The following is a 71644-nucleotide window of genomic DNA, read 5'->3' on the forward strand; positions in this document are numbered from 1 at the left end:
TGGAGAGAGTCCAGGGGAGGCTGCAAAGATGATGAGGGTCCTGGAGCATCTCTGTGAGGAGCCCTGGGACAGCTGAGCCTGCAGAAGAGCAGCCCCAGAGGGGATCTGGTCAATGCTCAGCAAGAGCTAAAGGAGCTGTGTGGGGGGTAAGCAGATGAGGCCAGACTCTTGTCAGTGCTGCCCAGGGACAGTGGGCACAAACTGGAACCCAGGAAGTTCCATCTGAACTAGAGGAGAAACTTCTTTTTTGTGAGGGTGCTGGAGACCTGGCGCAGGCTGCCCAAAGGGGTTGTGGAAGCTCCTTCTCTGCAGAGATTCCAACCCTTCCTGGCCATTGTGATCCTGGGCTACCTGCTGTGGGTGCCCTGCTTTAGCAGTGGGGTTGGACCCCACCATGCTGGGATGCTGTGAATTCCCTCCAGAACTGCTGCAGCCCTACACCATGTCCTGCATGGCCTCTCCATGCCCAGCTGCTTGGAGGGACCAGGGGGTTACTCTGTGAGCAGTGCTCACAGAGGGGCTCTGTCTCTTTCAGCTTCATCAACTGCTTGATCCCAACCGAGCTGGGAGCTTCCACAGCACCTTCCACAGCACCTCCCAGCACCACAGAACTGGACCGTAGCAGCAGCTGCAAAACAAGCACCATGGGCTGCAGTAAGCAAGTGGCTGCTCTGGGTGAGACCACTCTGCTGCAGGCTGCAGCATCTCATCAAGCCAGGGGCAGCTGAAATGGGAGCCAGGAGCAAATCAAGTCTGGCTATCCCCATGGCACCTGTCGAGTGTGGCTCCAAGCCCAGCCACAGATGAGGCATGGGCTCCATCTTCACTTCCTACACAACCTTGCATGAGCAAGCTGAGAGTCCTGACAGAGACCTGGAGGGGGCATTTTGCACCCTTGTGCCAGTCCAGCTTTGCTGCCTCCTGCCCAAAGAACATGCCTGGACAGGTTAGGTTCTCCAGGACCAAACCAGGAACAGAGCTGCCAGTGAGACTACCCAAGACAGGCAAAGAAGGACTGAGGAAGTGCTTGGCCCAGCTCTCCAATTTTTGGATGGTGCTTTGGTTTCATTCTGCGCACTCATGGGTGCTGGAGAGCTGAGGATCTCCACCAGGGCATTATTCTCAAGACACCTTTCTGAAGAAGGCAGCTGAGATGTTCTTCTGCCTCACAGCAGCTGAGAGCTCATCTTTAACCTCAAGAGGTGCCACCTTGCAAAGGGAGCCTTGGCTCTGGCCTTCTGAGCCCTGTTTATAAGAGAGGCTTCTGGGATTGCTCCTCCAGCTCAAGAGGCCCTGCTGCTTCAGGAAGCTGAAGAAGTGCTTTGTGCTGGGGCCTTGACACCAGCAGAGTCTGCAAGCATGCTGATGGGACAGCCTTGGACCTCATCAGAGGCTACATCTCCCTGATAGGTGAAGCACCAGGCAGGGCTGAGTCTTCCATGTCAATGCCCTTCCTGACCCCTGACAGCTCCATGGCTGCCTCTGCAATACCAGACCTTGGGCAAGGCTGGGATGTACAAATGGGTGGGGCTGAGAAGGTGACCCATGGGGATCAGTGCCTGGCTTGGCTTAACACAGAAGGAAGCTCAAAGCCTTCCCACCAGCAAGCCTCATTTTACGCTGGATAACAACCCAGTCCAAACAATCCCCAAATCAGGAGCCCTGTGTCCAGCTCTGGCCCTGCTGCCCATCCTGCTCTCAGGACAGGTGGCCACAGGGCCATAAGAATGGAGGCTGGCACCAGCATGGCGCTGGTGGCAAACTGGGAGGCAGGACAAGCAGCAGGTGTCCCAGAAAATCTACCTCTGCCTTCAGGGAGTCCCTGGCATCTGCTGGCTCCTGGGCAGGATCCCCCACTGCTCGCAGGGCTTGGGCTGGCTCCTCCACACCCCCATCCCTGAAGCTGCTCCCTGCAGATGCCGAACGCTCCCAGCAGGCTCCCTCCTCCTGTGCTGCTTGGGCTGGGAGGCTGCACCTGGAACAGAACACCCCTGTGAGCAGGGACTGCAGGGGGGAGGCAGGGGAGACTGCCCCAGCAGCTCCTCACTGGGCACTGCTGCTCTGAACTCAGCAATGGCTCTGACCCAGCAGCTCCAGAACAGGATGGAGCAGGTCAAGGCTCGGGGCCCCCCAAGGATGAGGTTGGCACAGCAGAGGTGTAGGCACCTGGCTGCAGGCAGACAAAGAAGAGGCCAGGGCTGGGTGCCCTGTGGGGAGGTAGAAAGGGCACCAGGAAATAAAAATAGACACACACTGTGCAAAAAGGGAGACTGAAGAACCAGAGCCCAGGAGAGACCTCCTGCTGGCCTTTCAGTACTTAGAGTGGCCTACACGAAAGCTGGGGACAGACTTCTGAGCAAGGCTTGTTGTGACAGGACAAGGAGGGCTGGGGTTGAACTCAAAGAGGGAGATTCAGAGCAGACACAAGGAAGACATTTTTGATGCTGAGGATAGTGACACACTGACCCAGGTTGCCTGAGGAGGTGGGAGATGCCCCATCCCTGGAACCACTCCAGGTCAGCTGAAGGTGGAATGGAAGGAAGCTCACAGGCAGGTTGCAATCAGGAACTGATTGAGCCCTCAACCTGTCACTGCACCACCCTAGGATCTGGGGCTTTGTCTCTCAAGAGACAAGGTGAGACAAGAGCTGAGAGCCCTGGGGCTGTTGAGCCTGGAGAAAGGCAGCCCCAGAGGGGATCTGATCAATGCTCAGCACGAGCTAAAGTGTGGGGGGCAAGAGGATGCCTGTGGTTTGGCAGCAGCAGAGCAGTGCTTTACTTAGGGTGACAGAGAAGTGGCCTCTTCTTTCCTGAAGGTGGAGTCTCTTGGAGCAGGGGCTGGGTGCCAGGCAGGCTTCACCTCTGAGGTGCCAATCCAGCACCCTCACAGCAAAGAAGTTTCTCCTCCTGGTCAGATGGAACCTCCAGGCTGCAGGAGGCCCTTGTCCTGTCACTGGGCACCACTGACAAGAGCCCGGCCCCATCCTCTTGCCCCCAACCATTTGTCTCTTGCTGAGAATTGATCAGATCCCCTCAGGCTGCTCTTCTCCAGACTCAGCAGCCCCAGGGCTCTCAGCTTTTCCTCCTCACAGAGATGTTCCAGGCCCCTCAGCATCTTTGTAGCCTCCCTGGGACTCTCCAGTAGGTCCCTGTCTCTCCAGAGCTGGGGAGCCAGCACTGGACACACCGTTCTGGGGGCAGTGCAGGTTCTTAGTATTGAAATGACAACAGCTGGGGCTGGCAGGGAAGGCAGAGAGGTCACAACTTGTATCTGCTTGTCCCAGATGGCTTTGTAGCTCCAGAGACAAAGCACGACTCGAGGTTATGTGCTACAGGAAAAGCGTTGGCAATGTCTTATAGTCTCAGCTGGGTTGCAGAACAGTGTCTCCTGCCCAGCATCAAAGTGCTGGAGGACCCCTGGTCCCTGAGCACTCAGCCTGACCACAGCTGGAGGGGCTGTTCCCACGAGGGCAAGGTGAAAGCAGTTGGTTAGAGCCCAGGGAAACAGCCTTGATCGTTGCAAAGCACAGGCAGGACAGCAGGAAGGAGAAGAGCTTCAAGGAGAGGGCAGAGGTGGCCATACCTCAGCTGGCTGCCCTGGCTGTCTGGCAGCAGCAGCCAGCAGTAGTGGACAGGCAGTGGGCTGCAGTTGGTCATCTCCAGGCTCTGCACAGCTTCGGTGTCATTCAGGATGCAGCCAAAGTCCACAGCCATGGTCTGGAAGTGCAGGTTGGGGAAGTAGACTTCTCCCCGCACCATGACCTGCTCCTTGTGAGGGTGCTCAAGGAACTGGATCCTCAGAGCCTGCTCCACTTGCCAGGTACTCAAAGCCTCTTCATAAGCAGGGTTAACGCTGATGGAGAGGTGAAGTTCCTCCCCTGCCTCCAGCTTCATGGGCTGCAAGGAGATGAAGAGCATCCAGCACCCATGAGATGACATCCCAAGGGCTCATGGCATGAAACACCTCAGTGCTCTAAGTGTGACTCCACCAGGGCTTTCACGTGCCAGCCCCACACCACTGCTGCCCCAGCCCCCCTTAGGCTTCTGCAGATGCACCAAATCCTCACCCAAAGCAGCACTCTGGCAGGCCAAGGCCATCTGCCCTGACTCCAGAGGCACTCCCTGCTCCTCCCACCACAGGGGACAGCACTGCAGCCTCACCCTGGCAGGGCTGAGCGTTGGCACAGAATCACACAGTGTTAGGGGTTGGAAGGGACCTTGAAAGATCATCCAGTCCAAGCCCTCTGCCAGGAGTGCACAGGAGTGGTGGCCATGCCTACATCAACACATGGCTGGCAGAGCCTGTGCCCAACACCTGCCACTGGCATGGGGCAGGGGTCAGGCAGTGGCTGGAGGAGCATCCCCAGCCTTCTCAAAGGCAGGGCTGCCCTTGAAGGGAGCAAGCTGCTCCTGAGGAGCAGGCAGACAGCTGAGGATGGCTGCTGAAAAGCTGGGATGGTTTCTAGGAGACAGCTTCACTAGGCAGCTTGCCCAAAAGTTGTTTGATCCCTTCTCCTCGTGCCTTAGAGCCAGGACTCTGAGAGGAGGTTGGAGCAAGCAAAGAATAAGCCATAGGACAAGAGGAAAGGGCCTCAAGTTGCCCTACGGGAGGTTTACGTTGGACATGAGGAACAATTTCTTCCTCAAAAGGGTTGTTAAGGCCTAGCCCAGGCTGCCCAGGGCAGTTGTGAGTCCCTGTCCCTGAAGGGATTGCAAAGTCATGGAGATCTGGTGCTGAGGGCCATGGTTTAGTGGTGACCTGGCAGTGATGAGTTCACAGTTGACCTTGATGATCTGAAAGGTCTCTTCCAACCCAAACCATCCCATGGTCTGTTCCCAATTCAGATGATATCTTGTTTCCTCCAGCAGCTCATTTCAAACCTGATTCAGCTCAGGCTCACTGCTGACTCTACAGAGCAAACTTCTCTCCTGAAGGCCCTCCCAGCAGCAGCACACCACCAACACTCCTCCCTCTTCACGCTCCAGCAGCAGGAAGGCCCAGGGCTGCTCACCTGAACATCTGCAGGAAGGGGATACTGCTGCTCCACATTGCAGATAGAGAAGGGCTGCTCTAAGGCCAGGACCATGCTGAGTGGCAGGGGGCAGATGTTCTTCAAAGAAAGAGGCTGGTACTGAGGAGTTAGGACATCACCTGCTTGCTGCAACAACAGGAGGGAAGCATCAACCAACCTCAAGTGCCCATGGACCTCCTTTGCCTTCCGGAGCCTTTCAAACCCTTCAGTCCCCAGAGCTGACAACAGCTCCTCTGGACTGTTTGGATTCATTTCTACCCTTCTGGAAGGGCTTTCTCCCAGCACAGCAGATGCTGCTCATGGCTACAAACCACAGCATTGCCCAGGGGACAGGGCAACAGCCTCATGGACTGTTCAGGGAAGAGGACTCCGAGAGGATGCTGCAAAAAGATCAAGTCCAGAACGTGAGCCCAGAGCATCCGACTCCAGTGGTGTGTCCTTCTTGGGGACAGCAGCACAAGATGATTTCCAGCCACCTACACTCGTTCCTCTAGGAGCCTCCTAAAAGCAGGGATGCTGGGCAGAGGAGAAAAGCAAGCAGGATGCAGTGGAGAGCCTGCAGTAGCCTAAGGCTGGCTTTGAATATGCACAGCCAGCCAGCCAGAAACCTGCAGGCTTCTGCTGCCGCTGCTACAGCGACAAGATGCTGAGGGGCCTGGAGCATCTCTGTGAGGAGGAGAGGCTGAGAGCCCTGGGGCTGTGGAGCCCCAGGGGAGCAAAGAATGACCTCAGTGCTAATGGCAAAAGCTTGGTCCTGCTGCAGTCAACAGCCAAAGCCCTGGGGGCTTGAGCAGCTCTTTCCCCTCCTCCTTTGAAGCCAAGCACAGCCACCCCACAGCTTCCAGTCATCAGCCAGGGCTTCAGTGCCAGGATGCAGCCCAGACACTCACCTTCTCCACTCGGAAAGTGATTGCTGTGGAGGACAGCTGCAGAGCAGGAGCAATGAACTGGCAGCTGAGGTCCACTCGCATGATCTGGGTCCTCCTGGCCTCGCTGCCCACCATGGCGTGGCACAGCAGCCGCTCCGTCACCATCTGTGTGGAGAAGCCACATGGCACGTGGGGGCTGCCAGCAGGGTGGCCAGAAGACAGCCTGCATCTGCCAGCCACCAGCCATGGCCCCTGCCACTGCCCTCAAGTTACAGTCACTGCCCCCATCAGTGCTGTTTTCCCCTTGCCCTCCACAGCTTGTGCTGCACCCTGTTTCTCCTGCACTCCAATGACCAGCATGCTGCAGCCAACAGCCACAAAAAGTTCTGGTGAGGTTTGTGCTGCCTGGGACAATCCCTGTCCCAAAGGATTCTTCCTTTGATGTGCCCCAGTGCTGAGCACAGGGCTACAGAAAGCTGGAGGAGCTGATGGAACGGAGATGGAGCTAGACAGGAAAACAGCAGACAAAAGGGCCAAGGGCAGCAAACTCTGCCTTGGAAGCTCAGTGGAAATGATGCCTGAGGAGGAACAACCCCTGCACCAGTACAGCTGAGGGCTTGGCCTGCTGGGAGGCAGCTCTGCAGACAAGGACCTGGGAGTGCTGGTGGAGAACAAGTTGCCCATGAGCCAGCAACCTGCCCTTGTGTCCCAGAAGGTCAATGGGATTCATGAAGGAGAGTGAAAAGAGACCTTCCCAGGACAGAGCTGCCTTGCATTTCCCAGGAAAGTCCTCTGCTCAGGCTGGATGGGCTCACAGCCAAGACTTGTTCTTGACAGCTCCTGCTTTCACTTCCCCAGATGACTCCCTTCATTTCTCACTCTCTTCTCTGCTATGACACCACAACCCAACTCCTCCTCAGAGCTCTTGGCCTTGACTGCAGGGCCAGGCAGGCACAGCTGGGCTCCCAGATCCCCTGTCAGCTTTCCAGGAAGACATCCTCACCACTGCATTCAACATCTTTGTGCCTTTTGCTCCTCTTCAGCAGTATCTTTGGGCTCACAACCGCACAGGGACAGCCCCATTACAGTCACCTAGGTGAGCAATGAAGTCTTCTTCAAGCTGCTCTTGGAGCAACCCTTTAGGACACCCTTCAAGACATGAGCATCAGCAGGAGCTTCATCTAGAGATGTTCCACAGAGAATCGTGGAATGGGTTGGGTTGGAAGGGACCATTCAAGGTCATCCAGTCCAACCCCTCTCCACTTAAACCTCTGTGGTCCTGGAGCTGAGGAATGCACAGCAGGGTGCAGCTCCCCTGGAGAGAAGGCTCCAGGGAGGAGAAGGCCCAGTCACCCAGCCAAGGGTGCTGGCAAGACCTGGCTGCCCTTGGGACAGCAGGGCTGGCTGAGAGCCTGGGCCAAGTGTCAAATATTTCCAGGACAGCAAGTCAAGCTGTCAGTTCCAGTGGTCCCTGGCAACAGCTTCCCATGGGGATGAACATCCCTGATCACCACGGCTGGCACGCTGGGCTCCTTCCTCTCCTCCAGCACTTGCTGCCAGACAAGGCCTCTGCCCATCTTTGTCTGCAGAGGAGAAATGCTGCGGCTCCAGCCACTGCCTCCCCTCACAGGGGCTTGGTTTGACTCGCTGCTTCCCCCAGACACAGGAAACCTCCCTCCTGAGTTCCTTTCTACCTCTGCTCCCAGGCTAAGCGTCACTTCTTTTCTCTGCCCTTCCCTTCTGCCTTAGCACGTGGCACCTTGGCACCTGCCAAAGCAGCAGCTGCCTTCAGCCCCTGCTTGGAAGCAGCAAGCTGGCTGGATGATGGAACACAAAGAAGCCTCAGCAACTGATGCTAGCCAGCAAGGAAAGCAGCTGACACTGACACAGGGAACCTGTGGCCTTCAAACTCTTTCTTGCTCACATTCTCAGGCAAACGCCAGGGGGCTGCAGGACAAGTCCCAGGGGAGATGACCTGATGGGGAAGGCTCAGCCCTTGTGAGGGACCTCGCCTGGGGAGTGCTGGAGAAGCCTTCCAGCATCACCTCCATCATCTGGCCCGGGGCCAGCTCCATCCTGTTCGGCCGAAGCTGAAACACAGGGCAGGCAGCTGTGGGGCTCTGGGAGGAAGCTTTGCCCTTGGTGCTGCTGAGGGCAGGGAGCCGACGGCGCTGGCCAGGCTGGGAGCAACCTCCCATGCTCCAGTAGAGCCGCTGGGTGCGGCGGCCTTGGTTGGTGACCTTGAAGCTGTAACAGCAGGGAGCCAGGCTGCAAGAAGAGCAGAGATGGAAAACATCAGGGGAGCTGCTATCGCCCAGCACTCACCCAGCTGCTGATGGTGGTATCTGACCACACACTTGCCAAGGGAACCACCTCTGAAATGCTGACCTAGCTCAAACCTTCAGCAGGAGCCAGCCCTTGCCTACCCCTGAGCTTCTCCCCACCCAGCAGCTGCTCTGTTTGTGCCTAGCCAGGAAAATCTTCCTGAAGAACATCCTCTCAACTGCTATGGGCAGAGCAGCACCAGCCCTTGGTGCCTCACACTCAGCAGCGTTTGACCAAGGGGCTGCCTGAAGATCACACTGGATCAGACTCTGACCTGGCTGCAAGCGGATGGAGGAGCAGCTTCAGGCCACTGCAGCTATCCCTTGGCAGCTGCTGCCTCTTCCTCTGCAGATGCCAGCAGGGAGCTGCAGGGTATGGACTCCTCCTGGCCATGCCCAGGGCAGGAGGGGTGGAACTAGACGATCCCTTCCAAAGCAAACCACTCGAGGATTCTATCTGTTGATCTGGGCACCTTTCACCTCCCTGGTGGGGGGCCCTGGCATCCATGGCATCCCTTTCATGGCTCCATCCTTCACGAAGCATCCAACCCTCATCACCCTCTGCTGACCAGTGCAGCTGGGTTTGTGTTTTAGGAAGAGCACTGAGCCTAAGAACATGGATCACCAGGAGTGGGGCTGAGAGGAGCAGGGCAGCCAGCCCAGCTCTGGCTGCTGAGGCCACAGAGCCACAGCCAGAGATGAACAACCAAAGCTAGACAGAAACCCAAAGGAATATCCCATGGAAACGGATGTTCCTTCATGCAAAGAAACACCAACTGCAGACACAGTCACCCTTTCCTCCAGGAAAGCCCTCCAGGGATGGGGACTTTGCCACTGCCCTGGGCAGCCTGGGCCAGGCCTTGACAACCCTCAAGGGGAAGAATTTTTTTTCCTCATGTCCAACCTAAACCTCCCCTGGAGCAACTTGAGGCCATCTCCTCTCCTCCTCTCACTTGTTCCTTGGGAGGAGACCAACTCCCACCTGGCTCCAGCCTCCTTTCAGGGTCTTGTAGAAAGCAATGAGGTCTCCCCTCAGCCTCTTCTTCTCCAGACTAAACACCCCCAGCTCCCTCAGCAGCCCTGCTCTCCAGACCCTTCACCAGTTTGGTTGCCCTTCTCTGGACACACTCCAGCACCTCAATGCCCTTCTTGGAGTGAGGGGCCCAAACCTGACCCCAGGGTTCAAGTTGTATCCTCACCGGTCCTCAGCACAGGGCCACAATCCCTGCCCTGCTCCTGCTGGGCTTCAGCATGAAGAATCCTTGTGGCTGCCCTGGAAGAGCCAGGAGCCTGAGCACTGCAGAAACCTCTCCTGGCTGAGCCCCTGGCAGCAGCAGGAGCTGAGGCACAGCCTACCTGAAGCCAGTGCCCAGCTTGAGCGCCGGAGCCAAGGGTCTGTCGGTGACGATGGTGGTGCCGACGCCGACGGCCTGCACGGGGATGACGTAGCCACGGCTGTGCTCCACCAGCAGCTGCACCTCGGCCTGGAACTGCTCAGTGTCAGCCAGGTTTGCTATGACAGACACTGACACCTCGCTCTCGGGGGGAATCACTCCTTGGCTGGGTTCGATCCTCCAGCACGAGCCTCTGCCAGACTGGAAGACAAGGCAAACACCAGCTGAGGCTGGAAACCACAGCCCTTGGGCTCTTGTGGGCTGAAGGAGCAAGGATGTGAGGGGAACAAACCAGAAAGGCTTTGTCTGCCTACAGCTGAGCTGGGGGGGCTGCAAACAGCACCTCTGCAGGAGCTTACACACCCTCTGTGCCACTCCTCTCACAGACTCCCCTCATTACCCACCACATCACCCAACCCAAGGGTCACTCCTCCTCAAGAGAAGGTTGTTTCCTCCTCCAGTCTCCTTGGAGTGAGTGCTCCCTGCCCAGCAGGAAACACACTGGCATGCAGATCTGCAGCTCTCAAGTGTCCAGCATGGTGTCAGTGGGACATGCTCCACACTTCAGGGCTGTGCTTGGGCCAAGAGGCCCTGCTCACCCCAAACTCTGCAGCATTCTAGGAGAGGTTTTTCCCTTTTCAACAGAAAGCAGCAATGTGCTGGCAGGCTGGACATGAGCCAAGCACAGGCAGGATCCAGGGGAAGTCAGCTGGAGTTTCCAGCCTGGCAGCACTGAGCTCTCACAGGACATCTGCTATAAACCTCCCTCTATTAGTTTCAAACCATCCCTCTTGTCCTGGCACTACAGCTCCTAGTCAAAAGTCTGTCCCCAGCTTTCTTAGAGGCTCCTTCAAGTACTGAAAGCTGCAAGAAGTTGACTTTTCTCCAGCAGATCCCAGTGAGAAGATCAGAGAATCACAGAACGGTTTGGCTTGGAAGGGATCTTCAAGATCATCTAGTTCCAACCCCCTGACATGGGCAGGGACATCTTCGATTAGAGCAGGTCACTAAAACCCCTGTCCTCAGCTCAAAGCTGAGGGACCTGGGATTGTTCCACCTGGAGAAAAGGAGGCTGAGGGGAGACCTTCTGGGTCTCTACAACTCCCTGAAAAGAGGCTGGAGCCAGCTGGGGTTCAGTCTCTCCTCCCAGGTAACAAGCAATAGGACAAGAGGAAATGGCCTCAAGTTGCTCCAGGGGAGGTTTAGGTTGGACATGAGGAACAATTTCTTCCCCTTAAGGGCTGTCAAGGCCTGGCCCAGGCTGCCCAAGGCAGGGGCAGGGGCCCCATCCCTGGAGGGATTTCAAAGCCTTGGAGCTGTGGTGCTGAGGGCCATGGTTTGGTGGTGACCTGGCAGTGCTGGGTTAAGGGTTGGACTGGATGATCTGAAAGGTCTTTTCCAACCAAAGGCATTCTGTGATCTCAGAGCTCCAAAACCATGACTCTCACACTCAGAGACCTTCCATGAAGGAAAGGGAGAACTTGGAGACATGATCCAGGTTCGCTGTTGCTCAACCACGTACACAAGCTCTGCTCCCCTGAGGGCTGCCCCAGCTGAACCTGCCCCCAGTGCCAGGCTCCTCTGGCCACCTTCTGATGGAACATCTTGCTTGCTCTCTCAGGCAGCCAGGTGGAAAGGCTCCAGATGAAAACTGAGCCCCAGGTGGCCACAAAGCAGCCATATTCATTGGAACCCTTTCCAGATACTCACCACCTCTGCGTGGAAGGCTGCAGGGATCGGGGTCTGATTGCAGAGGTGCAGACTCCGTGAGGCCTCCTGGAAAACTTGGATGCTGCCAAAATTGATCTAGCTGGGCTGCACGGAGACAACTGGGCCTTCTCCAATGCTCACCAAATAGATTTCCTGCTCCAGCAAGAAGGGAGGAGAGAGAAAATAAAAAACCACACTAGGGAAACCTGACAAAGGTTAGACAGCTCTGAGGCTGCTCCTGGACAGGGGGTGAGCTCTGCCTGCTGGAAGTTTGCAGTGTTGTAAGGCTGAACCAGAAGGCCTGCAGTAAGTGGGGGCTCTGGAGGGACCCCAGCCAAAAGCCACAAGCTCCTGTTTGTCAGGGGGAAAGCAACCCGTCTGCCCAGCCTGCAGTCCCACCAGCAGCTCTCCTCCCTCTGCCCTGTGCCTGCTCCCAGCCCTGATGCTGCTCAGGCTTGCCCCAAACCACCCTCCCTGACTTCTGCTGCTGCACAGCCATGCTTGGGCGGCAACTCTTGAACAATCCCAAAGCTACCCCTTGAAAAGCAGCCCAGGCTGGCAGCCGAGCTGGCTCTGCAGAGGAGAGATCATGGAAGTCGGTGCTCTGCTTTGTGCTCTAGGGTAATCCTGGCACGACCTGAAGAACAGAATTGATGACAGCATTCCAGCAGCATTTTCCTCTCTTGACCAAAAGTAGTGTTCTTGCAGAAGCAACAAAGAGCACTGGATGTGGAATGTGGATCCCTTTGCTGCAGCACCTTCTCACCTCATTCCAAACCCAGCCTTTGCTTCAGCAGCACTCTGGGCTGTCCCTGTGTGCTCTTCCCCAAGAGCACCAAGGAAGCAGCTGCTGCTCTTCCTCTCCTAACAGCAGAGGACGAGAGCCAGGGACACTGTTGGCTCGTTACCCCATCCGCCATGTCCCCAGTGCAATGCTGTGTCACACTGATCACCATCCAAGAGGACACCACCCTGCCTCTCCTCTCACCATCACCCAGTGCCTGGCATCCCTATGGTACAAGCTCCCTTTGCCCTGCAAGAAGCCCTGTATGCTTCAGGCTCCACCAAGCCGTGTGGCACAGAGCAGACACCTCCAGCACTCACCAGTGGTCGCCTTGCACGCCCAAACACGGCCACCCAGGCAGGAGTGTACTGCTCCCCTGTCACCTGTGCCTCCAGGCTCAGGGGCACCTCCACGGAGCTGTGAGGCTGAATGATCCCACAGGGCACGGGGCTGGAGTACAGCACAGCAGCATCCTCCTGGTGCTCCTGGAAGGGGCAGAAGCACAGCATGGGATGGGCTGGAAAGGACCTTTCAAGCTCATCCAGTCCAAGCCCCCTGCACTGAGCAGGAACATCTGCAATTAGAGCAGGCAGCTCAGAGCCCCAGACAGCCTGGCCTGGAATGCTTCCAGGGATGGGGCAGCTCTCACCTCTCTGGGCAACCTGGGCAGGGTCTTACCACCCTCAGTGTAAAAAAAAAAAAAAAAAAAAAAAAAAAAAAAAGTCTTCCTCTTATCCAGTCTAAAGCTCCCCCTTTTAGTTCAAACCATCACCTCTTATCCTGTCACAACAGGCCCTGCTCAAAATCTGTTCAGTGCTTTAAGCACTGAAAGGCCACCAGAAGCTCTCCCTGGAGCCTTCTCCTCTCCAGCTGAACAAGCCCAGCTCTCACAGCCTGGCCTCACAGCAGAGGGCTTCCAGTCCTCCAGCATTGCTGTGGCCTCCTCCACCCCCATTCCAACAGGTCCCTGCCTGTGCTGAGGACTCCAGAGCTGCCCCAGCACTGTCTCAGCAAAGCACAGCAGAAGGGCTGAACCTCCTGCCTGGACACAGCTGCCTCTGGGCTGGCAGTGCACAATGCCAGCTCGTGACCAGCTTTGCACCCCCCAGTACCCTCAAGTCCTTCTCCATAGGGCTGCTCTCCAGCCTGGATTGATCCTGGCCATCCAACACTACTGGAGAGGGACCTCGTAGAAAAATTTCAACTCCTTAACATGTCCACAGCAGCAACTCAAAGAGTTTGAAATCCCTGGCAGGAAGGCACAGAATGAGAAGCAAGCCTTGGATGGCCTCAGCATCCTCAGGGGGTCCCAAAGCTTCTGCATTCACAAACAGCCATGCTTGGGCTGGCAGAGCAGCTTTTCACCACCCTCTGAGTTCTCCTGCATGACAGCACCCCAAAACCCAGAACAGAAACTGCTTCCCAAAGAGCTGAAATTGCTGCCTCAGGTGGATCCTCAGGAAGGTTCCCATTGACCGGCTTCCTAAGGTTACATTTGGGTGGGTTCCTGTTCTCAGCAAACCTTTAGGATGGCCTGGAAACCATCAAGGTCTCATCCAAAGCCCTCTTCTCCCAACCAAAGCCCTGGCTGACACCTGAGGGCAGGAGGTGGCTGCGATGCCAACCTGAGGCAGAAGCCCGTAGCAGCCTGGCAGGTCGCTGTTGTTCACCAGGGTCAGCATCTTCCGGGCAGGGAACTGCAGGTAGCAGCGGCCAAAGGTCACCACGGGGTTGAGCACTCGCAGATGAGGAACCACACACCTGGGCAGAGAGATGGCCAAAGGGACTGGAGTCGTTGGCAGAGGAGAGGTTTCTTGACTCCTCACACGGTGTGGAAGGGAGCAGAACACCTCTGCTTGGGGCAGAGTGGCTGCAAAGCGCCACCAGCATCCTGGCCTGGATCAGCAATCGTGTGGCCAGCAGGACCAGGGCAGGAATTGTCCCCCTGGACTCAGCACTGCTGAGGCCACACCTTCAAATCCTGGCATCAGTTTTGGGCTTCTCGCTCCAAGAAGGCCATTGAAGTACTGGAGTGGGTCCAGAGAAGGGCAATAAAGCTGGGGAAGGGTCTGGAGAACAGGGCTGGTGAGGAGCAGAGCTGCTGGGAGCAACTGGGGTTGTTTAGCCTGGAGAAAAGGAGGCAGAGCAGAGCCCTTCACGCTCTCCACAAGTTCCTGAAAAGAGGCTGAAGCCAGGTGGGGATTGGGCTCTTCTCCCAGGGAACAAGTGATAGCACAAGAGAAATGGCCCCAAGCTGTGCCAGGGGAGGGTCAGTGCTAATCATTAATAGAATTGCTGTGCCCTTTAGGAAAAGGCTCATGGCCAGGCCTGTCCATTCTAGGCAGATGCTCCTCAAGACAAGTGCTTTCAAACCCTGCTCTTCCCATCTCTGGCTGGGCAGAACCAGCTCAAGAAGCAAGGCTCCTCCTGTGGTGCTGGAGCCAGCAAACCACGTGCAAGGGGCTGGATGCACAAGGAGAGGGTTGCTGTGCTGGTTTGGGGCCAGACAGATCGTCTCTTGCCCCGAAAGGGACAAAAGAATGAGACTCACACAAACGGATTGGAGAGTGATGGAAAGTTTAAATGGAAAAGCAATTGGTGAAGCTACAGAGAACTACAAACTACAAAGCATAGTGGCAAAGAGTATCCCAAAACGTACAGAACCCCTCACAGAATTCCCAAAGCTTCCCAATCCTTCCCTTCTTCCCACCTGAGGGTAAGCCCAAACCCCCCAGGGCTCTTTCTTCCCCCTCCCGCTGCTAGGCAAGTCTGAGGCTGGCCAGGTCTGAGACTGCCCCCCCTCCATTCTCCTCCTGGCATTAGGCCTAGACAGGCCTAAGAGGCCTTGAGGATACTCCCCCGGCATTACCCGATAAGAGAGGACATCTCCCAGGGGAGCAGAGAGGGAAGAAAGAGAGAAGAGAATGACTTTGCAGATGGCCTTATAGGGTGCAGGACTTATGGGTAGAAATACGTCGTTTCCTGTGTCCACCCCTGTGGGTGGGCACCCAGGACACCAGAGGTGTATCTCATGCGGCAGTGGCAGGGGGCACCCAGCCTAAACTGCCACATTTGCACAAGGAAGGGCTGCAAGGAAAGTGCTGGTACCTGGCTATGAGGGGCAGTGACAACAGCTCCTGGCCCACACCATCCACATCCACCACCAGTGCCAGCTCGTAGGTGCCCACAGTGTTGGAACAGAGGGTGACCTGAGGGGAGAGCAAAGCACCTAACACTTCAGCACTCCCACAGCTGCTGTCCTTCCATTCCCATGCCAGGGGAAGCAAGGGAGGTCTTTGTCCTAGTTCTGCTGCTCCACATGCAGAGCACAGGCTCTGGGAGCACCAAAAGGCTGCTGGCAAGAGCTACTTTGAGAAATGCCTTTGGCAGTTCCCAGGCCATGTGCGAGACGAATGCAAGCACCAGCACAGCCATCTTCTACTCAGCACTGCATGACAGTTAAGGGACCAGGCTTTGATCTCCACTGCAACAGCAGAAATGCAGGGGAAAGCTGCTGACTTCAGCAGAACCACTTCAGCTTTGCAGTGGGAAGCTGATGCAGAAGCTTGGCCCAGCAGAATCTGCTCAGCCTACAGCCACCAGAGTTTTTGCAGTCCAGCGGAGATCACTGCAGTGAATCCAACTCATTCTGCCCACAGGACAGGAGAAACAAGAGCAGGGAGAGAAGCCAACTGCTTCCTACAGCAACATCTCTCCTTGGAACGGCCACCTGCTGTCCTCAGCCTTCCTCTGCCCATCTGCAGTCACAGGAATAGCCCTAAGCAGCTCTGAAAACACGAGCAGTGCCTTCTGTCCTTGAGCCTGTGGGGCAAGAGCTGCAGCTTCTGACTGCGGAATCCAAAAGCTGCTCCTTCAGGAAAGTCCCAGAGCAGCACAGCTAGCAACAGCCCAGCACTGCTGCAGGGATCCTCCCTGCCTCACCCTCAAAGCCAGCACCACTGAAGCCCTCTCCCAGAGCAGGGAAGCTTCAGCTCCGGCTGCTGAAACCCCTCTGGCCCCACTGCTCCCTACCTGGATGTCCACGAAGCTCAGGGCACGGATGGGGATGGTGCCTCTGCAAGGGCTGATGGTGAACTCGCAGGGCCTGAGGCGCCTCTTGGCTCTCTTCTTCCAGGAGGGGCGAGAGTTGTCCAGCACCTGGACAGCACTGGGCACGCTGGGCTCTGCCACACCGTCCCCGGGCACGCGGAGGGTGAAGGCCATGGGCACCAAGGAGGAGTTGGTGAGGCGACAGGACAGGCTGTGAGGAAAGCCTAGGAGAAAGGACACAGCTCTGCACCTCTGCACCACGGCTCCTGTGACTCCTGCTGGGAATATCCTGGGATGATCAAGCTGCACTTGGGCTTTGGCTCTCTTCAGTCTGAGCTACACCTGCTGGGGAAGCCAAGCCAGGGGCAGCTCTGCACAGAAGGACCTGGCACTGCTGGGGGACTACAAGTTCCCCATGAGGCAGCAATGTGCCCTCATGGCCAAGAAGGCCAAGGGTGCATTCAGAAGAGTGTGGCCAGCAGGGCACAGGAAGCAACAGGAGCCTTCAGTTGCAAAGGCCTTATCCATCTCATCAGCTGAGGAGGCCACTTCTCCTCTTGGATACCATGGTTCTGCCTGCTGGGATTCCTCTTGGTTTGTCTGTTCACAAGGAAACCAAGAGACAGAGCAGGGATGGAGGGAGGGGAGGATGCAGCTCAGCAAAGGCCAGCAGCTCTCTTAGCAAGTCCATCAGCAGGATGAAAACAGAGAGGCATCCTGACCAGGCTGATCATAGCTCTTCAATCCACCCAGAACTGGTTTCCCACACAAACTAGAGATCATCTCAGCAAAAAGCCTTCTGTGACACTGAGCTGAAGAACAAGAATCTGCGTTTCAGTGCTCAGTCAGCAAGCAGAGCTGGGCTTCTGCTGGGCAAGGAGAAGGAGCCCAGGTCTCTGAGGACACCAGTGCCTGAGGGAGAGCTATTCCTTGGCCACATTACCCAGGAGGTGACAACAAGTGGCCCTCACAGCACTAATGAAGATCTACATTGCAGGTCAGGTGGGGAAATGGTGTCCAAGCCTGGCAACATTTACCCACAGCAGCTATGGGCTAGTCCATAGCTTCAACTCCCTTCTCCTGCAGTCCCATCCCCTGGGCCCTCCTGGGATTACCACAGACATCCTGCTGCCAAGGACTGGGAGCCTGGGGCTAACCAGACCATGAGGGACACCACAAGACACTGGTTTGCTAGTCCTTTGGGCCTCTTTGATCTCATGATAGCAAACCATTGCCCAAGCAACCTGAAGCCCTGCTTTAACATCCTGAAGGCTGCTCTGGAGGGCCACGAGTGCTGGAGGCTCTGAGGCTCCATTCTGGTGCTGCACAGAGCCCTCAAGCTGTGCTCCAAGCCCAGGCCGCACTCACCGAAGGAGACATCCCCGAACCAGAGGCAAGGGACATCGAAGTGAAAAGTGGGTCCAGTGACACAGCCCCTGTGAGGAACAGCAGAGGAGGGGTGGGGTGGGGTTGGCTTGGCTGCAGAGCACTACAGAGCCTGCAGCTTGCATTGCTGCAGGCACAGAGCAAAGCTGCTCTCAAAGCACACTGGGCTTCAATCAACCTCTCACCTGACAGTCAAGGTCACAGGCTCAGGGGATCCTTCCACACTGAACCGGAATTCTTCTGTGAAGTGTCCCGGGACAGAAGCAGATCTGGATGACTTGGAACTCATCCGGCAAAATGAGGCCCTGACAGGGGGAAAAGGTGAAGCAGGAGCCCAGAGTTGGAGTTGGAGAGACCAAGCTGAAGCAAGCATCGATGGCTCCTTTGTTGTGCAGGATCACCTGCAAGACATGAAATGGAAACAGGTGAGGAAGCTTCCTTCCTTACAGGAGGCTGATTTGTGCCCTGATCAAAAACCTCTGTGCCAGGTTACACCCCTCCTTGATGGGGACTGAAAAGAACCCAGCCCCAAGGTGGACAAAAGAAACTCCATCCAGGTGGGCAGAGAGAGACTTGGTTTTCCCCCTGCCAGGAGGAAAGGTCCCCTGGATCAGAGGTGGTCTATTCCACTCCCCCTTCCTGTCCAGCAAGCCTCTAAAAAGGGCAGACATCTTTTACTGTCCTCTCTTTCCCCTGCACATCACTGCTTGACAGAAGGGCCCTCACTGCTCCTGCTTCCTGCACCCCCCACGTGCTCCTCCATGCTGCAGCCAAACTTTCTAAAGAACTGAATGCATTTGCATCAAGGGAATCCAATGCCAGCTGGGCCTGGTTTTGTATATTTTTCTATTTACCCTTCACCCTATGCCTTTGTAACCTTCCCTGTTACTGCTACACATAGCTATTGTTTTTAAATTACCTTTTTTTACTTCCAAACTGATTCCAGATCATTTTTTTTTTCTGTGATCTTACCTCTCCTTTCTCCTGCCTAATTTGCTTTACATTACCAGGAAAGAGAGAGGGGGAGGAAATCTAAATCTCTTTCCATTTGGGCTTGTGGACTCCAGGTAAAGCTCAAACCAGCACAACCTCACAGCTGGAAAAGGCAGAAGATGCTGCCTCTGCTTGGCAGGAGCCAAAGGGAAGTTCAGCCTTTGGGGGTTTTATGCAAAGTAGCCAGAACCTCCTCGAATGAATCTGTGGTAGTTTGAGCTTTGAGTTTAGGAGCTCAAATGATAATAGATATAAATTCCTCCCCCTGCCCCTCTCCCTTTTTCCTTGGCAGGGTGGAGAGAGAGAAGAAAGGGAAAAAAAAAGGGTAGGGGAAAAGGAAAAAAAAAATGTGAAAGAAATATTCTGAAGTCGGTTTGGAAGTAGGAGGAGTAAATTTTTTTTTTCTTTTTTCACAAAAAGGGAAAGGAAAAAAAGTAATTTTTTACATATTGTGTTGGTGTGAGCTGAAATTCCCCCCCCACCAACAATAACCAGGCTAGCCCAGTCTGGAAGCAAATGAAAAGCTGTATTTACAAGCAGAGTCTAAAATCTACAATGAAATGCAATGAATATGTACAAATATACAAAATTCACAACATTCACAAATATATACAATCAACAGAAAAAGCACAATCGATCTCCCTTTGCTTCCCCCCAAGGGGACCCTCCCAAAGGGGCCTCTCTCTCTCCCAGGAGCTTCCCCCCCAGACCCCCCTGGACAGAGAAGCAGAGTTAGTTAAGCAGAGAGTTGTTAACTTAGCTGCCAAGGTCAGTGTGTTATCTTCAGCCAGAAGAGAAGAAGAAACAGCAGCCAGACAGCCCAGCAGCTGCCCCCACTGCAGAACGCAGAATGTGCCGAATGCCTACTTTGTTTTGGGTAATAGTTCTTAAACATTTCTATCTATCCAATGGAAGTGTTTAGAACAATCGTTATTTTGCTTTCTTACACCCAATAGTGACTTATTTACATTCTTTCACTTTCTCTGTTTTGAACTTTGCAAGGAAAAATTAAAAAGACAGTTTCAAACCACCACAGTCCACCCCTTCTAAACAATTCCATTGGCTGCTACTATCATTTATCTAATCTATAATAATATCTACAACAATAGGTGAATAAAGACCATAGTCCATTCCGGCTATCTCAGATGTAGATGATTCAAAAGAGTCACATCACAGGAAAAACAGCAAACAGCTTGTTTCCTCGCAGATGGAGCGAAGAAAGGAACAGGGACTCTCAGGTGACTCAGGGCTCTCAGGGTTCGTGCACCGTAGATCTCATGAACTCTCCTCTTGGGCGCGATGCTGTATCTGCGCAACACTCTGAATTTAACCTCTCTCAGCCAAAGTTAGATTTCTTTGTGGAATACACTGAATTTCACCATTTTCTTGCATCACCCAATAGGTGTGACCAGGACCTTCAGCAGAAACCACCCCTCGGACAGGTTTGGCCTCTCCTGAAGGAGAAAATACCCAAACAGTTTTGCCTAACAGATTCTTTTCTCTGATAACAGGAACTCTATCACCTTCCTCCTTTCGCAACAAATCTGATTGGGCAGGTCCAGCTCGATTCACTGAACCTCTGCTATTCACCAACCACGTTGCTTGTGCTAAATGTTTCTCCCAGTTTCTCAAAGATCCACCCCCCATGGCTTTGAGAGTGGTTTTCAGCAAACCGTTGTAGCGTTCGATCTTCCCTGCAGCTGGTGCATAGTAGGGAATGTGGAATATCCACTCGATGCCGTGCTCTTTGGCCCAGTTTTTTACAAGATTGTTCTTGAAATGAGTTCCATTGTCTGACTCAATCCTCTCTGGAGTTCCGTGTCTCCACAGGATTTGTCTTTCCAGACCAAGAATGGTGTTACGTGCAGTTGCATGAGGAACTGGATAAGTTTCCAGCCATCCAGTGCTTGCCTCTACCATAGTCAGCACATACTGCTTACCAGATGGAGAACGAGGTAGAGTGATGTAGTCAATCTGCCAGGCCTCACCATACTTGTACTTGGACCATCGGTCACCGTACCACAAGGGCTTGATCCGCTTTGCCTGCTTAATAGCAGCACAAATGTCACAGTCATGGATGACTTGTGTGATAGCATCCATGGAAATGTCAATGGATCTGTCACGAGCCCATCGGTAGGTTGCATCTCTGCCTTGATGTCCTGACGAGTCATGGGCCCACCGAGCTAAGAACAGCTCACCTCGGTGTTTCCAGTCAAGATCAGGATCAGAGTTTGTGTCCACCTGGGAAACTCTTGCAGCTAGATCTGCCTGATGGTTGTGTTGTTGTTCCTCAGTAGCTTTGCTCTTAGGAATGTGAGCATCGATGTGTCTCACTTTCACTGGGATTCTCTCAATGCGAGCAGCAATGTCTTGCCACAGATCTGCAGCCCAGATTGGCTTTCCTTTCCTCTGCCAGCCATTCTTCTTCCAGTTTTTCAGCCAACCCCACAAGGCATTGGCTACCATCCACGAGTCGGTGTAGAGATAAAGCTTTGGCCATCTCTCACGTTCAGCTATGTTAAGAGCTAGCTGGACAGCTTTTACCTCTGCGAATTGACTGGATTCTCCTTCTCCATTTCTCGCTTCTGCAACTCTGCGCGTTGGACTCCACACTGCAGATTTCCATCTCCGCTTGTTCCCAACAAGACGACAGGAACCGTCTGTGAACAAAGCATATCTCTTTTCATCATCAGACAGATCACTGTAAGGAGGAGCTTCCTCAGCACGAGTTACTCTCTCCTCTGGAGGTTTAGCACAGCTTGTGCCTTCTGGCCAGTTTGTGATCACCTCCACCAAACCAGGCCTTTCGAGATTTCCCATTCGAGCTCTCTGTGTTATCAGAGCCATCCACTTAGACCAGGTAGCATCTGTTGCATGATGTGGTGAAGAACCTTTGCCTTTGAACATCCAATTCAGAACTGGCAATCTAGGAGCTAGAAGAAGTTGTGACTCAGTTCCAATCACTTCAGAAGCAGCTTTCACTCCTTCATAAGCAGCTAAAATCTCTTTCTCTGTTGGAGTGTAGTTTGCCTCTGAGCCTCTGTAGCCACGACCCCAGAAACCAAGAGGACGTCCTCGTGTCTCCCCTGGAGCTCTTTGCCATAAGCACCAGGTTGGACCATTGTCACTCGCGGCCGTGTACAGAATGTTCTTAATGTCTGGACCAGTTCGGACAGGTCCCAGACCCATCGCTTGGACTACCTCTCGCTTGATCTGGTCAAAGGCTGCTTGTTGCTCAGGACCCCATTGGAAACTGTTTCTCTTTCGAGTCACATCATAGAGAGGTTTCACAATCTGACTGTATCCAGGAATGTGCAGTCTCCAAAATCCCACTATGCCTAGGAAGCGCAGAGTTTCTTTCTTGTTGATGGGATTTGCCATGGTGGAGACTCTGTTTATCACATCCATTGGGATGTGACGGCGACCGTCTTGCCACCGCACTCCCAGAAACTGGATTTCTCTGGCAGGTCCTTTCACCTTGTCTCGCTTGATAGCGAAACCAGCTTGCAAGAGAATGTCAAGGATTTTGTTACCTTTCTCGAAGACTTCTTCAGCAGTCTCACCCCAGACGATGATGTCATCGATGAACTGAATGTGTTCTGGAGCTCCACCTTTCTCCAAAGCATCATGGATCACTGCATGGCAGATGGTTGAACTGTGAATCCACCCCTGGGGCAAACGATTGAATGTGTACTGAATGCCTCTCCAGGTGAAAGCAAACTGAGGCCTGCATTCCTCTGCTATGGGAATAGAGAAGAAAGCATTAGCAATGTCTATGGTAGCATACCATTTGGCCTGCTTGGATTCCAGCTCATACTGGAGTTCCATCATGTCTGGTACAGCTGCACTCATGGATGGAGTTACTTCATTCAAGGCACGGAAATCAACTGTCAGACGCCACTCTCCATTCTGCTTTCGCACAGGCCAGATTGGACTGTTGAAAGGTGAATGAGTTTTGCTGATGACCTTCTGACTCTCCAACTGACGAATCAAGTTTTGGATGGGCACCAAAGAGTCACGGTTGTTTCTGTATTGTCTGTGATGCACAGTTTGAGAAGCAACCGGCAGCTTTACATCCTCTATCTCATGTTGTCCCACAACTGCAGATTCATCTGAAAGCTCAGGTCTAATGGACAACTTCAATTTTCCTCCATCAATTTCTACAGTTGCTATTCCAAAAGCCCATTTGTAACCCTTAGGGTCTTTAAAACGCCCTTCTCTCAGAAAGTCAATTCCCAAAATACAAGGTGCATTAGGACCTGTTACAATAGTATGTTTCTTCCACTGCTTCCCAGTTAAACTTATATCAACCTCTATCTTAAACAACTCTTGAGATCCACCAGTGACTCCCTGAATAGTTATAGATTCTCCCCCTTGATAATTTGATGGTATTATGGTGCACTGAGCTCCTGTGTCAACCAAGGCCCTGTACTTCTGAAATTTTGAAGTGCCAGGCCACTGGATGTACACATCCCAATAGATTCTGTTATCTCCATTATCCCTTACCTCCCCCTGGCAGAAGGCAGGGCACCCCTAATGGTGGGGATTACCTCCACATGTACAGCTGGCACAACGTCCAGCACCAGAATTAGGATCACTGTTGGAGCTATCAGAGCTGTTCTGGGAAACTGAGGAAGCGACAGCTACCCTCCTGGTATTGCTACCTCGGGATCTGCCCCTCTGCAGCTCCCGTAACCTCTTGAAAAGATCAGAAGTTGGTTGACCATCCCATCTGTTCATGTTCTCACCAAACTGATCACGCAGAGTTATCCAGATACTGCCACGTGATTGCCTCTGCTGTCTGTTTTGGTTTGACCTATTCTGGAATGGCCTTCTTGGAGCACGTCTGTTCCTAACAGCTGAAACTTGTATCCATCTGGAGGAAGAGGAATCAGAATCATCCCCCTTCATCAAGTTGGATATGGAGGTTTTAAGTTCCTCCTTCAGCTCTTTCATGCAATTCTTCATCTCTCCAGACAGAGTTTCAATGGCTGAAACCAAAGAAGTACGTGCAAGACTATCCTCCAACTGCCTCATTTGGTCAGTGAAATGGCCAACAGTAGGAGGTGCTCCACCATAATTTCTTGCCACAATCCTGCTTGCCAGAATAGTAGCATAATTAGGAGGAGCAAGCTTAATGAGCTTTTTGGCAAGGCCTGTTCCAACAGGAATTTCATCAGGATTCAGAGTCTTATGATCTCCATACATTACTTCTCTCACAGCAAACTCTCTCAGACGCTTGATTCCCTCAGCTATTGTGGTCCAAGGCTTAGGGTTCCATGGTAAATCATCTCTGCTGGGGTACCTCAGCGAGACTGCCAGTAGGAGGCGTGCCCACAGAGAAACTTTACCAATGCACTTGCCTAGGTGCCTGTCTATGCCTGTATCCTTTGAGAGCATCCCCAACTGAGAGGCCGACTTGTCACCTACCACCAATGCTGGGGCTCCCATATCAAAACACCTGGCTAGCCAAGACAGGACTGGCTCATTATCTCCTCTGATGTAATCCTTCCTCACATGTCTAATTTCCTGTCTGGGTGCATTAGCTGACTGTATGTCATCCTCATCATCATCATCATCATCATCATCCTGAGGTCGCTGTCCCCATAATCCTATTTTAATCCTCCGTTGAATTTCTTTGAGTTCAGAGGCACTACCAGCAGTTGCTAATCTACCAGGGTCTACATCCTGACCTACATCTCCATCATCCATGTGGGGTCTCAAGAGGTCTACCAGAGTTTTAAGGCTAACCCTCTCTTCCTCATCAGAAGGATCTTTCTTAACAGAGGGACCCTGAGTAGAAGGACCCTCATCTCCATCTGCACCATCTCCTGCAGCATCTGCATCTCCTCCTGCAGCTCCTTTGCGCTTTCTGCTTACAGTGGCCACCAAATTTACTGGCTTGGTTTTCACATTCACAGCAGAGTTGGAAGAGCAAGTAGCCTTATGTCTTTCTTGACACAGTGCTATCAGTAGCCATATGATTATTCCAAGAAGCAACAAATTTAATATTAAGGCTAGTACAAGATATCTAGGGTACCACTGGTTCCAAGAATCCTCTGTAGTTGTAAGAGGAGTAACAAACTCATATGTGTCTGCTAGCAGATCCATAGTTGAGTTACCATAGCTTCTTAGCCCAATAAGACCATAACAGAATTCACCAACATTCAGTAACTTGTTCTTAACCCAAAGAAACGACTTATATGCCACATATCTCACAATCTTGTCTATCATGCAGGAAACAGCCCATCTGTAAACAATCACACCGATAATAGATGAAATAAAATTACTCAAAATCCAAAACAGCTTCATTTTGCTTCCTAATCTGAGCAGAAATAAATCAAACAAGCAATCGAGCCCCGAGTTGGAGCGCCAAAAATAAAAAGTGTGTTGGTGTGAGCTGAAATTCCCCCCCCACCGACAATAACCAGGCTAGCCCAGTCTGGAAGCAAATGAAAAGCTGTATTTACAAGCAGAGTCTAAAATCTACAATGAAATGCAATGAATATGTACAAATATACAAAATTCACAACATTCACAAATATATACAATCAACAGAAAAAGCACAATCGATCTCCCTTTGCTTCCCCCCAAGGGGACCCTCCCAAAGGGGCCTCTCTCTCTCCCAGGAGCTTCCCCCCCAGACCCCCCTGGACAGAGAAGCAGAGTTAGTTAAGCAGAGAGTTGTTAACTTAGCTGCCAAGGTCAGTGTGTTATCTTCAGCCAGAAGAGAAGAAGAAACAGCAGCCAGACAGCCCAGCAGCTGCCCCCACTGCAGAACGCAGAATGTGCCGAATGCCTACTTTGTTTTGGGTAATAGTTCTTAAACATTTCTATCTATCCAATGGAAGTGTTTAGAACAATCGTTATTTTGCTTTCTTACACCCAATAGTGACTTATTTACATTCTTTCACTTTCTCTGTTTTGAACTTTGCAAGGAAAAATTAAAAAGACAACACCCATAGTGACTTATTTACATTCTTTCACTTTCTCTGTTCTGAACTTTGCAAGGAAAAATTAAAAAGACAGTTTCAAACCATCACACACTGCCATGCTTGTGAGCCATACTCTGAAAGCAGTCTTGCTACTGCAGCCAGCTCTCAGTCTGCCTGCCCTTCAGTCACAGGATTTCCCCTAGATATGGGTCTTTGGAAAACCATTAAGTACACTAGGAAACCTCATCAGTCTTGAACTACTTCAGGTTTAGAGGGATACACGACTTTGGTTTTCCTTTCTAAGCAAATGCAATGGATAGTTTTTCCTTTTGCTTTGTTTTGGAAAAAGTCTTAAGGAACCATTAAGGGCAAACCAGGGTGTAGGAGGGGGCAGTTTGCACAGAGCTCAGCTCAGTGTCCTGAAAAAGGAGAAGAAATTCATAGAGCACTTGAGGGGAACATAAGACACCAAGCCACTTCCTACTGGGAAATACAAAGAGCACAGAGAATCCAGTGAACTGACTGTGTTGGGAAGGGACTCAAGGGAGAGGTCAGAGAATAGTTTTCTGCAGAGCATCTTTTTGCAGTTTTCAGAGAAAGACTGAAAAATGAGAGACGTTTGGAAGGGATCCAGACAGAACTGAGAAAAAAGTCTTTTTTTTTGTGCCATTGAGATGAAAATGCCCAACTGAAAGTACTCCTAGTGAAGAATGGGAGCAAAACACATCAGCTTTCATCTAATAGGATGAGGATTTGCCTTTCAATTTAGCAACCAAAGAGTAAATCTGGAGGAAATAAATTTGGTGTGGATCAAACCAAAGTAGATCTGATGTTTTTCATTCTGAAATGAAACCCAGGGAGTTAAGTAGACAAAACAAAATGTTTTCTTTTAAGGATCTTATAAAAATACCCAAAGAAATGAAAGATTTGATTGACCAAACAGGAGGAACTGTGGCATGTCCCTTTAAATCCTACATTTTTGAGAGCCAGTCTCTCTCTCTCTCTGCCTGCTCCAAGAAATAAAGGGATATAGCTTGCCTCATGCTAGCAATCTGCTCTTGGAAGGGATGCCCAGTGTGGCTTTTGTTGATGCTAACATTCCCAGGGATGATGCTGGAGCCCTTCTTGTGACTCACATGCACCCTAAATGTTTCCTGTTCCCTTTCCCATACAATAATGCCATAACTGAACAATCCTGCTTAACCACAATTCCAAATATACATGAAATTACACTGAGCAGGTCTAGAGCTAGGAAAGTCTCAGTGCAATGCTACCTGCGCTTTGCAGGAGTGAAGAACAGTTCTTCTAATAAAACTCACCTGCTCTCACTACATTTGCTTCCAAACAAGTCACTTCTTCCGTTTTCAGTTGGCTGCCACGCTTCAGGAAAGGATTTCTGGAGATAGTAAATAGCACCATCCAACCCACACTGCAAAAACAAAACAAAATGTCTTTTGTTGTGGCTTTTCTATTTTGGACAGACAAAGGCACATTGTTATCTGGAATCTGTGAGGCACAGAGAATGTGCTCTGTATAGCATAAGGCAATGATGCCAGGATTGCCCCAGCTGGCAAACTGAAGAAACAAAAGGGAATACAGGAGAAAGGGAGGCTTTTCTGTGCAGGCAGAGCTGTAGACACACAACTAGAAAGCTGTTAAAAGAGAAATCAATGAAACAATATACAAAAGGAGCACCAAGTTCTGATGATGTGCTGGAAGGGAAATATCCTGGATCTTAAACAGCATGGAGGAAAGGAGGAAGCTGTAGTTGTACAAGAGTAAAGCTGTGAAGATGAAAAGGGCATAGGCAAAGTTTGAGTTGATAGGACTCAAAGAAAGGGTCAGATATTATGGAGAAGAGAGTTCACTAAATCTTGTCAGCTGGCATGTGAGAAGGAGGTGGCAGAAGAGTAAAAGGTAGTGCAGTGCTGACATTGCTAGCCTGGGAGAAGGGGAGGCAAGGGAGAGGGAGGAGAAATTAAGAAAATAATGGAGAAAGGCAGGAAAGGGGAGGGTGGAGGATATAAGAAATCAGGTGCTCAATTTTGTCTGAGTTGTCCTTGAGCTGGCAGGGGGGGTTAATGCTGGATGATGTGCTGAAGAGATTAATGTAGATGGGGTAAGGTTGGAAAGGCAGATTTGTGAGTTGTCAGCACAGGGATGATGGTGAACAGCAAGACAGAGCATGAGACAAAGGAAGATAAACCAGCCCAAGTCAGGCCCTGGGAGATTTCCAAAGAGGAGGAAGGAGCAACATTGACCAGAAAAGTCACCAGAGTGCAGGACGTTCACCAGGAAACAAATAGCAGGAGAGACTCAGAGCCTGGTTAAGAAATGACTGAAGAATGTGGTGTATGGAGGGAACATGGGCATTTAGAAGTGCATTTTGGGAAAACAAATCAGTATGGTAATTATTCCTAACCACAGAATCCCAGCATGGTGGGAGTTGGAAAGGACCTCTGGAGATCATCTAGTCTGACCTTCCTGCTAAAACAGGTTCACTCAGCAAGTTTAAAATTAGTTTTATGTGACATAGGTTTGAGGGAAGGATTGACTTTGGGTACAATTTGGAGTTTACAGATTGTTGTCTAGGCTGGAGTATCCCAGAGGAAACCTGCACCTCAAGTCAAACAGGCCAAAAGAGAGAGAGGGTGGAGGCAGCAACAAATGAAAGCCTAGGAGAAGACATACTATGGCCTCTCACTGCAGGTCTCCTCCATTTCTCATGGCAATGACATTTAGCCACCGCAGTGATCAATATTTGCTGACTGAAATGGACACATCCATGTGGTGTTTGCAGTGAGTTATGGTCACCTTACCCTCTCCTAGGCCTGAGGAGTCATCACTGAGCGCAGAGCTACACACATGACAACCAGGCAGCCAAACTGCCTGCTGGAGTTTTATTAGTTACAGCTCAGGAGCACAGAGGAAACAACTTCACAGCTCAGTCTGTTGGCTCTTGTAGGGCACCAGTTCTAAAGGCAGGAGTCCTCCCAGTTCTACTTCCTGTGGGCACCTGCCCAAGCTTTTCTTGACCCCACAGGATCTCTCCTCAGTCAGTGCAAGTGATGGTTATGCCACATGCTTAGGTTAGGGCATGTGTTAAAAAATGTGTTGTAGAGTCTGTGCTCCTTGAGCCATGGGGTATGCCTTGGTGTCCTTTCCAGACCTAGGGAGGTTCAAAGCTGCACAGTGGCCAGAGAGTGTTCTGCTGTTAGGTCTGTCCAGGGTTTCTTGCTGCTCCACTGTTGGAATGTGGCTCTGCTTTGTGGTGGGCTTTCAGCTCTGGTGCCTGAATTAGAGTGGTGGGGCCATGACCTTTTTGATGCTCATGCTTCCTAAGTGAGCAGCACTGGCAACAGTCCTGTGGAGTGGATGAGGAATGGAGGAGACTGGCATTTCCTCACCTCATCTTGATTCCAGACAAGGGTCTTACCCTGATTTGTGTTTTGCTGGGTTTCAGACAAGCTCTGTGAAGGTTTAAGAGCTCAGCCTGTGTAAACTCTTCTCTAACCCAAGCATTTTCCATAGCACAGTTATAAAATGTAAAGATCTGCACCCTGAGGATGATTTGCAAGTGAAAATTAATTGTCATTTGTGAGTAAGAGGTAATGTTACTGCTCTGATTCACTCCATGCACCTGCTACATACAAATGTGTATAAATAACCACTGGATTTTTTCATATCCCATCTTCTATCCCAAAGTAGCATCCCTCTTTGGAAGAGAAAGATTTGAAGTGCCCCACTTGTATGTCTGGGAGAAGATGGTTGTCAAGACAACTCAGGTACCACTTCAGGAAGTTAAGAGGCGAGTTTTCAGGAGCATTCTAACCTTCAGGGGTTCCACCAGAAAATGCACACTCAGATTTTTTGTGGCAAGTGGAAGCTGAGGAAGGGAGTTTCTGGGGAGGCTCACTCATAAGTCTTGATTTTAAGAGGTGCTGAGTGATGCAGCTGCTCTGCAGGCAGTCAGAACAGTGCAAGGACATCACATAAGTGGGAACTAGATGTCTAGGAAGAGTGAAAAATCCCAGTAGGCACCTTTCCACATCTTTAGGTGCCTAAATACCTTCAACCATCTGGCCTTGGGCAATAAGCTCTAAGAAAATGTCAGGCAGATGCAGTGGTAGGTAATTTCATCTTGGCTAGTAGACAAGGTGATTTCAGCTCATGTATTTTGTAACTATTTTCAGTAGGTCTTTTCTGTTTGGCTTTTACTGTGAAGCTGCTGATTTTGAGCTGTTATTTTAAACCTCTCTCAGCTGGTGACTCTGATTGCTTTTCAAACCTTCTATTCTGTAACCTTTGTGCTCTTATGCATGAATCTAGGCCAGGTTCCCACCTTCTGTTTGCTTTAAAGTAAACAAAATGCAGTTCTGTTCTGCTGAGGCTGGGAGACACCATTCTTGGGGCTTTGGGGTTTTTAACTGGGCTTGTGTAGACTGGATGAGTCACTCTCCATGTGAGTGGTTCCCTGCACCTACACTTTGTTTAGTCAAGCATAATTACAATAAAATATGCATGGCCTTTTTTTTTTTTTTTTCCCTGGCTTGGAGAAGGGCTTGCTCTTGAGTGCTAGTGGAAATCAAAGGTGGATGCTGCCACACAGCAAGAAAAAATGAAGAAGGGAGCAAATTTTACAGCTCTCTTGTGATTGTTGTTCAAGGGAGAATGAATTCTCATGAAATGAGAATGAAAACCTAATTGATGGCCTGATTCTCCATGGTTGTGCAGCCATTCTCTTCTCTGTTTCTAATAAATGCCCTCTGTGTTCACCCCCACATAGGCAAGAAAAAAATCCATGTGACCAGATGGGGAGACCTTTAAGAAAAGACCAATATTTGCATATCTATTATGGCTATACTCAGTGTTATACTTGTTTCATTAAAATTTCTATTTGGATAATATGTAAGGTCAATACTGTCACTGTTCTGGAAAATTCATTTATTTTAAAATTAAAGCTAAATGCAGCAAGTGTGATTCTCTCCGTGCCTCCACCTGTATAAATCCACTGAGCTGAACAGAGGGAATGAGTGAGGGAAGGCAGAATTTGGCCCAATGTGTTTAGAGATGGAGGTCTGCTGTGTGGGGAAAAAGAGCATGCTAATTACATGAATCCTAATTTTCCAGGGAAATCACTTGTTATAGATGCTCTGAGTTCCTGCACTTTGATATTCAGGGGATGGTTATTATTTCAGCTGGATGCCTACTGAGGTCCATTAGCTTTTACACAACAGTTAAGGTTGTCAGTTGCTGGGATTGAAAATAGGTGAAAAAATACTTAAAAGGACAGTGCTCTTCCCTCAGGTTTCCAGCTTTCAAACCTCAAGCAGCCATTTTCAAATGAATTTGCCTGTTGAGAAGGCTTACTCCAAAAGAGAGGAAAGGGAGCAGCTTCTTTTAAAGTCAGGTGTCACTGAGTTTCCTGGGCTGTTTCTGAGCCATTCACTGTTTTAGAGCCTGTGCCTGGTCTGGTCTAAGTCATCACAGAGTTTGGGCTCTTTGTGTGGTCAGTTGTTGTTTACAAGTATTGCTTAACAGTCCTTAAAATGGCTTCTGGTTCCATTCCCAGAAGCAAGGAAAGGGGAAGAAATGATCTAGGATAGCTGCTATGGAAGTCACCTTTACAGTCTTTCAAAACATATGAAAAGCAAATGCTATTTTCAACAGCTGCCAAGGGAGAAGGTGTGTTAAGCTGGATCTGGTTTAATTTGAATATTTCTGGGATAAAATCATAGCTTTTGAAAGTTTTGCTTCTCTATGTCAATTCAGTCCTACTGAAATTCCAGTTCTGTTTGTTAAATAACCATAAACTGGTTACACTTTCACCCTTAAGGCAGCTGGCTTGAAAGCAATCAGATGGTGTCTGTTACCCTTTTCCAAGGTGGCAGTGGTCTCTTATATGTCAGATGAGCTCAGTGGCTTTAATCCCTGTCCCAGATGTCCACAGCACAAAGAGCAGGGATCTCAAGCAATAATCTTTATGTCAGTCTCAACAGATAGAGCCAGAACTACATTCACCCAGGGGAGCAAGAGGCTTTTTTGTCAGCAAAGATTTTTTTTCTCCAGCAGAAAAGAAGGAAATTTACATTTATGCTTACAGTGCTTGGTCCTGCTTTCATTTGTAGATGAGGGACTGGATGAAGTGGAAGTCCACAGTGAAGAACTGTCTAAAGCCACCTTTTTGATTCAACTTCAGATCCTGTGCAGCATACTGGCAGTAGAACAATCTTAGTTGTTTTATAGGAGGAGACTGGCTTACAAAGGTGGGGTCCATCCCCCTGAATTTAAGCACCTAGAAATTAGCTCTAGGTACCTTTTCTAGTTAATGAGAAAGAAATGGTTTCTCCAGAGAGTGAGTCAGTGGCAGATGAATTATCTTTCAGAGCCTGTGGCAACCAACTTTCAGACACCTAGTCAGGCTATGTGAATGCCACCCTGCCTGGTAGACGTTTGTATCGGGGGGAAGGCAGAAACTGAAGAATCCCAAATCCACAGCTTGATTGCTGGACTCTCTTCCCTTATTTAAGTTCCTGATCTATTAATGAAACAAAGATGTGCAAATAGCTTCATGCAGGTTATTAGTTTGGGGAACCTGGGAATGCAGATGGTGTTAGAATGGGTAACCCACAGTGCCTTTAGCTGTTACATTCAGAAAAGCCACCAGGGCAGTGCTCAGCACCTTGTTCTGCAAAATGAAAGAAGCCCAAAGCAGCAGAAGCTTACACCCTGCCATTTTTTTCTGTGCTGTAGGGATCAGGGTTTGTTTTACTTTACATGAGACATGAGCCTAAGTCCATCACTCTGAAGGTGGAGGTCTTTTGAAAATTCAGGTCTCCATTGTAAACAACAGGAAAGATTTTTTCACTATGGAGCAGGCTGCCTAGAGTCTCCTTCTCTGGAGATATTAAAAACCTACCTGGATGTGTTCCTGTATTATCTATGCTAGGTGATGCTGCTCTGGCAGGGGGATTGGACTAGGTGGTCCTTTGAGGTCCCTTCCAGCCCCTAACATTTCTGTGATTCTGTGTGATTCAGATCTTGTCATCTGAACTCAGTATTTAAGATACCCAAGGCCAGAGACACTGCTTCACATATATTTTAAAGTGCTGTTAAATGGTGGTTGAATGTAACCAGCAAAAATGCTTAAAGAAAATCAGACAGAAATATCTGCCACTGAACCAAAATCAGGCAAGCATTACTATATATCAGAGACATGGAAATTTTCTATCAGCAAAATGACTAAATTTGACATTTCAACAAAGTGCTTATTAATGTGATGCACAGAATGGATTTTGCATCACCTGTGTATATATGTATTTATCATCTTGTTAGAACTATCAAAATGAGTTTTGTTTAGCTTGGTAAGTGCCAAGATCTAAAAGAGGCCTGAATGATGGTAAAATGATATCATCACTTCAGCATCAGTGAGCAGGAGTTGTTAAAATGGCCATTTCTTTTCAGTGCTTCAGCCACAAGTTGAGAAATCCAATCTTATCGTTCCAGTCACCAACATTAGCACAGGGGAATAAAAAGGAACATCTGGAGGCAGAAAATCCATGGCGTTGACCCGGGGAGGTCAAACTGTGATACCGACCTGGACTGGGGGAAAGGGCTGAAGAAGGTTAAAGGCCAGATTTGGATCCTGATAGATTAAATGAAACTCAGAGAGGGACTCAGGGAGTAATAAGGGATTCCTAACCCTGCCAGCAAAGGGTCTCTGTAAGCCTGCAGCTTGATCATTCTTCTGGGCTGGGAGATGAAGACTTTGTTGATTAGTATGCAAATGCAACAGCCCTGTAAAAAGTTCCAGATGATTTTATGACCAAGCTTTGCTGCAGGGAAAAACATGTTTGACAATATGCATTAGAAAAGGAGAGGTGAATGAAATGAGGTGGGAGTCTGCAAGCAATGTGGTTGGGAAGGTGCATAGCGAGAGGTGCAGGTACTTGGGATGTGAGGAAGAAAAACCTGCGCATAGAAGCACAGACTGGAAGGGGGAAGCCCCTGCTGGTTTAAAAGAATACTGGTCAGATAAATGCAACTTTCTGCTTAGCACTAATGAAACAGATTACTAAAGCTATTGGAGCCCCTATGGTCACAGAGATTCCCTTAGACAAAACATTGCTAACGAATGTTTTCAGAATGAAAGATTTACACTCAGGCATATTCACCCTGGGAGTGGCCTCCTTGGTGAGGTAACTGTAGTGTTTACTTTCATGCATCAGATGCATCAGCTCTCTGTGAAACAAGCATTATTCCCATGTCACAGATAGGAAAAGAGCAAAGACCAACATTTTCAAAAGCTACCTCTTATTATTTTTAATAATCTCAAAGCCAAATTTTAAACTAGTAGAATGAAGCCATGAAGAGAGTCAACAGTAGAGCAAGAGTTATTGTGCAGGCACATCATGGTATCACTTCTGTGTGCAACTTGTAGAAGAGGTTATTTGGGCTGCTGCTTATTAGATGCAGGTCTGTTGCAGGTATCCAGCTGGTGGCCGTCCCCATAGTGGCAGAAGCCTTCTCCATAAATACATATCCCTCTAGAAATTAATAACTGATAACCTAACCAAAAATGGTTCAGTGTCATGGCTCCAGCACAGGCTGTCATGGTTGCATAACTGCTTAATTCTGTGAACTTTATGGGTTTTACCTCCTGACACACTGGCTGTTTTTCTTACCTAGTGCTTCTGGCTTCCTAAAAGGAGGTCAGTCACCTCTAAGTTCAGAATTACAGCCTGGCTGCTTGGGTTCAGGCAGTAAGATGTGGAAAGATACTGGTTTCATTCTTAAATGAGGATTCAGTTAGCTGCTTGCTGCTGAACAAACATGTCTGCAAAGATAAGAGGAATGCCAGCTCCAGGCAGCATGCAGAGCCCCTGCTCCACTTTCTCCTTCCCAGCTGTCTGTCTCCACATGCTTCCCTATCGTTTTGATCTCTGTGTCCCTATGTAGTCCTGACCAGTCAAGATAAATGAGTTTTCTTTTGCTCTCTCTAGAAATAGGGAACTGTAAGCCCTAGATCTCCTGAAAATAACTGTTGTAATCTTTCCTTAAAGATTTCTAAAAGGCCTTCTCCCTTGCTGTGCAGTTTAGATTGCATGATGCCTATTCAGAGTCTCTTTTCTTTTAGCTGCCTTCACATGTGCTGCTGCTTTGCTGGATTTTCCATACAGTGAACTACTGACTGAACCCAATTCCCTGCCACAGCATTAGTATCTAAGTCTGGTGACACGGCAATAAACACGAACACTTTGAAGCTGTGGTTAGTTGTGAGTGCAAGTATGTGTTTAAAGACAAGTTACCTTTGAAAATCAGACCTAATTCAGCTCAACACCAGCACATGAGTATCTGTGTGCTGATGCATGTATATGCAGGTGAGCACGTCTGTGTGTGTGTCCTGTCCAGAGGTAACTCAGAAATGCACCTAAAATCATACAGCATTGATGTGAAGGGCAAGATAGGAGCAAAACCAGATACATCAGCTGTCTCCCAGGCAGTTATCCTGTGGAAGGAGGCAAACCAGCACAGCAGGTAGCAAATGGCTTTTTTCAGCACATGGAAGTGACTGGTGTGTAGGCAGGCATGAAGGGAAAACCCTACATTAGTTTTATTATCAGTCTGTCTGTCAAACTACCTTGTTAGGCAGGAACAGTGGGATGGAAACCAGGCCGATATTTAGCTTCTCTTTGTCTGTATCTGTGAAGGAAAGAAATCTTTTAAAAGTTTATTACAAAGCTGTTCATGGTAGTGCCAGAAATTGAATGTACAGGGTTAAAATAGAGAACCAGTCAAAAAGCAATAGAAAGAGGCAAGGACTGCTTGTCCTGAGAGATTTGTTCTTTCGGTTCTCATTCTTATCTCATTCTTTAAATGGGAATGCTTTATTTATGCATGGAGGGGAATGTGCTCCATGATCGATTCCTTGCTAAACTCTGGGTACAGGACAGCTGGAAGTAGAAGAAAGATAAAGAAACAGGCAAGGGAGAAGAGGGCTAGAGCAGGATGCTGTGTATGTTTTCCATCCACTCTCACATTGCTAAAGCACAAGAGAGGGATAGGAAAGGGGAATCCTCCAGCTGTGCCAGCTGTGCCAGCTTTTGTACAGAGACCACTTGCTTCTCCCCGGTTCTTGTGAATATCACTTCTCTGTTGTCTCAGAGTAACAAGGACAACAGCACCCACATCACAGGAAGACTGTCTGATAAGCACAGGTGCTTGGATGGGAACCAGTGCTGTGATGGCACTGCTGATGTGTTTGGCCCCTTACCTTACTCAGGGTTTTCAGAGTCTCACTGTGCTCTGTGGGCTGGCTGAGAAATAAAACATTTTATCACTGAATTCTATATGACTGTGATTAGCTGAATAAACGTATCCCAGTGGATGAGAGCTGTGTGATGGGAATGAATCATAGAATCATTTCAGTTGGAAAAGCCCTCTAAGATCATTTAGTCCAACCATCATCCCAACACCACCATGGCCATTAAACCACGTCCTGAAGTGCCATGTCCACACGTTTCTTGAACACCTCCAGGGATGGTGACTCCACCAGCTCCCTGGGGTGCCTGTTCCAATGCCTCACCACTCTTTCAGGAAAGAAATTTTTCTTCATCTCCAACCTAAACCTCCCCTGGCACAACTTCAGGCCATGAAAGGATGATCACATCTCCGCTGTTCAGTGTCGCAAAAATTCCTTCCAGTATCTGTTACACAGCTGAGGATGAACATTAGTAGTTCGAGTTGCTGGCAGTGTTTGCACAGCAGCTTTAATTCTTCAGCTATTTCACACTTATGGCAGCTTTGGACATTTTGTGCTTTTGGTTTGATATGGTGAATACATCTTTTCAACAAGCTTTTATTCTAAAGAGGAAGAGTAAAGCAAGAAAAACCTTTGGCATCAGTTACAGTGAATAAAGAAAGCATCGCTGCAAAATTTAAAAAACATTTTTATTTCCCACTTTTTGACATTTGAGAAGTAAACCTTGATTTTTTTTTTCTGAACAAGTCACTGAGGCCATCACTGCACAGCAGTAACTTGCAATGAAAGCAAACAGGAGCTAAAAAAAAGGTCATGTTTAGGGAGACTTCTGAATTCTCGTAGTATATAATACCCACTTGGCCACCTAAGCATTTCAATGCTGTTTATCACCACAGTACCTGAGTGCTTCTTGGACATTAATAAGAGCATCCTTTTCTATTATTCTGAGCTGGTGTGTGGCTCTTCTGTTAGGGTGAGGTGTTCATCACAGACAGATCAAAGAGCTTTGCTTTGAAAGTGCCGAGGTGGGAAACTGATAATTTAAGACTTCTGAAGGCAAGTCCTAAGTTGTACATCCACAGCCACATGAGATTTTCATGTCACTGTACCCTGCAAGTACCCTTCAGCTCACCATGTGGTCACCTTCTTTTCTTCTTGCTGAAGCTTTAGAGGAGAGCATTCTCTTTTGGAAACATTCAGCATCCTTTCCCCTGACATCTGACTGGCAGTTTCTATTCCAGTTCTGCCAGTAAGAGGTCAGTAAATATGTGACTGAAGGGAGAATATGTCTGGGGCAAACAGAAGAGCTCCCTTTTATCAATTTCCTCTGTGTATTAGGGGAAAAAAACAATATCAATCTGTCTCTTTCAGGCAGTTTTTCATGAGCTGTAGGTTTATTTGCATTTAGCATTTCACTGTTGGCAAGTGGTTTTGCATTAAGTGTTTGACCATTTGACCAGCAGATTTGGCTGCAATCACTTAAAAAGAGGTGAACAGCATTAAAAAACCCTCCCAGGTTAAAATGGACAATAAATACTGATAAGAGTTTACACAGAGGAAACAGGCTGCCCAGTGCACATGTACTCAGCTGGGTGCCCTTGTCACAGGTACTGGTTTTGTATCTTGTTCCCCAGTGTGCTGTGGAATTTGAATTCTTCCCTTCACACAGCATGGCCAAGCTCTCGCACTCATTTTACTTGAGGCTCTTTTGCAAAGGCAAATGGCACTGCTGGAAACTAATCAACACAATTTTTTACTCTTCGCAGAGGTCTATTAGCAATCATTGCTGCAGTCTTGGGTGGTAAACAGGGACAAGTGTATTCCTAAATTCAGACCCAGAAACAGTTTGTGTTTTCTAGAAAAGATTATTGCCTTGACTTGTCTATGGTCAGCCTCTTGTGGGGCTTTTTTTTTCCCTCTTTTTTCCTTAGATGTTGTAGATGGCTGCCAGATAGGGAGATGCTGCTGAGGATACTGAAAAAGCTCAAATGATAACAAATAGGGAAAAGCTAACTCTAATGTCACTGCTGTTGTAGAAGCCTTTGCACAGCCCCTTCCTCTGTGTGTACACGGTAGCAGAGTACAAATATTAGTTTTATTAAATGAGACGCAGATACTTAGTTTTTGTGCTGCCTGACAATGGATAAGACAGCAATTGTTTTCACCATACAATGACAGACACAGCTTTTATGGTGTAAAATCCCAACAAAGTGCTGCAGATTTCTCATGGCTAGGCTAAGCTAAGAAAAACTGTCCTTATAATCACAGAATCACCATGGTTGGAAAAGACATTCAAGGTCATCAAGTCCAACCATTATCTAACTCTATGGAAATTTCGTTGGTTCAAAGTTTACAGCCAAAGAACTAGTTTGTTTTAAAGCCTAGAAAGTAACTTATTTATAACTATAATAATAGTGTAAGCATGCAAACTATGTGATTTCCCATGTCCTGTGAAGGAATTCTGTGGATTAAAAGGCTGTGTGATGTTGCATTCCCAGGTGACTGCATGAACCACTGATCAGATTTTCTGTTTCCATGGAGTATTTATAATGACAGCAGTTGACTTAATGGATAAATACATGTTTGGCTAAAAGCTTCTCTGGTCTCAAAGGGAAGTCCTCTAAACTGATCATAGATTCATAGAATGGTTTGGGTTGGAAGGGACCTTGAACATCACCTAGTTCCAGCCCCCTGCCATGGGCAGGGACACCTTCCACTATACCAGGCTGCTCATCCAGCCTGGCCATGACCACTTCCAGGGAGGAGGCATCCATGACCTCCCTGGGCAACCTGTTCCAGTGTCTCTCCTCCAAATCTCTAGTCTAAAACTGCCCTCCTCAAGCTCCCATCAGTTTGTTTTCCTCCTATTACTACAAGCCCTTGTCAAAGGTCCCTTCCCAGCTCTCCTGTAGCCCTTTCAGGTACTGGAAGGCTGCTCTAAGGTCTCCCCAGAGCTTTCTCTCCTCCAGGCTGAACACCGCAACTCTCTCTGGCTGTCCCTGTAGGGGAGGTTCTCCAGCCCTGTGATCATCTTCATGACCTCCTCTGGACCTCCTCGTGGACTCCTCCATATTCCTCTTAAGCTGGGGGCACCAGAGCTGGACACAGTGCTGCAGGGTCAGATGACAGATAACAGCCTCCGGAACCAGACCACATCCACGACAGAAATCGGGGCACGGGTGTGTGTTTCTCTCCAGCAGCCGCGATGCAAGAGGAACAACCGCCCCGCCCCGCCCCGCCCCGAGCCCGCGCAGCTGTCAGAAGGGCGGGCGAGGCGCGTGCAGAGGCGCGGTCCCCGCGGCCTCTGCGCACGAGGGCGGACTGAAGGGGCCCCATGAGTCCCGGGTGTGCCGCCGAACCTTGCGTTGTCAGGCACAGCGGCAGGAGCAACCGCGGCTGCAACCTGGGCTAAAGCTGTTACTAAAAGAAATGTGGTGACTCAGGCTGCGGTCCCAGGCAGGTGCCCTGGCCTCTGGCTGCAAGAAGTGTCGAGAGAAGAGCAACGAGGCTGGCGAGGGGTTTGGAGGACACCATATGAGGGAGCTGGGCTTGTTTAGGCTGGAGAAGAGAAGGCTGAGGGGGCATCTTGTTTTGGGCAAGATGTGGAGGTGCTGGAGCCAGTGCAGAGGAGGGCGTGGAAGGGCCTGGAGAATAAATCTGATGAGGAGAGGCTGAAGGAGCTGGGGATGGTTAGTTTGGAAAAGAGGAGGCTGAGGGGAGACCTCATGGCTCTCTACAGCTACCTGAAAGGACATTGTGGAGAGGCTGGTGCTGGTCTCTTCTCACAGGTAATTGGTGATAGAACAAGAGGCCTCAGGCTGTGACTGGGTAGGTTTAGACTGGACATTTGGAAAATTTCTTTCCCAGCAAGAGTGGTCAGGCATTGAAATGTGCTGCCCAGCGAGATGCTTGACTCACCAACCCTGGATATGTTTAAGGTGGCTTGGATGTGGTGCTTGGGGCTATGGTTTAGGGATGAACTTTGTAGAGTAGGGTTTTCAGTTGGCCTTGGTGATCTTGAGGGTCTTTTCAACCAGAATGTTTCTGTGATTCCGTGATTTTATTACTCTACACCTAACTGAAAAGAGGTTGGAGTGAGGCTGGTGTTGGTATCTTCTCCCAAGTAACCAGCAACAGGATGAGAGGAAATGGGTTTAAGTTGTGCTAGGGAGATTTAGCCTCGACACTGAGGAAAACCTCTTTACTGAGAGCATGGTGAGGGGTTGGAGCAGGTTGCTCAGGGAGGTGGTAGAGTTGCCCATCTATGGAGGTGTTCAAGAAGGTGTAAGTGTGGTGCTTCAGAACATGGTTTAGTGGTCGGTCATGGTAGTTGGGTTGTGGTTGGACTTGAGGATCTTAAAGGTCTTTTTCAGCCTTAGTGATTCTATGATTCTATTTCCATCCCATGTTCTGGCCTATCTGAGAGTCTGGGGATGAAAGCTGTGGTTTCCTTTATGCCTGTAGCCAAACTGCTTGACTGTGCCCATTTGGGTAGGATTTCAGCCTAAAACAAGTGTGAAAATTTAAATTCTCATGTATTACAAGAGCTTGCCCATTTATCAGAATAAAAATTATAAGGATCATTAATTTGTGCATGTGTAATTTAGGAACTGGAGAGGGCTTCCTGATAACCAGTGGCAGCATGTGATGTACTCCATGGCAGTCATGCCAAGGATGAAATGTGTTGATTGCCTCTGGGGTTAACCCTGCAGCTTTCATGCAGAGCAAAAGCAGCTTGTTCTGCTCACCATGTGGCAGTGGAGCACAGGCAGGAAAGGTCACACGAGCAATCAAGATCCCCTACTCAGGTAGGGACCTCCTGTGGCTGTAGGATTAGCTGCAGAGTCTGATCTGGCTTTGAATACATATGTACTTTTAAATGCCCTGGCTCTGGTACAGGCATTCTTTTTATTCATTAATCTCTGACTGTATTTGCCATAAACTTGGACAATACTTGCTGTTGGCTTGTTGTTTTGTGTTTTTTTGCTGTTTGTCTGATTTTTGTCCTTGCTGGGTTTTTGAGAAATGGAAAGAGGAAGAATTAAAAGGTTAGATGATTTTGATAATGTGTCCCTCTGCAGGAGTCAGGCATAATCTGACAGGCTGCTTTGAGAGCTTTGCTGATGGTATGACTATCAGAAGCATTCTTAAAAAAAGAATGAAAAAAATCTGTAATTATCAGATAATAGATACATTTTTTTAAACATGACTGAAATTTACTGAGATATTTGGGGTTCAGAGGCATGAATTTGGTTGGGATTCAGAGGAGCTGTACATCTGACCGTGGGTATTGTATCTAGAATTTTGGCACATGAATTTCAAGACTTAAAGGCCAAACAAAATTTGCTCTTCCCTTTACTCTTGACTGTTTCCACTACATTGGAGTAAGCAATAAAAGCACATTTGCTTCTTGACCCCTTCTGCTCTGAGCACCTGCCCTGCCCAGCACTAGGAAAAAGGGTAGCAGTGCAGACATGTAGTGCTGCTTCCAAGGCAGGTATTTGTCAGGGAAAAGTCACTGACCTCCTTGTTTCTATAGCCCTGGAGATCCTTTCACTCTCATTGCTGAGTCTCCCCAGGGAGGAGGGGGTGCTCCTGGCTACCCTGGCAGGAGGATAGCATTTAATCTTATCTGTCTCAGCTGACATCCCTGCTGATGCTGTAGAGGAGCTTTGGGGGCAACCCCCAGACAGCAGTGCTAGAGATGTCCATTTCAGAGTGTCCTCTAAATGAATCCTCAACATTTTCATTAAAAAAGCTGCTCCTGCTGGACAATTACAGATGGTGACTCTCCAATTTTTCCACAGGCAGAAAGCTTGTGTGAAAACTGACATTTAAAAATGCCAGCAATCTTATTAATTCTTCATTTCAAGAAGTGTTTCTTGGGGCTTTGTGTGTGGAATACCAGGCAGAGGACAGACAGGTGATACAGGCATGCTGACAGAACTGAGCTCTTTACACAGGCTGGACTCCTTTAAGTCTTCTTAAAAATTGTGCTTACAGTGTAACTTCTGATTAACTGGGAAATGCACCTGGGAAGGTTAAAGCACCTAAAGTGGCCCTGAGAGTTACAGCTGCATGGATATGAGCTCTTCTGTGCTCAGTCCTATGATTGACCTCTTTCTGCCTTGAGAAGAGCCACTTCTGCAGGAATTAAAAGCTGTTCTGGCTTGCTGCTAGCACAGAGATGTGCTGCTGCTCTTCCACATAACCAGAGTGCACTAATGCTGATTACTGCCCACCAGTAATTCAACAGCATTCCTAAAGTGTTGCACTTACTCCAGAATCACAAGTTAAATTCACACCAGAGGACAGTATATGGCAGGGTTTCTCTCTACTGGCCAAGCACATTAAAATGTCTGTTTCGTCTGCTTATGTCCCACTTTGTGCTAAGTGGCACTCTAGAAAAGCTGTATCACTTATCTGAGGAGATCTGGGTTCAGTTAAGCATCTTCCAGAAAAAAATGCAACCTTTCCTCCGCTCCACCTTTACTATTAGCTGTGTACTTAGCTGCAGTTCTTTTCTCTGCAGTGAAGGCAAAGGGAGGTAGTTTCAGGTGGATAAATGATTCTGTGAGCTGCCTTTGTACAGCTCCTGCTGCCTTTACTGGGAGTTGCTGAGCAGATTTTGGTCCTAGGCTGGACTGACAAAGCAGTTCAGAGAATACAGCACATTCCCTTTCTAATGGCTCTTCAACAGATAACTCTGGCACATCCTGCTGCCAGCTGATTATTTCTGCTTTATCTCGAGCAGGAGAGCTTGGTGCTGGGGTAGGGATTCAAAGGCTGCTGTTACTCCACCCCAGTTGAAGTGACTGGGATGGTGCATTTTTGCTGTGTGCCAGATGCATGTGTGTTTTGATGTCATATTTGTTATTCTGTATTGAAAATCATTCTCAGTGGTTGGAAACTTGATTGTTCTGTTGGGTGTAAATCTAGCCATGTGCTGCACAGAGAGAATCAGAGCCAAGGTTACTTCACTTCTAAATCTCTGGTGACCATCCAGTAAATAACAGCTCTTGAAGTGTCCTGAGTCTACTGGCAGAATATATGACTGTAGATCGCTCAGAGGAATGACTCATTGCAGGGAGGTGAGGAGAGAAGAGAGTGAAGAGGTTTCTCTGGTCAGTGGCTTGGGTTTATTACTGCAACAGCAACTACTGCCTTAGCAATTATATTTGCTGTGAAGTGAATGAAAAAATCCAGTGCCTTCCAGATCCTGCCAGTGGTATGGAGCTGCTTTTTGTTGAAAATGGGAGGGATATGTGAAATTATCACAGGGTAAGAGGTGGTGTGTGCATTACAGTGACAGCCAGCCTCATATGCTGAGCCATCTGTAAGCCGTGGGTGCTGGCCACAAATAGTGAAGACACTGTCGCTGGGTGAGCGGAAGGTCTTAAATCCTGCTTTTGAGAGCTTTTATTCTTTGACCTGATTCACTGCAGGGGAATGAGTTTCAATTTGGAATAAATTTTGACCCAAATAATTGAAAGTTCATCTCACTGTATTTTACATAATGCTTTATGATAATGCAATTGTAACATGTTTAGTGCGGGGCACAGAGGGCAACAGTCTGCAGAAGCTGACATTTTGCATTAAAGAAACAAAAAGAGGTTCTGAGTTTATCTGTTCCAACTGATAGCAGCAGTTGAGATGATTAACCTTTTTAATAATGACTTCCCCTCTTTTATGTATTTTTTTGGGGGTGGTGTCTTGTAGGTATTCGTTTGTGACACTCAGCAATTACCCTATGTGCAGCGTGGTAGATGTGAACTGAATAGTTTACTAGGTCAAGCAAATGCAGAAGATATTGAACCAAACAGGGTGAAAAAAAATGAACTCTAACAGAATAAGTGTATTGCAGGTCAAGTGCTGCTTGAATAAAGCAACGTGTTGGTGTAAGCTGCTAGATACCAAATACTTTCCTTCTTGGGGAGTTACTAGAAAATATGCACTCAGTGAACCGGAAAACTGTGAAATTATTTAATAAAATTAATCCTCAGCTGTGAATAGCAAAAATGTCAGACTTATTTTGCATCTAGATTTTCATCCCAGCAAAGATAAATTTATCCCTGGATTCTTTTGTCCTGATTTGAACATTTGCTCTCTTGTACTTAATGTAGTTCTATACCCAAGCCATGTTTTCTTAATAAGTGTCAGGTTAGCATAAAGAAATGAGGAGACATGTTTTCAAAGAGGATTTAAAGCCATAATATTTGTGTTTAGATTTATTTTCATGTGGAAGGCAAATAATTTCATTACATACCCTTATAAATCTTGCTTTCTTTTAATTGTTATGATCTTGTGTTTTTCATGGGGCTGCTTGTGTTTTGGAAGGACCACCTACGTGGATAACATAGGAGGAAGGATGCAGCTTGGAGGTCAGTTGATGATATTTATCCTCTGTGCCCAGAATGAGTTTTCTTAAGCCACCTTTCAGTCCTTCAGGAGATCAGGACCTCTAAGGATTGGGTCAAGACTTCATTAAAAAGTTGCTACTGTGGGCCTTCTCAGGAGTGCTGAGAAGGGAAGGCAGTGTCCGTGTGCTGTTTACCCTGTGGCCTATTCCTCCGGGACACAGACCTGTTATAGCTTCCCTTCCCCTGCTGCTTGCAAAACTTGTCTGCAGGCTGTTTTGGTTGCTTTGTGACTTCAGACATGGATCTGAATGTTATGGGATAGGCTTACAAGTGTTCAAGCTGCACAAAAATAAGGATGATACAAATCCCAACACAAGCCTGCAGAGAAAAAGATAAGGAGCTCTTGGACTCTTAGAAACTGATCATTCAGGATATATTAATTTGCTCCTCTACAGCCATGCCCATTCCTTGATCAAGCAGATAAATACATTAGTTTCTACCAAGGTGTCCTAAAGGAGTATCTTCTCCAACTCCAGTTGTATTTGAAGATGGAACTTTTCAACCAAGTTGATGCTGCTTCTTTGCCCAGCTCTATCAGTCTCTATCTCCTGATTCCCCTTTAGCTGTGACATGTTTTAGTCCTGCCACACCCTTCACCAGAGTGAACAAGTCAGGTGACTGGTCTGATTTTACTCTCATCTCCACATCCCATTGTCATGCCCTCCCCAGGCCATGACTTCTAAAAAAAGCAGTTTCATGTTCCCTCGTGTAGCGTTGTCCGAAGCATAAGGGATTTTCTCCTGAACTGCTTCTTGTTCTTCTGCGGTATTTCCCTTGTAAGTAGCCAGAGCAATTGCAGTAACTAGCACATGGAAGGACCTTGCTTCCCTGTTGACAGAAAGTGACACTCTGATGTCTTGCCCCTTCCTAGATCAGAACATGTTCTTCTGTCAAACAGTAGTCACCCACTTAATGAACTGTGCGCAGCCTGCTTGACTCGTCCTTCAGTGCTCGTGTGCACTGGATCCAAAGGGCCACTCTTGCATGTGGTACTAGCAGGACTGAAGGTCTGGCAGCTGCCAGCCCCATTAACTCCTCTCACAGCCCTGTTCTGAACCGAGGTGACCTGTCTGCATGGCTGGAGTCAGCACTCCAGCAGCAGGAGCTGCAGTCATCAGCATTGCCTCTGTTAGATGCTGGAGCAGCCAGTATTAATGTTCATATTTTCCATCCCAGCTCAAACAGCAATCTCAAAAAATTCTCTTTTGATATCCCCTCTGCTTCATTTTCCCTGGGTGACACCATCACTGTGTTTCAGTCCATGTCAGGACACCCTTTGAACAAGCAGAATTAGGACAGGGTGGAGAGGGCATCATTTTCCTGCCCACATGGCAAGTGGGTTGATACTCAGATCATGGGCGCTGTTTGAAAGCTGAGTTATTTCCATGAAGTTGTCTTACAGTGCAAACTGTTATTAGAATATGCATTATTATTTTGATTTTTCACCTGTCAGTGCTGACATCAATGACAGGAAAGGGCACTATGCTGGCGATGTGATCTGCTCGCTTTTCCCCAACGTGATACAGCACAAAGACAGGTGGTTGTTAAGCTCTGCTTTTACTGGGTAGCTCAGTCCCAAAGGGTATTGTCTTGCTGGATGACATTATGCTGGAGACTCTGTGCTTGATTTTTTTTTAATTTTAAGTCATACCTCTTTATCTGTAGATAATGAACCCACTGTACCTGGTACAGGCTGCACAGTGTTACTTAAAACACAAGTGTATGTGCATGCCTGAAAGTGAAGTTCTCTGATATGTATAAGCTGCAAACCCTTATTCAACATTAAATCAAATCAATGTTAATTTGTGAACTAATTAGCATTCCAGCCTTTTTTTTTTTCCACAGTGTGGTGATTTTGTATATAATGTGATGTGATTGTACTGAAGTACATAATTATGGAGCTGAGTACATTGTCTCCTGCTGACATGTTGCAAAAGGAGCTTCTTCCAGCAAAGGATGCTCGCTACAGCTGAATTAAAAATAAAGATACACATCTGAGTCCCGGGAATCTGACCCACAGCTAAATTAAGTTGATGCCATGTCAGAATCCAGGGGCCTTGTTGAACAAATGGGCTGAATATACATTAGCTGTGTTAACTTCTTCACATTTCTACTTTATTTTAATGAGGAAATGGCAGGATATCTTTTGGTAGGAGACAGATGGTAAGACAGGTATTTTGAGTGGGGAATATGTATCAAAGAAAACCATTTATGGAGACTTTTTTTTTTCCGAATCTGAAGTCTCTGAGTACAGAAGCTGTCAGTACTCACTCAGCTCAGTGTTCATTCTCACCCAGAATCTTTTCCCTGGCAGCAGCCAGCACCAGGCGGCTTGAGAGGGTGTAAGAAGTTCCATCAGTTCTGTAATAGCTGTCTCTTAGGGCAAACCTGATAGAAGTCTCCCCTACATTTATATATGTTTATCTAACAACGTACATTTTAATTTAGATGCCACTACCCACAGTTTTCTTTACAAACTAGTTTTAGCACTATTCATGTCCTTCCTGACATCACTGAATGTTTTGTAAGTTACATGGTTAAGATAAAAGCCTTTTTCCTATCATAATACAGAATGCACAATTTGCACTCAACACAGGACAGACATGGACCTGATGGAACGGGTCCAGAGGAGGGCCACAAAGATGGTCAGTGGGCTGGAGCACCTCTGCTACAAGGACAGGCTGAGGCAGCTGGGGTTCTTCAGTCTGGAGAAGAGAAGGCTCCAGGGAGACCTCATAGCAGTCTTTCACCACCTGAAGGGGACTACAAGAAGACATGCAGTGATAGGAGAAGGGGCAATGGTTTTAAATGAGCGAAGAGAGGATTTAGATTGGATGTGAAGAACAAGCTCTTCACCGTGAGGTTGGTGGAACACTGGCACAGGTTGCTCAGGGAGGTAGTTGAGGCCCCATATGGGGAGATATTCAAGGTCAGACTCGACAAGGCTCTGAGCAACCTGATCTTGTGGAGTATGTCTCTGCATACTGAAGGGGGTTTGATCTAGATGATCTTTGGAGGTCCTTTCCAACCCAAACCGTTCTATGATTCTATTGCTGAACATTGCACCTACCTAATGTAAATACAGAAGGTGGCACTCACTTCCATCTACAGTCAGTAACATCGTTTTAAAAGAGGATATAAATTGTAAAAGATTTGTGCAAAGCTGAAGGTGAGCATGTGCCCTGTAAGATCCCTGAGCCCATCAGAAAAATTTCATGTTGCCAGATAACCTTTGCCCAAGTGAGTTACTGCTTATCTGCTCAAAGAAGTCAAAATATGGTTAGTTATTGTTCTGGAAACTCACTGATCTCCTCCTGCTGATGGACTATGAGAAACTCTTCTGGGTGTTTGTCCTTTTGGACTGACAGGCTATTCTTGTACCAGACTGACTCAGGCTGGATGGCATAGAACTGTGATTGACACCCTGCTTCATTATTTGAGCAATTAAACACTCAGAAGTGCTGGAATTTAAATGATTGGCTCCAGCTGTCTGGGTTAGGCTCTGACAAGTCTTGCTTCCGAGCTGTTGCTTTGGCTCTTTTTGTAGACTCTTTTTCTGGGTTCTACTTCCTTCCTAGATATGGTGCTGATTGCAATCACAAAGGCTAAAGACTTTTAGTCTGGCGCTCTAGGAAAATGAAGGATTTTGAACCTCTCTATCTGTACGTAATATCTATTGGCCTTTGAAAACTTCCAAAGGCCTCAACTAATTTCAGCCAAATTTGACATGCCATTAAGTTCTCTCAGATCTCATACAAACAGATTGGCCCTGAGGGAAATGCATCAGTGTGGGCTCATTGCTTTGGTGGATGTTCAAGAGATTTAGACTAGATGGAAGGAAGACATTTTGTGCACTGAGGGTGGTGAAACACTGGCACAGGTTGCTCAGAGAGGTGGTAAATGCCTTATCCCTGGAAACATTCAAGGTCCTGTTGAGGTCCGGTTTTGAGCAACCTGATCTAGTTTGAAGGTGTCCCTGCTCATTGCAGGGAGGTTGGGCTAGATGACCTTTAGAAGTCCTTTCCAACCTAAACCTTTCTATGATTCTGTGATCTGTAGGTAACAGGCTGCATTGTTCTCCAGCCTCAAGAAATGCAGTTAAAGACTGAGAGTCCAAAGGTCTTGAGTGACTCATCTTGGAGATGGTGGAAGATCTATTTCTGGATATTAGCTTTCTCCAAGTCTTGACTATGAAATTCAGTTGCCTACCGAATCAAAGTATTCATGACAGCAGAAGCACCTTGTTCTCTTTTGTTCTTCAGTCCAGGAAGTCACATAACTTCAACTATACTCATCAAAACTAATAACGCTGCCTTTAGTAAGTAAGTACAAGGGTAAACACCAAACTACCTTTATTTATTAAACCTCCCCATCCCCTAAATCAGTCAATGAATTCTCCCTTAAAATGTAAGGAAATTTTTTTTTTTTAATTTTTGAAGTCTAGAATATGTAGCAAAGGGCTAAAAAAAACGAGCTTAGGATGGATGTGCATTGTGCCCTTTGTGCATCTCAGCCTGTTAGTGAACTTTGTGCTAATTCCGGACATCTGCATCATGAGATGCAAACTGACTGAGAGGAGAATTGGCCTTGATTCTAAGTTTTTACCATAACTTTCTTACATTTGTATGTTTAAAGGGATCTAAAAGATGTAACATTTCTCCCAGTTGCGTTTTATGGTTGGTTGTACCTTTGTGCAAATAGCCTCATCTGCCAATATTTTCAATGCAAACAGCAGAGAGCTGAACTGTTTAGAAAAGTACAATTGAGACCAAGAACCACACTAATTATATCCTTGGTTATTTTCACAGAGAGGAATATTTCCATCCATACTCTGTGTTTATATGCTAAGGATGTTTCTTCTTGTCTGAACTAGCAAATATACCTCAGGGAGCTTTATTTTTGGTGATGCATTTAGTGCAGAACATTATTTGCATCACAGAAATATCACATCTTCCCTTTGCCTATTTCAGCTTTTCCATACTAAACCTCAGGCTTTCCTATTATTTGTAAAATTGCTTTTGTTTCCAGTTGGGATCAGACTTAGAAATGGAAAGATCAGGGCACATTAGAATTTGTAGCTAGGGGATCATTCTGCTCCAAGTGCAGAATGCTAAACCATGGTGAGGAGGAAAGGATGCACGAGACGAAAGGGGTTTAGAACAGTTTTTTTTAATATCTGTTTGCTATTACTGTGCTAAAGAGCATGAGGTGAGAACAGGAGGAGCAAGGTGTAAAAGCCAGGACAGCAAAGTACATTCTTAAATGGTGTAGATAATGATTTTATGCTTCCTAAATTTGGAGGTAGGTGATCTTGCCTATTTGTGAAGAAAGCTGGCTCTGGCTTATCAATCAATTAGAAACCCTCAGGACATATTTCAGGGAAAAGGTGCAGAGAAAATGCTCTTTTTTAGATATTCATGGAAAAATTACAAGAATGTTCCAGTTTGTGTGGCCAACCCTGTTCTGCTTAACCATTTCCCTGTCAGCTCTCCATTTGCAATGGATGTATAAATGCATTTTTAATTGGATTTCACTCTTGTTAGCAGTCTTGGGTTTTTTTCCATTCTAGGCAAATGTCACAAAATGACTGGCAATGCTAGAGATAAGGTCTGCTCTGCTTTCTAGCAGCAGCTCCAATATCAAAGGGGTTAATTTAGATGATCAAGGTTTTATCCTCTTGCCCTCTAAGGTCTGATTCATAAACCTGAAGAGATGAATTCAGAAATTTCCAGAGACAAATGGGGGAGAAAATAAAGATATATGAAAAAGAAGGGTGGAAAATTAAGTTTTGTCTCAGTGTATGTGGTTACCAAACAGGGCTTGAAATTCACTTATGCTCTTGTGCAGATAAGGTGTTGAGATGTTTCCCTCATATACTGGGCCAATGTTCAATATTGGTACAGATCAATGATCCATTTAGTCTCCATCAGTGGCTGGGGAGAAAGGCAGGAATCCTTGACAATGCATTTAGCAGTTTAAAAGTACAAAGATTGCTTCCTGCCAGTGTTTGTCTTCTGCCCCTAAAATATAAATCCGAATCAGTCACTATTGTAGTGCTGTTCTAGTCCATGCATTTGTGTAGGAAGCTGGTATGAAACTTCTCGCTGAGCTTTTCTAAGCACTGCGCTCTGCTCTCAACATCCCACAGGTTCCAGTTCGGCAAGTCAATGAAACACTCCACTGTTTTTAACTAAACACTATCTTTCCATTAACTTTGATTTGGTTTTGCTCTGAATAAACATTTTAATCTTTGTGTTACTGAAATAAAACCAGCCCCAAATTGATATAGTTCTAAACTCTCAAGCACAGCGAACACAAAATGGAATGGGCACTTTTGCTTGAATCTTCTTAACCAAAAGGAGCCGTTCTTAATGTCTCCACTGAGACAATTATATTGGCAGCATCTGACCTGGATTAGATCAGGTTTTGCTTTCCACATTCTGAACAAAGGAATTCTAAAATTTGCTGATTACCTTCTAGGTACCTTGCCTCATAGGACTGTGAGGTTGATTAAGGAACTGGAACATCTGTCTTAAAACAAAAGACTGAGAGACCTGAGGCTGTTTATTCTGCAGAAGAGAAGACTGAAAGGGCATTTTATCAATATTTACGATTATCTGAAGGGTGGCTGTCAAGAACACAGTGCCAGTCTCTTTTCAGTGGTGTCCTGTGGTAGGACAAGGGGCAATGAACACAAAGTGGAACGGAAGTTCCACCTCAACATGAAGAAGAACTTTACTGTAAGGGTGACAGAGCACTGGAACAGGTTGCCCAGAGCGGTTGTGGAGCCTCCTTCTCTAGAGACCTTCAAGGCCCATCTGGATCCTGCCCTAGGTGTGGAGACCCAAGGATGTTGTCTGCTGATTGATTCTGCCTATTGTAGTTTGTTTCCCTTACTCAGCCTAGAGGAGGGATGCTGTCTCAGAGAGGCACTGAAGAGCACAGCGATGCTGGGGGAAAACACAAGTCTGAGTCTTGATTATTTCTACCACAAACATTTTCTGCTATTTATTGTCCACTTGGTTATTTAGATTAGAGCCAAACCTCAAGCTTGCACAGTGCAAGCGTGATGGAGCTTTGATATTTACTGAAGCTGCCCTTGTTATTCTACTACACTATGATGATCATAAATTATAAACATGACACCAAGAAGATAATCAAGAAACCAAGATTTAGCAGGGTCTTCTGTACCTTGCATTTTGGGGTAGAAGAAGAGATTATCAGAGAAGGAGGAAGAGAAGGCTTGGAGTCATGTTCTTTGTGTTTTGACTTGAAATGTGAAGGTGGGAGGAGACAAAGAAGATGGTTTTGTTCATTTGAATCAGTCATAAGATCAAATCTCTGCACCCTGTTTTTTGCCTTTTAAAATGTTATATGCTCTGGAAAAGGGCGAATTTGTAGAGCAAACAGTGAGTGCTCTTTAAATGGAAAACAGGCTCTTAACTGAACAACCAAAGCCTGTCTATAGTATGTCTAGATTAATTTTGCAGTGGTACATCAGTGAGATAACCCTCTTGCCTTCACAAACAGCAGACAGGTAGTAATCCAGTGATAGTTCTTCATTTAACCTTTTTAATTTTCTGTTTTAAATGCTGATTTCAGTCCTATCTGGTATGTAGAGCAGTTGCAAGTTCAAACTCAAACCCAGCCAATGCCAGTGCTCCTCATAGTTTTTTGATTATGCACATCAAAAGCCCAGGCTGTTTCTTCCTGCTTGCTTTTCCCAACACAAAGGACAGAAATGAAGTGAACTTCTGCCTCTGCCTAGACAATTCTTAGCACAGGTGAAATTCCCTGAGCAGTGCAGAGCAGAGCAGTTGTTAGCTAGCCTGAGATGTTGGGATTTGTTAATTTGTGTTACTGATATGCTGGAAGTCATCAGATCACTTTGGTTTATTAGCAGAAAGAAATTATCTCTGTTACTCGTTAAATTGTACTTTGCAGCAAATTCTAAGTGCTGTGGACTCAAGTTGTTGCCCATGGAAATCATAGAGTAGATCTGGTTGAAAGAGATCTCCAAGATGATCCACTCCAATCCCTGACCCAGCACTAAACCATGCCCCTAAGCACAAGGTTCACACCTTGCTTGAACACCCCCAGGGATGGTGACTCCAGCACTGGCTTGGGCAGACCATTCCAATGTTTGAGAACCCTTTCACTGAAATATTTCTTAACACACAGCTTGAACCTGCCCTGGTGCAGCTTGTAACTGTATCCTCTGGTCCTGTCACTTGTCACCAAGAAGAGGCTGCCCCCTCTTCCTTCCAACCTCCCTTCAGGTATTTCCAGAGAGCAATGAGGTCTCCCCTTGGCCTCCTCTTTGCCAGACTGAACAACCCCAGCTCCCTCAGACACTCCTCATAGGTCCTGTGCTCCAGGCCCTTCTCCAGCCTCATTGCCCTTCTCTGGATGTGCTCAAGCCCCTCAATGTCCTTCCTGTAGTGAGGAGCCCAGAACTGAACACAGTACTCAAGGTGTGGCCTCACCAGTTCTGAGTACAGGGGGATGATCACCTCCCTGTGATAGTCTATAATTGTTTCTTCTCCAGCTACCAAATAGCTTTTTAGCATGGGGATGCTCCTTACACTATGAGGCACCTCTGCTGGATCCTTGTCTAAATGACCTTCCCATTTTATTTCTGAGGTCTAGAAGAAATAAAGTGATAATAGTGGTCTGTGATGTTTTGAGGGAAGGATGCAGACACACAGAAACCAGGATTAAGTCCTGATAGCATCTAGGTCTGTTATCTTTTTACATTTGCTTTTTATTGTGTGTCTGTGAATCCACATAGTTTTGTAAATTTTCCTTTTCTGATGCCTATCTCTTTGTTCCTGGAGGAAAAAATAACAGCTGAGAATGTATGTATTGTTGAACTGACCTCATCAGTTTCAGTCCACAGCTTTTAGGAAGTTAAAACAGAGTCGTGGAGCACCTGCAGAGTCTTGTTTACTTTAGAAAATCTTGAAGGTTTAATAACAAATGTTGTCCTGGTTCATTTCTGAGCTTTCTGAAACTACCCCTGCAGAGAGAAGCCTGTTCAATGTGCTACATTTTGAATTAGCAAGTTAATCCATAGCTTCTTGCTGAAAGTGAGGGGAAGCAATTACTGCTATGTATTAGATCACTTTAATTCCAGGTATATGTTCAGATATATCTTCATTGGCCCTAAGAAGGACTGGGCTTTGGGCAGAGGGAGCCAGCAGTGATTAGCCAAAGCAGCCCATGTCCCTTCTCGTCATGAAGCTTAATCAGTTACTCGCTTACATGACAGTTTTCAAAAGCTATTCATTACTCTTAAAGGATTGATTCTGTGACAGTGCTGACTGTGGTGTCTGTTGTTGCTGCTTTTGCAGGCAGGATGGTACTCATTGATGTGTCACATCCGAGAAGATGCCATTAACATAACTCAGTCCCAGATTGAGTAGTTTGATGCCAATATGAAAATGACTGATGCTGACCTACGTAACTGATACAAATCAGTTAACAAGAGTTTTCCAATTATTCTGTACCATGGGTGACCTGTCATGAACTACCACGAAGCCTTCTTATGCACAGTAGCTTTTCTACTTGACTTTTCTTTTTTTTTTTTTTAAACTAATTCCTTCCTGGCACAAATGTTTCTTGCCCAGAATTGTTGTAAATCAGCTATTCTTGACTGCTGGGGTTTGTCTTGCTTGTGGGACAAGAGTTTGTCAGGGTAGGGCATAGGCTTCCTCCTAGCCCTGGAAAAGAAGCAGAGCACACTGCTATAGCTGCAGATCCCTGCTGCCTTTTCTCTGCAGTGTCTGCAGCATTTCTCAGTGCTGCAGGGCATTTTTAGCTTCCTCCCTGAGTGCTGCTGGAGTTGCCACCTCATTTGCCAGGCTGGTGACCAGACCTGCATCCCATTATCCTTTCTGGCCCCTTCTCTAACAGCATCCTCAGAGCTCTGCATTTTCTAATGAAGTCCTACTTCAATCCTCCTTTTGTGTGCCAGGGTAAGTGAGGAAGAAGAGAAGTTAATAGAGAGAAAGCTCATTTTAAGAAGGAGAAACTGCTAATGTATGTGGTAGAATAGTGCAGGGTGAATTTCTAGGCACTAGAAACAGGGAGGGCAATTTGTTTTACCTTGTTCTCCTTTCTGCACAGTCATGGGCAGCCTTGGGTGCAGGGTGCTTCCCTATGGTTACCTAGTGCTCTGTTAACATGTCCCTGTCCTTGGACCTCATCATCAGATGTAATTTATCTCAGTGCCACACAATTACTGAAACTCACTTGAGGCTGAATTTAGTCATTAGTCTATGAATTTCTGAGGTTTCTGGCTGGGTGAAGAGTCTATCATGAATAACATGAATTATTTAGAAAGAGAATTTTAAAAAAGGAACAGGTAGAAAGCACCTGCGAGTGGGAGAAAACGAGAGTCTTCTCCAGCTGCAGTGTTTGGATTAGCATTTTATTTCTGCAGCACATGCAAGTCATTTGGTTGCACTTAGAGTGCAAAGTCATCCTGAGGTAAGGACCAGAGCAGAGGTGGTGTGTGGTGCCTGGGGAGGTGCCTTAGGAGGGTAAGCAGGAGTGCTGCATGTCGTGGGAATGTGAGTCTTACTGTGTTCTTTAAACAGGGAGCCTCCTTTTCCTGCACATCTGCTAATGCAGTTGCCTTGCAGAAATGGAGCTGAGGCCATGAAATGGAGTAATGGAGGAGCTGCCTCATAGGCAGGCAGTGGAAATTTCTGGAGGAAGCTAAAGCAGATCTAGCAGCCATAAGCTACTGTGGAATGCTCTGCCTGCTAATGAAAGGGAAAGGAGTGAGGAGGGAGTGTGAAGTGGGATTATTACTGAAGCATTCACACTTCTCTGCAGAGCTCCTGCTTTAATATTCAGATGACTCCATGATATGCTGACTCATGGAGTTTGCACAGTTACTCTTTTCTGTGGTGTGAAACTAGTAGGGGATATATTTTTTTTCTGTTTTTCTTTCTTCCCCCGTGGATGTTTTTTTCCTTCTTTCTTTCTAAAACCAACCCATTCCAAAGGTTGGCTTTCTTTGCTTATAGTAAACATCCTAGCTTTAAATTCAGTAGTGTAAGATCTCCATCTCCATCTCTTACCCTGCCTGCAGTGAATCATGGGGGTTTTGATATTGAAAAAGATACCTCACCCAGATTGCAGCTCGCAGTTGGTAATGAGGAGTGGAGGAGTTCTCGTCACAGTGCTATTCTAAGGTCTCAGTATGCTTTTTGTAAGGTGAGAGGATTATTACTGATGCTCTGCTGGCTCTATTCGTTGTTGTGAGTGAATTATGCCTTTAAGCTGGGCCTTAGCCTAAAAATACTTCCAGTAACTTAAATGGGTGTTATTATTACTGATCATGTTTATAGTTGTTCTTAAGAGCTCACCAAGAATGGAGCCCTGTCGTGCCAAGCACTGTGTGCAAGATGCTCTCTGCCCCAGTGAGTGCCTGTTTTAAAAAAAACCACACATATTGAGGGTGGAGCCAGGGATAAAGCACACAAACAGGATGATTCACACAGCTGATACTTTCTGCCAAAGAACATAAGAGAGACTGACATCTTTTTTCCTTAGAAGCAGCTCTCCCTGTACTGTTCTGGGTTTGTGTGGTGTGAGGTAGAGTCCTCCCACCAGGTATCTTAATGCTTGCGTTTATCTGCTCTCACTGGCTGCATCTTTGTTTGCTCTGTGCACTTCCCTCTGGTGTCTGCATTGTAGAGAGAGGGATGGTGGGGAAATAAAGGCAGTGAGTGCTACCATGCATAACTAGCTTGCTGTTTTTCTCCTCAGGCTGGCCACAGTCTTATAATGCTGAACTATTGAGGATTTGAATCTGGACATGCTTCTCACCTTACACAGAGCATTTTAGGGAAGAAAGTGAGGGGTTAGGTGACCGAAGGTATTGCCATTGGATGGCTTATGGGGAAGCTGTTTGGAGCAAACACAGATTAATCCATGTGCTTGCTCATTTGCAAAGATTCAGTTGCTGTCCTATTTCTCCCACCATGAAATTGTCTGAGTTTTCCAGGTGGGTGCATCACACATTAGAGATTTATAGAAGTGTGTTGCATACTGCAGCATGCTTGTATCCCAGAGAATTAAAAAGTATTATAGGAGTTATATTTTACCAAGTGAACATTTTATGTTCTAGTTCTGTTTTCTTTCTGCTTCCGTTCCTCTTTTTAAACCTCTCAATTCCAATACCAAAAGGAGCAGATTCACCACAGGGCTCTCTTCTCTTACTGTGCTTAAGATAGGTTGTATTCAATATTCAGTAAGCTCCTTGTATTTTAAATCCAGAAGATGCCTCTTTAGAGATGTAACACAGCAAAAGTTTTGCTCTTCATAAATTACATACCAGTGAGCTAGTGGTAGATGCTAATTAGAGTACCCTTTCAAACACCAGTCTTCAGCTGGTAAGAGCAGGAGGAAAAAAACAATGAAATGGCAGGATAGTGCCATGCAGTTTCTCCAAATAAAGATATTAAAGTTTCTGACAAGGCTTTGATGCTGAAACACTGCCTCACTGGTAGTAAACACCCAAGTGAAGCAAATACTCAACCTATCTGACAGGCCATGAATGCTTCCATTAGCATGGCATAATTCTAATGCATTTAGTGTGTATCTTTAACGCTAAATGCGTTAGCACTTAATGTCAGGAGCTCCAGACCTGCTAGAGTCAAGGGGTTAACACAAATTAAGAACTGCAAGAGAGATTTGTCACTCTTTATAGCTTTGTGTTAGAAGCCCTAATTTCATTACTCTGGAAGGAGAGAGTATTATTTTTCTGTTAGGCTTTTTTTTTTATTTCTTTGGAAAGTAAAGACCAATAACCCTGCTAGCATTTGCTGCCACAGGAATACCTCCTGAGAAGCCCCACTCTAACATGACATAAATGTATGTTGTAACATAGTAAAACCTGCAGAATCTGTTAACTAACTTGGCTTCATTAGCAGATAAAGCATTACAAAACCAAGTTCATAATGGACACCTCTGGCTGAAAGTGGGCTTCTGTTTTGTTTATTCTCTCCGAATAGCACATTTTGGACTTCAGTTGTATGAGAGAGTGAGGCCAAGATGTGATGCACGGCAATCAAAGCCAGAGCTACAGGGAGCTTTCCCTCAGCGTCCAGTGAGCCCTTAACCTTTCCACTCAACCTTGTCCCTCTTGGTATTTCAGCATAGACTGTGGCACAGCTGTGCAGGGATCCTCACTGGTGAGGTGAAAAATGAGAGGGGAAGCAGAGGGGTTGCCTTAGAGGCTAGAATGAGCTCCAAGGGAAGGCCAGCCGTTTTGCCTTAGTGCTGATGATTGTTTTGACTGCACAGAGCTTGCTTTATTATTCAGTGTGCAATGAGGAAGATGCACCTGATCTCTTGTACAGCACTGCAAAGCCACAGCCCTTCACTGCCTTAATAGTGATTTCTGCTAGCAGTAGAAGTGTTAAAGTCAAGGGGACTGCAAACAGAGCATCAAGAACATGCCAGTCTTGGTAGGGTCAGGATGAAGAGCTGTTATGCTGATTGACCTCAGGAAAAAATTATTTTGAAGGGTTTTAAAAATTATTTTAATTGAAACATACATTAAGTTGAGTGGAATTTATGCTAATTGGCACTTGTGTGTCACCCTCATTCTTGAGAAAGTTTTAGAAATCTTAAAAACTTTCACTTTTCACAGTGCTGCAGGGAGATGATGCTTATCTCTTCCTCACAGAAAGGCAACAAGGGAAATGTTTGCTCGCCCGTCACCAGTGTGGCAGGGCCCAAGTGCACCAGAAGGTTTTAACTGCCCTGACCAGGGGCATCCTTGCAGCACCTGCTGACTAGAGTTCCATTTCAGCTCATCCTGGTCTGTGCTGAACTCTGCCAGAGGGTAATGTGGCTTCATCTGCCACATCGTTTAGTGGTCATGGCAGTGTTGGATTGATGTTTGTACCTCATGAGCATAAAATCACAGAATGGCTCAGGTTTGAAGGGACATTAGAGATCTACTCCAGCCTCTCAGCTGTGGGCAGGGACACCTCTGAACTAGACTCAGCTGCTCAAGACCTCATCCATTGTGGCCTTGAACACCGCCATGGTGGAGGCATCCACAGCCTCTCTGGGCAGCTTATTCCAGAGTCTCACCATCCTTGTACTTGAGGAACTTCTTCCTAAGATCCACTCTGAACCTACTCTCCCTCAGCTTGAAACCATTCCCCCTTGTCCTGTCTCTAGACACCCTTATGAAAAGTCCCTCTTCAGCCTTCCTGTAGGGGATCACTTCAGTATTGGAAGGCAGCTCTAAGGTCCCCCCAGAGTCTGCTCTTCTTCAGGCTGAAGAACCCCAGCTTTCTTAGCCTATCTGAGGTACTCTACCCTTTGGATCATCTTCGTGGCTCTCCTCTGGACTGGCTCCAACAGCTGTGTCCTTATGCTGGGGACACCAGAACTGGATGCAGTATTCGAGATGGGGTCCCACAAGAGCAGAATAAAGGGGAAGAATCACCTCTATTGACCTGATCTTAGAGGTCCTTTCCAACTTCAATGATTTTATAAATTAATATGTATGAGTAATTGAGCCTATAGGCAGTATATGAGCATTGAGCATTCCTCTGCTTATCTTAAACTGATTGCAAGGTATCATTTTCAAGTGAAGGAAAAATCCAGTTAAAACTCTTCATGGAAGAAAATCAGCACGAAGTGTCTACTGTTAAAGTGTGCCTTGATTTGAAATTTTTTGGGTTTCATTTCACGAAGTGTTAGGTAATTGGATAAGCAACAGAAATTACATGAGTAAGTTGTCTGTGTTCTGCATTTACATTTGTGTGGTAGTTCCTGATGAGAATGAGAGCCCTGTGATTTGACATGCACGTTGTGCTGACTCTCGTGGTATGTTCTGAGAGCCTGATTTAGTTGATTTTGGATGACGTGGAAATTAATTAACGCTGATGTGCATGCCTTCCCCATGATCTGAGTGGTGGGGAAGATGGATGGACTCTGCCACTAGAAGTATGGACACAATGAACAGGAACTTCAGAATTACGGAATGTTAGGGGTTGGAAGGGACCTCTGGAAATCATCTAGTCCATTCCCCCTGCTAGAGCAGGGTCATCCACAGCAGGTTGCCCGGGAACATGTCCAGGTGGGTTTAGAATCTCTCCAGTGAAGGAGACTCCACAACTCTCTGGGCAGCTTGTTCCAGTGCTCCATTGCCCTCACAGCAAAGAATTTTTTCCTTTTTGAAATCTCCTGGAGGTCCATTGTGTGCCTGTTGCCCTTTATCCCATTGCTAGGTTCCACTGAAAAGAGACTGGCCCTATCCTCTTGACCCTCACAAGCAAGGGGAACTGCTGATTATGAAAGGAAACAAAAAGCTGGAGCCCTGAGTTATGTGGCATCTCCAGGACAACCTTTTCATAGAATCAGAGAATCACTTAGGTAGGAAAAAAGCTTCAAGATTATAGAGTACAACCATTAACCCTACTCTACCTTTTGCAGCAGGGTGGAAGTGAAAGTCCAGGATGTGTAGGTGTGGGTGGGAACTGTTTTCCAGCTGTGGTTCCTTAATTGTCTCTGGCAATTCAACTGGTTTCATCAGGCCTGAGGCTTACCACTGCACCTGGCCTTTGGGAAGTGTTATAACTACTCCTCAGGAGGCCACCAACACAGATTGCTGCTTTCCCTTTCAGTTTCTTCTTGGCCCCTGGTTTATTTCAGTCTAACCTTGGTTCTATCTCCATTCCCCTGGTATCTAGCTCTGGCTGTTAGGTTGCCCTGCTGCTGCAGTGATCCCTAGGCTAGCTGTCTGTGCTCTATAAAATGAGACCTTTTCTTCCTCCTGCATCCCTGTTTTAGCACACCTTGAAATGGAAGAGAGTGATAAATGGAGCCAAGACTGTACCTTAGGAAGAATTACAGCTGTCTGAACAGCCATGCATGCAGCCTGAGTGTTTTCCTCTCTCCTTTGCCATTTTCAGGTGACATTTGCTTGATCTAAGCACTGATATTAAAATCCTGTATCTCAGTAACCCCAGTTTATTAGTCTGCACAGTATTTGTAATCTCCAATCATAATATGTTTTGCTGTGGTTTTTGCAGAGTCTTCATTGCATTTGTTGAAATATTCACACATTTTATTTGGGGAGGGGGAAACAGCCCACCAAAACCTGATAAAATTCCTGATTTCTTAGATGCTATATAAATACTTCTCTGGATCTCAGGGTTTTCTCATCTGTGACCTCCTCAGTATAAATTTCAATAGGCAAATTTAGCTTTCCACACAAAAACAATTTGCTTGTTGTTTATAAAATGCAGATATTTGTGTTGTGAATGAGTGTAATGGATGTAATTCAATAACACTACTGTTGTCAGGATCACTTCCTGCTTATTAAAATTACATATAAAATAGATTTATAACTGCCCATTTCTATACCCAAGCAAGATCTGGTGTTTCACTAGCTCTGTCTTTTGCTAGTTAAGACCTCTGTAGATGTTTTCATGCTCTCTTTGTGGTTAGTGGAAACAAGATTTGAAGATTCTTCTTTTTAGTATCTGCAGCTACAAATGTGCCTACTCAGTTATGTCAGTGCCACAGTTGTTTTATTTTCTTTTATTAAAAATACATAGATTGAATGGAAACTTATACACAGATGAACAGAAACATTCCCTTTTTTTATATTTATGGCAAATATTCTAACTCCAGGTTGAATTATGCTTCTAAAACTTGGGTTGGCCAAGAAAACACTATGCTATAGGTGACTTTACTGATGCTTGCTGGTACTGTCACCCCTAGCAGTGATGCATGTGCTTGGCATCAGCAGCTTTTCCAGTGTGCCTCCCTCATGGGCTGCTTGGTCCTGCTGGTCACTGTTGGTACTCATGGGTGCTGCTGTTTGTCCAAGGACTAACAGTGGGGAGCAGCCTTGCTTAGATTTGTTCAGACACTCAGCTCAGCTTGAAACTGGCTTAAGAAACCTTTATTCATGTCTGTGTGATAGAGAGCTAACATAACCCCAGGGACTTGGGATCAAGCAGATGGAAAGGAATTTAACCCCCAAACAGTTCCAGCTAGAGTTCTTCTTTATACAGCATAATCCTCTTATGCATCCACCTATTTCTTATCTCACTAAGTGGCTGAATATTTTATTTATTTGCAAAGTGTGCATGCAGGCTTCATTTATATTGCATGCACTGTGTTCAGTGGCATGCTGTATATCTTTAGTGAAGCAATTGTGTACTTCCCAGGCTGTATTTCTTCATCCACGCAACATCACAATGTCTTATGCAGACGTTTGTTAGTCCTTGGACAGCTGATGGCCACCTTGTTAGCCTGCTCTGAGCTATTGGTCAGTCATCTCAGGCTTTTTTTTTTTTTTTTCCCAGCTGCACTTTCACCACGATTAACCTGCATATTCTTAAGACCTTCATAATTATTCTAGCTAGGAGTGACCCAAAGAGATGCTTGGGATCTTTTTCTTCCCTGTTTTCAATAATCTGTTGGCATCTTTGTATGAAAAAGTCTTTTGGGGTCAGGTCCTAAGCGGTGTCCTCCAGGTTCAGTCAGCATCAGCTGGAATGAATTGGTGCTTTGAGCAATCACTGAGCAGAGAAGATAGCATGTTCTAGCAGAGCAGAACCTCAGGAGTTAGTTACACTTAGCATCTGTAAATTACTTTGCAAGCCACATCAGGTGCTAATGAAGCACCTCTGTAGGGGTTGTTAATGCATACAATAAAACTAAACTTTGAATGCTAAATAACTAAACAAAAGCCAAAGACAGATATTAAAGGTATTCTAGAAAGGCTATAAATCAGGTGCCCCCAATAGATTGGAACAGAGTGTGGAAGCACTGGAAACACATCTGTCAGCAGGGTAGCTGTAGCAACCTTATTTCCTAACTGAAGAAAGAGGAGCTTTGATCACAGCTGTCACTGGAGCACTAATTCCTTAAAAAATGAGTTACAAGCCAGCATAAAGTTTAAGAAAAAAAAAAAAAGAGGTTTATGACTTTGAAAACAAGCTTCAAATCTTTGCTTTCATTAAAATACATTTTACTAAGAAAAATAACTTAAGGCCTCTAAGATTTGGAATGTGTAAGTTGATTCCATCCTTTTCTTCTTGCTTACCTGTTGACCTCATTTTGTTAGCTAACTAGATGTAGTATTTCTCTAATTAGTGAGTAGTGACTAACACCAGGGAACTGGAGCTGCTTGGGTTGTATTACATAGTGCTGTAAATCAGGTCAAAACAGGACTTGGATACAGGAAAGAGATTCTGCTTGGCAGGTGGGTATTTACCCTGATGTTTTAATTCAGGTCAGTGCTAAGCTTTTAAGGTAATCTCTCAGTCACTGCACTGTGGTTCTTAGAGCGCACAAAGTAGATTTCTCTAGTATGAAACCAAGTCATAAGAGATGCTCCAGGGGTGCACCTAATCTATCTGCTAATGGACACTTAGCCCACTTAAATCAAGCTCAGGCTAGGGAGTGAAATCACTCCCCCAAAATGCAGGGCTCTCAGTACAGCCTCCATGCTCTGCAGACCTGCTCTTGTCACACTCAGGTGGCTTTGGTTCCTCTGTGGCAGACTCTGCCTTTGCTCTCCACCTAATAAAAAGGATTTTAAGATTGAGAGATTTTTGTCATTGAGCACGTGCTCTGAACCTGTGAGGGTTTTGTGGCATTTCAACCCCATGTGAAAGGGGAACACGAAGGCCTGTGGTTAGGGAAGAAGGAGGGGGTAGGCCTGTGTTCCTTTCTCTGTTGGCCCTAGGGAAGTCCAAAGCATCCTGACTGGAGTGAGGGAAGTCCCACAGTGAGGAATGTGTGGTTGTACTTATTTCTTCACTTCAGAGTAGAGAGAAATGATTTAAGAGCTGACTGATAAAAGCAGACATAGACATGAAGAAATCTTTCTGACACCACTGCTTCCTAAAGAGACCTGGAGGCTGGGAGGGAGTGCTTTAAGGGATCCTATGAAGGGATGCTTGCTTTTGAAGCTCTTTTTCAAACTTTCCTGCTGAGGCCCTGCATAGCAAACAGTGCATCCACAGTAAATGATATTTGAGTGGAATTTTAGCAAATTCAGTGATCAGCTTTGGTTTTAACAGCTTCTGTTAGATATGAACACCTACAGCTGTACACAGAATTGTACCCATTGTTTGTGTGGTAACAGTGATTGACTACATGAGTGTTATCCTTCCTGCATCCATTAGCTCACTGAAGTGTCTTGAGAGAAAAGGAGAATTCAGATATAGGCAAGAACATGGTTATAAGCATGGAGAAATTAAACTGACTTCTAATCTGACTTGATGTAACCATGCAACCTCATTTCTTGTGCAGATGTTGTCTCTGTGCAGGCACGTGCCTGCTGTCTCTGCTGTTTCCCTCAGCTAGATGGCCATGAATCAGTGCTGCTTGTTCAGACATAAGAGTCCACAATCATCCCCTGTACCAGTGAGTCCTGTCTCTCCCCTGCAGGCAAAAGGAGACCTGTGGGGTTTAGTGAAACAGCCAAACTAATACCAACACAAATATGAATTAGACAAAGCCCAGTGAGCAGTCACAAGAAAGAAGGCAGTCCTGTGGAGCAGGATGGTAAGCAAGTCCCACCAGCAGTGAGGAAGAGCCCCCATCCTCAGCAAACTTCCCCTTTTAAACTGAGCATGATATTTCTGCTATGGGATACACCTGTAGACAACTCAGATCAGCAACCCTGGCTGACTCCAAACTACTAATGTACTGCAGATCATGGCTGGGGTTCTGTTCCAGCAAAACCAGGACACCCACATAATTGCAGCAAGTGTGAACCAAATGCTGTGGCACATCTTTGGTAACAAGTTGCTACTAGATGAGCAAAATGACCTCTTTCAGGGTTCAGTTTATTTTGATACTTTGCTTGTAAGCGAGCGTTGTGCTGAGAAACTGTTAACTGGGTTTGTATCCAGTACTTAAAATTTGGCTGTGAGATTGTTTGTTTTTACTGTTCTGAAGTCATAGAATCATAGAACTATTGAGGCTGGACAAGACCTTTGAGAGCAACTCCACCTGCTCACCTTGAGCTCACAGTCCTACCACTACTGCTAAGCCACTATCAGTAAACCATGTCCCTAAGAACCACATTGTAAAATCCCTCTAGGGATGGAGACTCCACTGCTTCCCTGGGCAGCTTCTTCCAATGCTTGATAACTCTTCCCTAATATCCAACCTGAACCTCCCCTTATCATCAAATGATAATGATGAGAGGTATTAGAATATGTTGTTCTGAACTGAGATTTCAAAATCTGCAGAAGGAGTTTTCTCCTGGGTATCATCTCTAACTCTGGACAGTATAACATCCTGATAATATGTTAAGTGTTACATCTCTTACCGGGATGTTGGACCTACTAAAGCAAGCACATATTTTCTGCATTTAATATGTGTGAATCATAGATAATGGTACAAGTGAGTAAGTGTGGAAGAATTCATCTTAAGTGACATCTCATTTCTGCCTTTCACTTTGCTAAAGCCAGTAACAGGCTGAATAAGGAGCAGATGTAAGCTCAGATATGCTGTGCTAGTACTTACAAGTGCTTATTCAGGGGTACCAGTTGTGTAAATACTGTGAAAGCTCTGAAGGGTCATCTGAATAATACCCATGTAGGTTAGCTGATATCATCTCCTGATGTCATATCACAGAATCACAAAACACCAGGTTGGAAGGGACTTCAAGGATCATCTGGTTCATCCTTTCTAGGTGATAGTTTTAAATGAGCTCACTTCAAGAAGGATATTGAGGTGCTGGAGCAGGTCCAGAGGGAAAGTTGTATGAGGAAAGGCTGAGGGAGCTGGGGGTGTTCTGCCTGGAGAAGAGGAGACTTAGAGGAGACCTTGTCCCTCTCTACAACTGCCTAAAAGGAAGTTGTAGTCAGGTGGGAGTTAGACTCTTCTCCCAGAAAACTAGTGACAGGACAAGAGGACAGGGTATGAAGCTGTGCCAGGGAAGGTTTAGGTTAAGATATTAGGAAGCACTTCCTCATAGAAAAGCTGATTAGGCACTGGGATGGACTGCCCAGGGAGGTGATGGAGTTGCTGTCACTGGAGGTCTTTAAGAAAAGATTGGATGTGGCACTTGGTGCCACTTAGCTGATGTCATGGTAGACTTGATGATCTCAGAGGTCTTTTCCAGCCTCAATAATTTTGTGATTCTGTGAACTGGCCCAGCAGCCTGGCAAGCTGAGTTGTAAAACTGTCCAGTGTAAGGGAATCCACTTTCCTATGGGAGATGATTCCAATATCTACTTGTCCAGTGGGAATCTCCCCAGCAGTAACTTGAACCCATCACCGCTTGTCTTTTCTATGTGACTGCTTGTAGAAAGGGAGTCTCTACCCTCCTGATAGCCACCCTAACATTCCATGATTCTGTGATTCCAGCTTCACAAGATTCTGCTACTGCATGAATCACTCTGGTGGCTGATTTGAAAAGGGTAACAGCACTGATCTGGGGAATCTGGCAGCAGAGATCTGTAGTATTAATGTCATGTCTGCTTCAGTGTTATCACTCCCCTAGCAGTCACTGTGTGCAGCATGGCCTCATGCTTTGAACTACCTCAGCAATCATGGATTGTGCTGCCACAGCCACGGCTCCAAGTACAGATCCCTGCCTAATAACTGTAACTACTTTCATATATATTGCATGATATGTGCCTGTGCTGTAAACACAGGCTGGAAAACAGAGGTTGGAGGGAGAAGGGAGTGAAATTTCCTTTGAGAAGTCTGGGGTTTATGTTTGCTTGAACAAAGGGATTTAGCAAACAGTGAGGAAGGGAAATTGCCTTTCTTCTAAAGATTAGAGAAGTCAGCATTTGTTTAAGCAATCTCTCCTGCCATGTTGCAAAACCTGTGCCTCTCAATCGACAGGAATGGGGAATAAAAAGGTTTGTGTTTTAGGGTCTACCATTCCAGTGTCTACCTGCTGTTACTCAAGTACAGGCATGGCTCTGTCTCCAGTGGTGAATCCTGCCCTTTGTTTTAAAGGTAGTTAAGGAGAGAATTATCTAGGACATGCCTGGAAAGTCTGAAATATTGAAACTGTTACCATACTATAAAACTTCAAATGCTTTTGTTCTGTGCTTGGTCCTTGAGCCAGAGGCTACCTTATGGGACCCTGATTAGAGGATACTTCAGTACCATCTCTTCCTGCTGGGAAGGTGGGTTCCAACCAATAGTGGTGGGTTTTTTTTTGTTGTTGTTGTTTTGGTTTTTGTTTTTGTTGTTTGGTTTGGTTTTTTTTTTGTGTGTGTGTCCTGTCCAGGAGGAGAAGCTGCAAGAGCAGTATGCACATTTTCCAGAACTGACCATGTAAATCCTTTCCAACGTCAACTATTCTACATCCCAATTTAAAAAAGGAGAAATCACTTGGTGGCCCTGCCTGGAAACCTCTTCCTTTTCCATGATCTTTTCCCTTATGCAGGTGTGTCTTCCAGTACCCAAAGGGGGATTGCAAGAAGGTTGCAGAGGGACTGTTCACAAAGGCCTGCAGTGATAGAATGAGATGCAATGGTTTGAAATTGCGGAGGAGATTTAGACTGGATGTTAGGAACAAATTCTGCACCATGAGGGTGGTGGAACACTGGAACAGGTTGCCCAGGGAGATAGTTGAGGCCCCATCCTTGGGTCAGGCTTGACAAGGCTCTGAGCAACCTGATCTAGTGGAGAATGCCTCTGCTGACTGCAGGGAGGCTGGACTAGATGACTTTTGGCAGTCCCTTCCAACCCAAACCATGCTATGGTTAGGAGCTACTGGCTTGGTAGGAGCAAAGTTTCTGTGTTAACCTGAAGGTCTGGCCTTGCTTGAAGTGTTCAGCATTTCTTTCTTTATCATTGTCCTAGATGAGATGTAGAGCACAACAGAACCTCTGCTCTGTCTTAGCAGGTTACTTGGATTTCTGAAAAGATCCTGAAATTCAGAATATGCTGAGCTCATGTTGCCCTGTTCCCTTGTGAACATACATTAAGACTGTATTGTATGTGAAGAAGGACCTTGCACTGAATTTGTCTGAAGGCTTTTCATTTCAGTTGGCTTGCTGCTGAACAGTTCTGCCTGGTTTTGGTTGAGGCCTGAGAGGGATATTTGGGAAGTTCAGCAATAGCTGTGTAAGCTTTATTTTTCACTTAGCTGTGGTATTTCTTTCTTATGACTGTTGCAATCGCCCGCCATCTGGGGGCTTCTGGACCTGCTTCAATAAATCCTCTTCTCTTTTCCTGTTGCTCTGAGGATTTGCAAAAGGAGAGGAAACTGGATGGGTCGTGCAGCAGGCTGCAAGCTCCTGAAGGAGCATTAGACATCTTTTACTTGTTTGTGCTTAGGTGAAATGGTTGTGGTGTGTCTTCATGAGTGACAGACAAGGAAGAAATTGGTGGCTAAGAAATTTTTATTTGACAAGTTGATACGTGAACAGAGAGCTGCCAACCCCCTTTCTGCTTTGCTGACCTTTGTGAATGTGTGTGTGTGCTCTTGGCTGGATCAAAACATTGTCAGGAACCATCCTGGAAACCACAAAGCTGTGCCTACCAGAAATGTCACCTTCTGGAGGTGCAGTCATCAGAAGCTGCATTGGAGAGAAGCTCCCAGGAGACCCACTTGTGTGCTCTAGCCAGATGCTTCAGGAAAACTCTTGCAGCAGAGTTATTTCTTGTAAAAATCACTGCTTTCTACTTCCGCATTCATCTGTAGGGTTTAGGAAGTGTTTGCCCCTTTCTTAGGAGACCTTATTTATAAGTTTCTGTATGAAGCCTCAGTGTTTTGTACATCAGTTTGCTTTCCCAAAAGACTGAAATGACTCAGCCCAGCAGCCTTCTGTGATTCCAGGCTCTGTATTTATGAGCTGGAGGACATGTGGGATGCAACATTTCATTTTCCCTTGCTTTTTGTTTTATATACTCGATTTCACTTGCTATGTTACTCATTCCTCCCTTCCTGTAAATACACTATTGGTGTAGATTGTCTCAGACCAATTTTTACCTTGCTCTTTTGTCCCTGGCTGACGCTCAAGCAGTTTGTGACCTTACAGTCACCTTTGGTGTTACCAGCACATCGTTGTTCTATCAGAAATCCACAGTTTCCAAATCGCCGTGGTTCATAATTGTAGTTTTGAGATTCAGCATGGTCAACTTGGACTGCTCCCTTGACCTCCTCATTTTCCTGGTAGTTAAGGGAGAACACATTACAAGAAATGCTGTGGCATTCATTACTCTTCTGGTGAACCTTCACTTGTAAATGCTGGTTAATGGTTATGCAGCTGCTGCCTGATGTGCTCTCCATTAGCCTATGACCTGCATGCCAAAGAGACAGACCTGTCCTGCCTCACTGCAAAGTAACTTACCAGTTATCTCCTAGCATAGCACTGAGAAACAAGTTGTACCAGCTCCTGGTCAAGAGAGACAGGGATCTGCTGGAGAAAGTCCAAAGGAGAGCTACAAGGATAATTGTGGGACTTGCATGTCTCTCCTATTAAGAAAGACTGAGAGACCTGGGCTGTTTAGTCTGGAGAGGAGAAGGCCTTATAAGAGGGGACCTTATCCATGTCTATAAATATTTGAGGGGTAGATGTCAGGATAAACGTGCCAGGCTATTTTTTTGTGGTGCCCAGTGATAGGACGAGGAACAATGGGTACAAGTTGGAACACAGGAGGTTCCACCTCAACATGAGGAGACACTTCTTTATGGTGAGGGTGACAGAGCACTGGAACAGGTTGCCCAGAGAGGTTGTGGAGTCCTCTGGAGACTTTCCAAACTCACCTGGATGCCTTCCTGTATGACCTGCCCTAGGTGATCCTGCTTTGGCAGAGGGATTGGACTCAATCTTTGCAGGTCCCTTCCAACTCCTGCCATTCTGTGATTTAGTATGCAGGTGGATTAGTTCAAGTGGTTGGGTTGAAGAAACAATTTTGTGAGAAGAAATAACCATACGAGGTACATAATTAACTTTTGCTTTAGTGTTTAATGAGTTTAATCCCAGGGTTTAGTGTTTTGAGCCTTTTTTTAGAAAAGTATTAAGGGAAACAAAGCTGGGGAGGCTGGGGAAGGGTCTAGAGAACAAGTCTTATGAGGAGCAGCTGAGAGAATTGGGGTTATTTAGTCTGCAGAAGAGGAGCCTGAGGGGAGACCTCATTGGTCTCTACAGCTCTCTGAAAGGAGGTTGTAGTGAGGTGGGGGTTGGTCTCTTCTTGCTAGCATGAGGTGATAGCATGAGAGGAAATGGACAGAAATTGTGGCAGAGGAGGTTTAGGTTGGATATTAGCAAAAATATGTTTTTACTGCAAGAGTGTTCAGGCATTAGAGCAGGCTGCCCAGGGAGGTGGTGGTCAAAAAATGTGCAGACATGGCACTTGGGGATATGGTTTAATGGCCACAGTTTTATTAGGTTGACAGTTGGACTCAGTGACCTTAGTGATCTTTTCCAACCAAAACAATTCTGTGATTATTGGTATCAGCTTCTGCTTCTTGGCTCTCAGCCTGGCCTCACAACAGAGGGGTTCCAGCCCCTCACATCATTGTTGTGGCCTCCTCTGCCCCATTCCAACAGGTCCATGTCCCTGCTGTGCTGAGGACTCCAGAGCTGGCTCCAGTAGTGCAGATGGGGTCTCAGCAGAGCAGAGGGGCAGAATCCCCTCCCTGTACCTGTTGTCCATGCTGCTGGGGATCAGCCCAGGACACAGATGTCTTCCGGGTTGTGAGTACGCTTTGCCAACTCATGTCCAGCTTTTCATTCACCAGCAATCCCAAATCCTTCTCCTTAGGGCTGCTCTCAATCCCTTAATCCCCAAGGCTGTGCTGATACTGGAAAAATGCTATGCATTCCACAGTAACTCTGTCTGAGATACCTTCAGAAATCTTTTCAAGAGCATCAGAATTGTGTGACCTTATACTTAGACCTCTAATATTACTTGAAGATATCTTTTGTTCAGTGACAGGAAAGTAAATGATGTGCAGAATTGAGGCCTTGGTGAAAATTTCTCTTACATCTGTCTGCTCAGCTTTTTCAGAAGCATTCTCTCTTGCCTACCTAACACTTGGGCATGACAAGCCACAGGACCCTAATCCTTTTGCCCTCTGTGTGCTCACAATTATACTGAGAACATCTCTGAGCAGGTTCCACTGCACATACAGGGCCAGACTATCAGTAATTGATCCCAACTCCAAAGACACCTGCTGGTAGTCTATTTATAAATCTGGTCCATATTGAGTGAAGTCCTTGGGGATAAAAGAGCTTTATATATGCAAAATATTCCTTTTTCTTCTAAGTGGGGTAAAGCTGTTCCCATCTCAAGGGATGAAAAACCTGGGAGTGTTTGTGGAATTGAGCCCATCTTTTAATGATGGTATCAGCAGAGTTGCCAGGCTGACATTTGATTATCTCTGAACAGCGTCGTGCCGCATTACCACCTCTCCCAAATGGATGTTGGATTGCTTAGCCATGCCTTTTGCAACACCCTGGTTGAATTAATTCAACTGTCCCTGGAGTGCTTCCAGCAGAAACAATTCACTGCTAACAACTGATCTGAAAGTTTCACATCCAGGATTTTAACTCAGTCTTTGCATGTTTTGCTCATCCTGGGGTGTGTTGTGCTGACTTAGAGAGAAGCTCTCTCTCCCTTTGTGGTATGTGGGTGAACACTGTCATTTTTCATCTCTAAAAGCAAAGGTCTCAACAGATTTGCCATCATGAGTAAAGTGAGTTTGGTGGCCCTGACCTCATCTCTAATGGATGTTTGTCTGCAGTATAAACCAACGACATGGACTAGCATGGTTCATGATGATTGGCAGTCCTCTCATATGAGATCCAGGAAAGGGCTACCTGAGGGTGCTAAAGGCCACAGCTGAGGTGAAGTAGCAGAGTTATGTCAAAAGCTTGATTCCTGGGCAGCTCTCAGTTCAACTCAGAGTAGCAATCTGCTATAATGAATGTGAAGCAGTTGCCAGGTGATCAAGGGCAGCTGGAACAAGAAAAATGCCATTGGTGTGTGCTGCTGAAGTTTTGGGGGTTTATTGCGCCTATGGTTCTGCATGCACCACAATTGCTGTGCAGTAATCCCACCTTTGAATTGCTCATTTTGTCCTCTCTAGCTCTAGAAGTCACTGCTGGCTGTCCCCTGATGTTGCAGAAAAACTCAACATGCTGTGGTTGGGTTAAACTCTTGTCTGCATCCAGATAACTTCTACAGACTCTGTGTTACTACTACTCTAAACCATGCGTCTCTGCTTACAACTAATATGGCCTGAAGGCAGTGCACCTGCTGGGAAAACCTTCATTGCTTTCAGGAGCCAGCTGAAACCCAGCTTTTCCACAGAAACACATCTTCAAGAAGGCTGGGATTAGATCCAGTTTCAAACTTCACAGATAATGCTCCTGCCTGATTTCTCATTTGTATCTCTGCCATTTCCACTGGCAGAGCATCAGATCTGACAGAGCTCCTGACCCAGTAAACGCATGAATTATTGAAGATGTGACTTAATTTTCTGTGGGCATTGGAACA

The 71644-nt window shown here is 46.9% G+C and overlaps 1 protein-coding gene across 1 annotated transcript; it reads right to left on the reverse strand.

The window, feature by feature from the left end:
* Positions 1–9577: 9577 nt before the first annotated feature.
* Positions 9578–33988, reverse strand: LOC128969678 (hydrocephalus-inducing protein homolog). Its single transcript, XM_054384571.1, is given in 10 exon segments — positions 9578–9820; positions 11330–11482; positions 12434–12598; positions 13739–13874; positions 15222–15322; positions 16146–16387; positions 17532–17599; positions 17735–17809; positions 17811–17950; positions 33899–33988. Coding segments are annotated over 10 exon segments (1413 nt in total).
* Between the last annotated feature and the right edge of the window lie 37656 nt (positions 33989–71644).

Source organism: Indicator indicator, chromosome 10 (genome assembly GCF_027791375.1).
Source record: "Indicator indicator isolate 239-I01 chromosome 10, UM_Iind_1.1, whole genome shotgun sequence".
In the NCBI taxonomy this organism is placed as follows: domain Eukaryota; kingdom Metazoa; phylum Chordata; class Aves; order Piciformes; family Indicatoridae; genus Indicator; species Indicator indicator.